General features: G+C 45.7%; 2 protein-coding genes, 1 long non-coding RNA gene and 1 pseudogene across 3 annotated transcripts; 3 read left to right on the top strand and 1 right to left on the bottom strand.

The window, feature by feature from the left end:
* Positions 1–37,523: 37,523 nt before the first annotated feature.
* Positions 37,524–40,337, top strand: LOC125549448. Its single transcript, XR_007301342.1, has 3 exons — positions 37,524–37,785; positions 39,522–39,582; positions 40,138–40,337. It is a non-coding gene; the product is annotated as an uncharacterized LOC125549448 (long non-coding RNA).
* Positions 40,338–41,630: 1,293 nt separating this feature from the next.
* Positions 41,631–43,649, top strand: LOC125549447 (annotated as a pseudogene).
* Positions 43,650–44,397: 748 nt separating this feature from the next.
* Positions 44,398–47,628, bottom strand: LOC125547331 (increased DNA methylation 1-like). The gene is made up of 7 exons (XM_048711246.1): positions 47,151–47,628; positions 46,988–47,061; positions 46,649–46,875; positions 46,379–46,465; positions 44,961–45,060; positions 44,707–44,877; positions 44,398–44,667 (listed from the first exon to the last, which is right to left on the bottom strand). Exons 1-7 carry the CDS (start codon positions 47,626–47,628, stop codon positions 44,398–44,400), a joined length of 1,407 nt encoding a protein of 468 aa, XP_048567203.1.
* A 21,514-nt stretch (positions 47,629–69,142) lies between these two features.
* Positions 69,143–70,805, top strand: LOC125549446 ((+)-menthofuran synthase-like). Its single transcript, XM_048712857.1, has one exon. The coding sequence runs from the start codon at positions 69,169–69,171 to the stop codon at positions 70,723–70,725; it is 1,557 nt and encodes a 518-aa protein (XP_048568814.1). The 5' UTR covers positions 69,143–69,168; the 3' UTR covers positions 70,726–70,805.
* The last annotated feature ends 1,284 nt before the right edge of the window (positions 70,806–72,089 follow it).

Raw genomic sequence — 72,089 nt, 5'->3', positions numbered from 1 at the left:
ACCCTGGGAGCACGAAGATGTATCAGGACCTCAAACAAGCTTATTGGTGGACTCGAATGAAGCGCGAAATTGCTCAATTCGTGAATGAATGTGATGTCTGCAGAAGAGTGAAGGCAGAACACCAAAGGCCAGCAGGTCTCCTCCAACCTCTTGCCATTCCAGAATGGAAGTTTGACCACATTGAAATGGACTTCGTGACTGGGTTTCCAAAGTCCAAGCGTGGCAATGATGCTATATTCGTTGTCATCGATAAACTCACCAAAGTGGCTCACTTTCTGCCTATCAAAGAGTCGATCACTGCAGCTCAATTGGCGGAACTCTATACCTCTCGTATTGTCTCTCTGCACGGTATTCCTCAAGTGATCTCTTCAGACCGTGGCAGCATCTTTACATCCAAGTTTTGGGATTCTTTTCAGAAGGCCATGGGCACCAACATCCGCTTCAGCACAACTTTCCATCCTCAAACTAGCGGTCAAGTCGAGGTGTCAACCAGATTCTTGAGGATATGCTCAGGGCTTGTGTGATCTCCTTCGGCATGAAGTGGGAGGATTGTCTTCCTTATGCTGAATTCTCCTACAACAACAGTTTTCAAGCAAGTTCGGGCAAGGCCCCTTTTGAAATCCTGTATGGCAGGAAGTGCCGTACCCCTCTCAACTGGTCTGAAACCGGTGAACGTCAGCTTTTGGGTAATGACTTAATCACAGAGGCAGAAGAAATGTGCAGTAATTAGAGATAACCTCAAAGCAGCCCAATCCCGCCAGAAGAGCTACTATGATAGTAAGCACCACGATTTGGCTTTCGAGATCGGAGATCATGTTTACATCCGCGTCTCTCCTATGAAAGGTACTCGTCGCTTCGGTATCAAAGGGAAGCTTGCCCCTAGATACGTGGGACCTTTCAAGATTGTCAGCAAGAGAGGCGACCTCGCCTATCAACTCGAGCTTCCTTCAAACTTTGCAAATGTTCATGATGTGTTCCATGTCTCTCAGCTTCGAAAGTGCTTGAAGACTCCGAACCGCACCTTCAACTTCGAGGACATTGAGCTCCAAGAAGATCTCTCTTATCGTGAGCACCCAGTTGCTATTCTTGAAGAGACTGAACGCAAGACTCGCAACAAGTCAATCAAATTTCTCAAAGTCAAGTGGTCACACCATTCCGACCGTGAAGCTACCTGGGAACGCGAGGATCACCTCTGTTCAAAATACCCGACATTCTTTCAGTCCTAGATCTCGGGACGGGATACTTTCGTAGTGGTGGAGTGTTGTAACACCCCGGATGTAACTTTCCCTATTTGTACTCCAACTCTTGCCGTTTCCAGCGTTAAGTTATATTTATTTCCTCGGGTTCGGGTCTTTGTCTCCGTGTGTTGTTATCATTGTCATGCATCTCATATCATGTCATCATGTGCATTGCATTTGCATATGTGTTCGTCTCATGCATTCGAGCATTTTCCCAGTTGTCCGTTTTGCATTCCGGCGCTTCGTTCTCCTCCGGTGGTCAATTCTAGCTTTCTTTCGTGTGTGGGGATTAAACATTTCCGGATTGGACCGAGACTTGCCAAGCGGCCTTGGTTTACTACCGGTAGACCGCCTGTCAAGTTTCGTATCATTTGGACTTCGTTCGATACTCCAACGGTTAACCGAGGGACCAAAAAGGCCTCGTGTGTGTTGCAGCCCAACACCCCTCCAATTTGGCCCAAAACCCACCTAACTCTGCTCCATCATCTAGAGCATTCGATTACGATTACGTGGCCGAAAACCGCACCTCATTTGGACTCTCCTAGCTCCCTCTATGCCTATAAATAGAACCCCCCCTCCCCGATTTTCGGATCTCCTCCTACCTCCGAAACCCTAAAAATCCCCTCGCGCGCACCGGACACGTCCATTTCCAACCGGACGCATCGCCGCTGCCGTCCGTAGCCAGTGGCGTGGCGCCACGCGCCTCCACTCCGGCCCGCTCGGCCCGGGGAGAACCCCCGCGGCCCGAGCCGTCGCGCCGCCTCCTCCCACGCCGCGCCGCCACCTCCCTCTCCTCCGGCCGCCGCCGCCTCCGCGCGCCACCGCCTCCGTGCGCCGCCGTCGCTGCCCCGTGCGTCGTCGCCGCCCCGCCGCGAGGTCGTCGCCGCCACCACCGCGGCCGGCCCGATCCGGCGCCGCCACCGCCATCGCCATCGCCGGCCCCGGCCATCTCCCCCTCTGGCCGCCGCCCTGCCCGTCTCCGGTGAACAGTGCCCGCGCCGCCGCTACAGTGTTTCGCCCGATCCAGATCTGGAAACCCTAGGTCGTTTTTTTTCTCCAAGTCCCGGAGATTTTCATCCCAAGTGCTCATGTTCGTAGCTCCGTAACTTTGCATCCGTAACTCCGATTCATGCATATAGCATATCAAAATATTCATCTCAGAGAGTACATCATTTCTTTCCATTGCATAATTTTCATTTGAGTTCATCTTGATGCCCGAAATGCTGTTAGAAGAGGGCTACTTGAGTTAATTGTCAGATCTGCTACCCCGTTTAGCACTTTTGTCATTTTTGCCATGATTTTTGTGTGCATGATATGCCCGTGAGTTCTACATGTGTTTTGTTAAGGGTTTTGTCATCTCTCTAGAGGTGCAACCCATGTATTTTTAGGATGTGTGTGGTGACTTGTGCAAGCTTGCAAAGTGGTGCACTTGCTAATTCTGTTTTCAGGGACTTAGTAATTTCACAAAGTCCTGGAGCTGTTTATCTCATGATGCCATATGTTCATGTTGTTTTCTAGTGATCCGTGCCTCTTTTGAGGATGATCAGTAAGGGAGTTCTGTTAATATTGTAGTGCTCTATCCATCAATGTCTTTGTTTGCAATTCTGGAGCACCCTAGATTGAGTCAATCGAGCTCTACTTTTGCTACTTTGTGAATCTGGGCAGATTGTCAACTTGTTTGCAATTTTGCCGATGATGTTGTAGTTGATCCGTGCATGCTATGCTATTGTTCTTGCCATGTCTAGCTTGAATTTTGTGCCTTCTTAATGGATATATGCTTGTCTTGCCATGACTTGCACCGTAGTGAGTGCATCGAGCTCGTAAACATGCCTATTTGAGTTATATTTCAGCATGTGCCAGTTTTCACTAAGTCTGAAAACTAATTATATTTTTGCTATGTTCACGTGCTTACAATTGTATTTTCTGATCCCTTTTGGCTCAAGGTCACTAAGGGACTTTTGTTAAGCTCTTTGAGTAGCTTCATGCCATGCTTTACTTTGCCATGTTCAGATCCTGTAGCATGTAGTTTTCTTGCTCCGAAGAGGGCTACCTGATCTGAAATTCCAGACAAGTGTTAATTTCACTAAGTCTGAGATCTGTTTTCCATATGCATTTTTGCCATGCTTGTTTGAACCTATTAATGGATGAATTGGCCGTAGCTCAGTGCTAGACTTTTGTTAAGCATCTTGTGTGCATCCCTGCCATGTATTTTTTTGTCATGTTTGGGTGTTGTAGCATGTTCATTTCATTGCATTTAGGTGGCTACTTGTTGTAAATCGCAGACCGGTGTCATTTTTGAATCGCTTGCCATTTCCAAACTGTAACTCCGATTCCGGCGTTCTTTATATCGTTTTCAAGCGATTTCGTCTCATCTTTCCAGTGGCACACTTGGTTTTCCAAGTTGAGGCCAGGTTCATGCATTTCCTGTCATATCTTGCATTTTGCATCCCGCATCGCATCCCGCATAGCATATCATCTTTGCATTGTGTTGTTTGAGCTTGCACGTGGTTGATTGTATCCTTGTTGCTTGTTTGTCTTGTTTGGGTAGAGCCGGGAGACGAGTTCGCTAACGAGGAGCCCGTTGAGTTTGCTTTCGAGGATCCAGTCAACTCTGACAACTGTGCAGGCAAGATGATCATACCCTCGAAATCACTACTATCTTTGCTATGCTAGTTTTGCTCGCTCTTTTGCTATGCCATTGCTACGATGCCTACCACTTGCTTTCAAGCCTCCCAAATTGCCATGTCAAACCTCTAACCCACCATTGTCCTAGCAAACCGTTGATTGGCTATGTTACCGCTTTGCTCAGCCCCTCTTATAGCGTTGCTAGTTGCAGGTGAAGATTGAAGGCCGTTCCTTGTTGGAACATTTATTAACTTGTTGGGATATCATTATATTGCTATGTTATCTTAATGCATCTATATACCTGGTAAAGGGTGGAAGGCTCGGCCTCTCGCCTAGTGTTTTGTTCCACTCTTGCCGCCCTAGTTTCCATCATATCGGTGTTATGTTCCCGGATTTTGCGTTCCTTACGCGGTTGGGTTATAATGGGAACCCCTTGATAGTTCGCCTTGATTAAAGCTTTTCCAGCAATGCCCAACCTTGGTTTTACCTTTCTCCACCTAGCCTCTTTTCCCTTGGGTTACCGAAGCCCAAGGGTCATCTTATTTTAACCCCCCCGGGCCAGTGCTCCTCTGAGTGTTGGTCCGAACTGAGCTGCCTGCAGGGACACCTCGGGGAAACTTGAGGGTTGGTTTTACTCGTAGTTAGTCTCATCTGAGTGTGCCCTGAGAACGAGATATGTGCAGCTCCTATTGGGATTTGTCAGCACATTCGGGCGGTGTTGCTGGTCTTGTTTTAACCTGTCGAAGTGTCTTGAGTAACCGAGATACCGAGTCTGATCGGAACGTCTTGGGAGGAGGTATATTCCTTCGTTGACCGTGAGAGCTTGTCATGGGCTAAGTTGGGACTCCCCTGCAGGGATTGAACTTTCGAAAGCCGTGCCCGCGGTTATGGGCAGATGGGAATTTGTTAATGTCCGGTTGTAGATAACTTGAACCTTAATTAATTAAAATGAATCAACTGAGTGTGTTACCGTGATGGCCTCTTCTCGGCGGAGTCCGGGAAGCGGACACGGTGTTGGAGTAATGTTTGCACAGGTTGCTCTCTAGTTTCTCTTTCGCGCTTTGCCTCCTCTTCTCGCTCTCTTTTGCGAATAAGTTAGCCACCATATTCTTGCTAGTCGCTTGCTGCAGCTCCCCTCATATTATACCTTGCCTTACATATAAGCTTAAATAGTCTTGATCGCGAGGGTGCGATATTGCTGAGTCCCTGTGGCTCACAGATTACTATTACACCAGATGCAGGGCCTGATGATTCCGCTCTAGGAGACGCGTACGAGCTCAAGTGGGAGTTCGACGAAGACTCTCAACGTTACTATGTTTCCTTTCCCGGTGATCAGTAGTGGTGCCCAGTTGGGGGTGAACGGGACCGTTGTCGCTTGTTGGGTTCTCTTTTATTTTGGTGCCGTAGTCGGGCCATGAGTGTTTGGATGATGTAATGTTATTTATGTACTTGATTGACGTAGCGAGTGTAAGCCAACTATGTTATCTCCCCTTTCATTATTATATTACATGGGATGTTGTGAAGATTGCCTAACTTGCGACATATGCCTTCAATGCGATTATGTCTCTAAGTCGTGCCTCGACACGTGGGAGCTATAGTCGCATCGAGGGTGTTACAATACTTTCACTAGTGTAAGTTCCCTCAACAATACTAACATAATTGGATCACATAACTATCCCTCAACATGCAACTAAGAGTCACTCCAAAGTCACTAATAGCGGAGAACAAACGAAGAGATTATGGTAGGGTACGAAACCACCTCAAAGTTATTCTTTCCAATCAATCCGGTGGGCTATTCCTATAAGTGTCACAAACAGCCCTAGAGTTCGTACTAGAATAACACCTTAAGATACAAATCAACCAAAACCCTAATGTCACCTAGATACTCCAATGTCACCTCAAGTATCCGTGGGTATGATTATACGATATGCATCACACAATCTCAGATTCATCTATTCAACCAACACAAAGGACCTCAAAGAGTGCCCCAACGATCTACCGGAGAATCACGATGAAAACGTGTGCCAACCCCTATGCATAGGTTCATGGGCGGAACCCGCAAGTTGGTCACCTTAACATACATCAAGTGGCACGTGGTATCCCATTGTCACCACAAATATCCACGGCAAGACATACATCAAGTGTTCTCAAGTCTTTAAAGACTCAATCCGATAAGATTACTTCAAAAGGGGAAACTCGATTCATTACAAGAGAGAAGAGGGGGGAAGAAACATCAAGATCGTATCATCTCAAGAACACGAGAGAGAGAGAGAGATCAAACACATAGCTACTGGTACATACCCTCAGCCCCGAGGGAGAACTACTCCCTCCTCGTCATGGAGAGCGCCGGGATGATGAAGATGGCCACCGGAGAAGGATTGCCCCCTCCGGCAGGGTGCCGTAACGGGTCTAGATTGGTTTTTGGTGGCTACGGAGGCTTCTGGCGGCGGAACTCCCAATCTATCTTGCGTTTTGGAAGTTTTAGGGTATATGGAGTTATATAGGCACAAGAAGCACGTCAGGGGAGCCACGGGGGCCCCACGAGGCAGGGGGGCGTGCCTAGGGGGGTGGGCGCACCCCCCACCCTCGTGGGCAGCTCCCGTATCTTCTGACGTGGGGTCCAAGTCCATCCGGTGTGTTTCCTTCCAAAAATAACTTCTCCAGTTGATTTCGTTCCGTTTCGACTCCGTCTGATATGCCTTTTCTTCAAAACACTGAAATAGGCATAAAACAACAAATCTGGGCTGGGCCTCCGGTTAATAGGTTAGTCCCAAAAGTAATATAAAAGTGGATAATAAAGCCCAATATTGCCCAAAACAGTAGATAATATAGCATGGAGCAATCAAAAATTATAGATACGTTGGAGACGTATCAAATATGTAGAGGCATTTAGTATGCAATGTTGAATAATAATTTTAGTGATTTGCTACAGTAGAGTATGATAAGGTTTTTGCAATGGTTTATACTAACTTATCTCACGAGTCCTTGTTGAGTTTTGTGTGGATGAAACTTTTGAGATTTAGGGAGACCGTGATATGAGAGGAATTAAGGAGACACAAAAGCTCAAGCTTGGGGATGCCCAAGGCATCCCAAGATAATATTTCAAGAAGTCTCAAGCATCTAAGCTTGGGGATGCCTCAGTTGGCATCCCACCTTTCTTCTTCAACAACTATCGGTTAGTATCGGTTGATCCTAAGTTTTTGCTTCTTCACATGATGTTTGCTATTCTTATAATGTCATTTTATTTTGCTTTGCTTGCTGTTTGAATAAAATACCAAGATCTGAAATTATTAAATGTTAGAGAGTCTTCACATAGTTGCATAATTATTCGACTACTCATTGATCTTCACTTATATCTTTCGGAGTAGTTTGTCATTTGCTCTAGTGCTTCACTTATATCTTTTAGAGCATGGTCATAGTTTTATTTTGAAGAAATAGATGAACTCTCATGCTTCACTTAGATTATTTTGAGAGTCTTAAATAGCATGGTAATTTTCTTAAAATCCTAATATGCTAGGTATATAAGATTAATAATAAAATTCTCTTATGAGTGTGTTGAATACTAAGAGAAGTCTGATACTTGATGATTGTTTTGAGATTTGGAGATGGTGATATTAGAGTCATGCTAGTTGAGTAGTTGTGAATTTGAGAAATACTTGTGTTAAAGTTGGTGATTCCCGTAGCATGCACGTATGGTGAACCGTTATGTGATGAAGTCGAAGCATGATTTATTTATTGATTGCCTTCCTTATGAGTGGCGGTCGGGGACGAGCGATGGTCTTTTCCTACCAATCTATCCCCCTAGGAGCATGCGCGTAGTACTTTGTTTCGATAACTAATAGATTTTTACAATAAGTATGTGAGTTCTTTATGACTAATGTTGAGTCCATGGATTATACGCACTCTCACCCTTCCACCATTGCTAGCCTCTCTAATACCGCGCACCTTTCGCCAGTATCATACACCCACCATATACCTTCCTCAAAACAGCCACCATACCTACCTATTATGGCATTTCCATAGCCATTCCGAGATACATTGCCATGCAACTTTCCACCGTTCCATTATTATGACATGCTTCATCATTGTCATATTGCTTAGCATGATCATGTAGTTGACATCGTATTTGTGGCAAAGCCACAATTCATAATTCTTTCATACATGTCACTCATGAGTAATTGCATATCCCGGTACACCACCGGAGGCATTCATATAGAGTCATATCTTGTTCTAAGTATCGAGTTGTAATTCTTGAGTTGTAAGTAAATAAAAGTGTGATGATCATCATTATTAGAGCATTGCCCCAATGAGGGAAGGATGATGGAGACTATGATTCCCCCACAAGTCGGGATGAGACTCCGGACGAAAATAAATAAATAAATAAATAAAAGAGGCCAAAGAAGCCCAAATAAAAAAATAGAAAAGAGGCCATAAAAAAAGAGAAGGCCCAAATAAAAAAATAAAAATAAAAAAACGAGAGAAAAAGAGAGAAGGGGCAATGCTACTATCCTTTTACCACACTTGTGCTTCAAAGTAGCACCATGATCTTCATGATAGAGAGTCTCCTATGTTGTCACTTTCATATACTAGTGGGAATCTTCCATTATAGAACTTGGCTTGTATATTCCAATGATGGGCTTCCTCAAAATGCCCTAGGTCTTCGTGAGCGAGCAAGTTGGATGCACACCCACTAGTTTCTTTTGTTGAGCTTTCATATACTTATAGCTCTAGTGCATCCGTTGCATGGCAATCCCTACTCACTCACATTGATATCTATTGATGGGCATCTCCATAGCCCGTTGATACGCCTAGTTGATGTGAGACTATCTTCTCCCTTTTTGTCTTCTCCACAACCACCATTCGATTCCACCTATGGTGCTATGTCCATGGCTCACACTCATGTATTGCGTGAAGATTGAAAAAGTTTGAGAACATTAAAAGTATGAAACAATTGCTTGGCTTGTCATCGGGGTTGTGCATGATTTAAATATGTTGTGTGGTGAAGATGGAGCATAGCCAGACTATATGATTTTGTAGGGATAACTTTCTTTGGCCATGATATTTTGAGAAGACATAATTGCTTTATTAGTATGCTTGAAGTATTATTATTTTTATGTCAATACTAAACTTTTGTCTTGAATCTTATGGATCTGAATATTCATATCACAAGTAAGAAGAATTACATTGAAATTATGCCAACTAGCATTCCACATCAAAAATTATCTTTTTTATCGTTTACCTACTCGAGGACGAGCAGGAATTAAGCTTGGGGATGCTTAATACGTCTCCAACATATCTATAATTTTTGATTGCTCCATGCTATATTCTCTACTGTTTTGGGCAATATTGGGCTTTAATATCCACTTTTATATTATTTTTGGGACTAACCTATTAACCGGAGGCCCAGCCCAGATTTGTTGTTTTATGCCTATTTCAGTGTTTCGAAGAAAAGGAATATCAGACGGAGTCGAAACGGAACGAAATCAACTGGAGAAGTTATTTTTGGAAGGAAACACACCTGCTGGACTTGGACCCCACGTCAAGGAAGGAACGAGGTGCTCACGAGGGTGGGGGGCGCCCCCCCTAGGGTGCGCCCCTTGTCTTGTGGGGCCCTCGTGGCTCCCCTGACGTACCTCCTGCACCCATATATACCTACGTGACCTAAAACTTCCAGGACGCAAGATAGATCGGGAGTTCCGCCGCCAGAAGCCTCCGTAGCCACCAAAAGTCAATCGGGACCCTGTTTCGGCACCCTGCCGGAGGGGGGATCCCTCACCGGTGGCCATCTTCATCATCCCGGCGCTCTCCATGACGAGGAGGGAGTAGTTCTCCCTCGGGGCTAAGGGTATGTACCAGTAGCTATGTGTTTGATCTCTCTCTCTCTCTCATGTTCTTGAGATGATACGATCTTGATGTATCGCGAGCTTTGCTATTATATTTGGATCCTATGATGTTTCTTCCCCCTACTCTCTTGTAATGAATCGAGTTTCCCCTTTGAAGTAATCTTATCGGATTGAGTCTTTAAAGACTTGAGAAGACTTGATGTATGTCTTGCCGTGGATATCTGTGGTGACAATGGGATACCGCGTGCCACTTGATGTATGTTAAGATGACCAACTTGCGGGGTTCATGAACCTATGCATAGGGGTTGGCACACGTTTTCGTCGTGATTCTCCGGTAGATCTTTGGGGCACTCTATGAGGTTCTACGTGTTGGTTGAATAGATGAATTGAGATTGTGTGATGCATATCGTATAATCATACCCACGGATACTTGAGGTGACATTGGAGTATCTAGGTGACATTAGGGTTTTGGTTGATTTGTGTCTTAAGGTGTTATTCTAGTACGAACTCTAGGGCTGTTTGTGACACCTATAGGAATAGCCCAACGGATTGATTGGAAAGAATTACTTTGAGGTGGTTTCGTACCCTACCATAATCTCTTCGTTCGTTCTCCGCTATTAGTGACTTTGGAGTGACTTTTTGTTGCATGTTGAGGGATAGTTATGTGATCCAATTATGTTAGTATTGTTGAGAGGACTTACACTAGTGAAAGTATGAACCCTAGGCCTTGTTTCCACGCATTGCAATACCGTTTACCCTCACTTTTATCACTTGCTACCTTGCTGTTTTTATAATTTCAGATTACAAAAACTATTATCTACTATCCATATTGCACTTGTATCACCATCTCTTCGCCGAACTAGTGCACCTATACAACTTACCATTGTATTGGGTGTGTTGGGGACACAAGAGACTCTTTGTTATTTGGTTGCAGGGTTGCTTTAGAGAGACCATCTTCATCCTACGCCTCCTACGGATTGATAAACCTTAGGTCATCCACTTGAGGGAAATTTGCTACTGTCCGGCAAACCTCTGCACCTGGAGGCCCAACAACGTCTACAAGAAGAAGGTTGTGTAGTAGACATCAGCCACCACACGGACCTTCCGTCGGTTGTCACCGGCCGAGCAGCAGGAGCGTCACCGTCAGGGCCTCTGCTTCAACTGTGATGAGCCCTACACGTCGACCCATGTCTGCCCCCGCCTATTTTACTTGGAGACGGTCGACTACACCGAGGCGGATGACTCGACCGACGCGCCACCACCACCCGAGGCGGTCGCGGACACGCCCGCGGATTCCACGGCGACGACGTGCGTCGTCTCCCTCCACGCCCTCGCCGGCATCCGTGGCGAGCGGACCTTGCTGCTGTCGATGACGATCCATGGCGAGTGGCTGGTGGCCCTGCTGGATACTGGCTCCACCCATAACTTCCTGCCCGAGGCGACCATGTGTCGGCTAGCCCTTCCGACGACGGGCAGGGAGCGCCTGCGGATCACGGTGGCGAACGGCGATCGCCTCCGGTGTCATGGGCTCGCCCGCGACGTTCCCATCTCCATCGGTGGCGAACACTTCTCCATTACCTGTGCAGGGATCGACCTCGGCTGCTTCGACTTCATCCTCGGGGTGGATTTTCTCCGGACCCTCGGTCCCATCCTGTGGGACTTCGACACGCTCACGATGACGTTCTGGCGGCTGGGCCGCCGCATCCGGTGGGACGGCCTTGGAGGCGCTGCGCCGGCCGTGCCACACCTCCAGTTGGTCGCCGCGTCCTCGAAGGCCGAGCAACCCCTGCTGGATTCCCTTTTGCAGCAACACAGCGACCTCTTCGACGAGCCACGGGGTCTTCCTCCCGCCCGGGAGTATGACCATCATATTCACCTCATGCCGGGCACCCCTCCCGTGGCGGTTCGGCCCTACCGCTACCCTCAACTGCAGAAGGATGAGTTGGAGCGACAGTGTTCCCTTATGCTCGCCGCGGGCATCATCCGGATCTCCACGTCACCCTTCACCGCACCGGTGCTTCTCGTCCACAAGTCGGACGACACATGGCGTTTCTGCATCGACTACCGCGCCCTGAACACGCTCACGCTCAAGGACAAGTTCCCTATCCCGGTGGTCGACGAGCTCTTGGATGAGCTCCATGGGGCGCGCTTCTTCACCAAGCTCGATCTCCGGTCGGGCTATCATCAGGTGCGTATGCATCCAGACGACATTGCCAAGACGGCGTTTCGCACCCACCATGGCCACTTTGAGTTCTTGGTGATGCCCTTCGGCCTCGCCAACGCCCCAGCGACTTTCCAGGCCCTGATGAACGACGTCCTCCGGCCCTACTTACGGCGGTTTGTACTTGTTTTCTTTGATGACATTCTTATCTATAGCGCCACCTGGGCCGAGCACCTCCAGCACGTCGCCATCGTCTTCAACGAGCTTCGGGCGCACCACCTCCACCTTAAGCGCTCGAAGTGCTTGTTCGGGACACCTACCGTCGCCTACCTCGGCCATGTCATCTCGGCCGACGCGGTGGCTATGGACGCCGACAAGGTGGCGGCCGTCTCCGCATGGCCGACGCCTCACTCGCCGCGGGCTCTCCGCGGGTTCCTCGACCTTGCTGGCTACTACCGGAAATTTATCCGAGAGTTCGGGCTCATCGCGGCGCCCCTCACGCGGTTGCTTTGCCGTGACGCTTTCGCCTGGGACGACGAGGCGACGACGGCGTTCGAGGCCCTCAAGGGAGCCCTCACGACGGGCCCCGTCCTCCAGATGCCTGACTTTGACCGCCCGTTCGTGGTGGACTGTGACGCCTCGGGCACCGGTTTCAGTGCCGTGCTTCATCAGGGTGATGGGCCCCTCGCCTTCTTCAGCCGACCTTTCGCTCCGCGCCATCTTAAGCTGGCGGCATACGAGCGGGAGCTCATTGGCCTTGTACAGGCCGTTCGTCATTGGCGGCCGTACTTGTGGGGATGGTCCTTCCGCATTCGCACGGACCACTACAGCCTGAAGTTCTTGCTGGACCAACGGCTGTCGACTGTGCCACAGCACTAGTGGATCAGCAAGCTCTTCGGCTTCGACTTCTCCGTCGAGTATCGGCCGGGCCGCCTTAACACCGTGGCCGACGCGCTGTCCCGTCGCGACTCCGACCTCGCTCCCTCCGCCGACGAGTCCGTCGGGGCGGTCCTGTGCATCCGCTCCGGGCTGACGTTCGGTCTCTTCGCCGACATTTGCCGCGCAACTGCGATGGCCGACGACGCCGTCCTTCTTCAGCAGCAGCTCACGGCCGGCGACCTGGAGGAGCCTTGGCGCTTCTCTGATGGACTACTTCTCCATGGGCGTCGGATCTTTGTTCCGGCGCATGATGATCTCCGTCACCAGGTGTTACAGCTCGCCCACTCGGCGGGTCATGAGGGTGTGCAGAAAACCCTCCATCGTCTTCACGTTGACTTCTACATCCCTGGCGATCGCGCCCTGGTCCGCGACTGGGTTCGGTCTTGTCAGACATGCCAGCGCAACAAGACAGAGACCCTGAGGCCGGCTAGGTTACTTCAGCCCTTGGAGGTGTCGTCTCAGGTCTGGGCGGATATATCCATGGACTTCATCGAGGGCCTTCCCAAGGTGGGCGGCAAGTCGGTCATCCTCACGGTGGTCGACCGCTTCTCCAAGTACGCCCACTTCATCGCGCTCGGCTATCCGTACACGGCGGCATCCGTGGCCCGGGCCTTCTTCGACGGCATTGTCCGCCTACACGGGTTCCCTGCTTCGATCGTCAGTGATCGGGACCCAGTGTTCACGGGCCATGTCTAGCGTGACCTCTTCAGAATGGCGGGTGTCCAGCTCCGCCTGAGTACGGCGTTCCATCCTCAGACGGACGGTCAGTCTGAGGTGGTTAACAAGGTCATTGCCATGTATTTGCGTTGTGTGACAGGTGATCGGCCTCGCGCTTGGGTGGACTGGCTCTCTTGGGCGGAGTACTGCTACAACACCTCCTATCACTCTGCCCTGCGCGCTACGCCGTTTGAGGTGGTCTATGGTCGACCACCCCCGCCTATACTACCGGTGGACCCGGAGACGGCTCGGACGGAGGTTGCGGGTGACCTTATCCGCACCCGTGACGAGATGCTTGCTGAGGTCCGTCAGCGTCTCCTTCAGGCCGAGCAGCTGGCCAGGCACTGCTACGATGATCATCATCGCGAGGCGGAGTTCGCGGTGGGTGACTGGGTGTGGCTGCGTCTTCTCCACCGCTCTACGCGGTCACTTGACCCGCGCGCGAAGCGCAAGCTCGGCCCTCGCTACGCCGGGCCCTTCCCTATCTTGGAGCGCATTGGGAAGGTGGCCTATCGTCTTCAGCTTCCAGCCCGCGCTCGCATCCACGACGTCTTCCATGTGGGGCTGCTTAAGCCTTTCCGTGGTGAGCCACCGGCGGCTCCTCCGGCGCTTCCTCCAACCGCCGATGGTCGCATTCTTCCAGAGCCGGCAAAGGTGTTGCAGGCACAGCTCCGTCGTGGCGTGTGGTTCGTCCTTGTTCAGTGGGCGAGCCTTCCGGAGGAGGAGGCTACTTGGTAGCAGCGTGGGGAATTCCGCCAATACTATCCAGACTTTCAGCTCGAGGACGAGCTGTTTGCGCAGGCGGGGAGAGATGTTATGACTGGTTTGGTCTATACCAGGAAGAGGCCCACCGGACATTAGTATTAGGGGCTTGGCCCACAAGTTATCTTAGGCTAAAGTTATAAATACTAGTTGTAAGACACCGTTTGAGATTAAGCAATAAAGATATCATAATCTTCTATTGCCCGGCTCCCCAAGGAGCCGGAACCCTAGCCGCCGCCGCACCCAACCCTAGCCGTGACGGCGCCCGCTCGCCGGCGCGCCCGCTCCAGCCCTCGCCGCCCTCCTCCTTGTCCATATAACCTACGCTGAAGGCCTGGTAGGAACCCTAGTCCTACCAATGTCACACTGAGAAAAGAACTGAATTCCTTGAGTGGTTTCAAAATATTGATATGCCCTCTGACTGGGACTGGTTGGTGGTTGGGGATTTTAACTACATTAGATATCCCAATAATAGAAGTAGACCAGGGGAGATATTCAAGATATGGTGAACTTCCATGATGCAATCAATAATCTGGGACTGATGGAAATCCCACTTAAAGGTAGGAGCTCTACTTGGAGCAATATGCAACAAGCCCCCCTCTTGGAAAAAAAATGGACTGGTGCTTTTCTTTAGAATCTTGGACTCTCAACTACCCAAATACCAGTGCCTATAGTTTGGCTAAACCAATTTCCGATCATGTCCCATGTGTTATCCAAATTGGAACAAGTATCCCCAAAGCAACTATTTCCAGATTTGAAAATTTCTAGTTAAAAGTCCCAGGTTTCCAAGAAACAGTCAAGAATATTTGGGAACAACCAGTTCAGGCTAGCACAAGTGCTAAGAAGATTACTGCTAAATTCAAGAGGCTGAGGAAGGGATTCAAGATTTGGTCAAAAAGCATTTCACAATTAGCCCTGCTGATTAAAAACTCCAACCAGCTAATTCTACTCTTTGACATTCTGGAAGAATTTAGGGGTTTATCCACTGAAGAAATGAATGGGAGAAATATTATTAAGCAGCACTTGAAAAACTTATTGTCTTACCAGAACACTTACTGGAAACAAAGAGCAACAATTAGATGGATCGAATTTGGAGATGAGAACACAGACTTTTTCCAAGCCAAGGCCACCATTAAGTACAGAAATAATAGCATCAAATCCCTCTTGGATGAAAACCAAGCAGAGCACACTGACATCAGGCCAAAGAAGCTATTTTATGGAGAGCTTTCAAAAACAGAATGGGAACTTCCAACCCTGTCAGTAGTTTCTTTAACTTAGAGGAGTTACTGCCAAACAATCTAAATCTGGAAGCTCTGGAAGCTCCATTCACAAAAAAAAGAAATTGATGAAGTGATCAATGAATTCCCTACTGGCAAAGTACCAGGACCTGATGGATTTAATAGGGCATTTATAAAAGCATGTTGGAGCACTATTGCTGAGGATTTCTATGAGCTAATCAATGATTTCTACTTAGGAGCTATAGATCTCCAGCCCATCAATGGATCCTATATCACTCTGGTTCCAAAAAAAGACAATCCTCGGACACCAGGAGACTTCAGGCTAATTTCCTTGCTTAATTTCTCAATTAAAATCATTACAAAATTGATGGCCAACAGTCTTCAAAAAAACATTCTGCAGCTAGTTCGTACAAACCAATATGGTTTCATCAAAAACAGGTCTATTCAAGACTGTCTTGCCTCGGCCTTTGAATTCATTCACCAATGCCAGCAATCTAAGAAGCCAATGATCCTTCTAAAACTTGATTTTGAGAAGGCTTTTGACATGATTGAACATGAGACAATGATGGACATCTTGAAAGCTAGAGGATTTGGACAAAAGTGGATAAAGTGGACCAAGATGATACTCAGCTCAGGTTACTCCTCAGTTATGCTAAATGCGGTGCCTGGGAAGCAATTTCACTGCGAGAGGGGTGTGAGACAGGGAAATCCATATTCCCCTCTTCTATTTGTTCTAGCTGCTGACTTCCTACAAACTATATTAAATAAAGAAATGGCAGAAGGTCTCATTCAACACCCACTGCCTTCATACTCCAATCAAGATTTTCCAGTAATTCAGTATGCAGATGATACAATTCTGATGCTACCAGCAAATCTCAAACAAATTCAGCAAGTGGGCAATCTTCTGAAACATTTCTCAGCTCACACAGGCCTAAAAATCAACTTCCATAAGTCAGTCATGATCCCTATCAATGTGGAGACATCTCTGGTTCAACTTATACTGAACAAAATAGGCTGCAAACAAGGAAGCTTTCCTTTCACATACCTAGGGCTACCTCTTAGTGCAAACAGGTTGAGGGCTGAGGATTTCACACCCATATGCCAACAAATAGAGAGGAGACTGATTGGATGCTCAACCATGATTTCTTATGATGGGAAGCTCTTGCTTATCAAGTCAATATTCTCTGCCTTGCCAATCTTCTTTATGAGTACACTGCCACTGCTTGCTTCTATTTCCTCTCATATCAACAAGTACCTGAGGGCATTTTTGTGGAGAAAGTTTGGACAAATAATTGCAGGACCTGCTTTGATAGCATGGGACAAAGTTTGTAGGCCAAAAAGTCAAGGTGGACTAGGTATTTTGGATGTGACAACACACAACAAAGCTCTGATTATGAAGAACATTCAAAAAATCCTAAATAAGCAGCCTTTACCTTGGGTAAACCTGATTTGGGAAACTTATTACTTAGACTCAGCCCCAAGAGACAAATTAGAGGGCTCATACTGGTGGAAGTGTCATCTCAAACTTCTACAGGAATACAAATAAAATGCTATTTGCAAAATCGGGAATGGAAGCTCGGTGCTTTTATGGACTGACAAATGGTTAGATCAACCTCTAAAAGAAAAATTCCCTGAGCTACACTCCTATGCTTTGAAGGAACATATTACAGTTGCCGATTGGACACATCAACGGGATCCTTCAGATTGGTTCTACACACCAATGTCCTCACATGCCTATGATCAATTCACAACTCTACAGGATATCATCCAAATTAATGCACACAACCAAGTCAATGATCGATGGTTGGGTAAAGGCCAGAAGGACAAATACTCTTCCATCTCAATGTACCACAGTCTGATACCAAAATCTGACAAGCAGGAGATATATAAATGGCTATGGAAGAATGCATGTAGACTCAGGCACAAAATCTTCTTTTGGCTGTTGCTTCATGACAGAGTTAACACAAGAAATTTGATCAATAGAAAGAGCTTTCATCTGGAATGCTATGAATGTGTTTTATGCAATGATAAAACCGAAGAGACCCTCAGACACCTATTTTGGGATTGTGAATTTTCTCAGAGCTGTTGGCATAGTGTGTTACCAAGGAAGCAATTAGGAATATCTACTTCAGATGATATCCAACTCCTTTATCAATTACTTCCAAAAAGTATTGCAATGGAGATCATTATTCAAGGATGTTGGGCCACATGGTGTCAAAGGAATGGGGAAATATTCAGGAAAGAAGCGCACAGTGTGCGGTGCTGGAAATTCAGGCTAAAAGAGGATTTGCTACTGGTGGCTGACAGAATAAAAGCAAAGCATTTGGGCACTTTGCAAAAGTGGGTTAGGGATCATCTAGAATGACACCCTGAACAGTTGTTTATTTTTGTCTTAATGTTAGAAAAATTTGGAGTAGGTTGAGCTCCTTAGGAGCATCTCTTGTATCCTTTGTAAATATTTTTAATTAATGAAAATTACCGTAGAACAATTGTTCTACAATTAGTGCTTCAAAAAAAGATGAAAGATATTAAGGAGGAGATTAGAGCAGAACACCTACAAACTGAATTATAGGCTGCACCTAGTCTGCACAAGCTCGCACATAAAGGCACCAGGGGACCCATCCATGTTAGCTCGATTGCATTGCTCAGGCTGAATCGCTCGACTCAAAACGTTCCTTCTTAGCCAGCCCTGAAGGTGTTTTAAACGCTTGGGCCAAGATTTTGATGCATGGCAGGCAAACAAACGGATCAAAACTGCATCGCACGGGTCAAAATGGACCTCCTATTTGGCGTGCTAGGCACTGGCGAATGAGTTAGCGCGCACTCCGTCCCCCCTGCACGCCCATTTGGGCCGGCGCATGTGCAGGGTGGGACGTCCACTAAAATTTTCATTTCATTTCCCCCTTTTTTTCATTTCTGTTTTCCTTCTTAAAAAATTCTAAATTTAAAAAATTGCAGATTCATATAAAAATGTTCAAGAAATCATAAAATGTCCACAAATACAGAAAAATGAGCAAAAATTTAAAAAATTAACAAAGCAAAAATGGTCAGGAAGTTCAAAAAACTGTTCATGATTTTGCAGAAATGTCGCAGATTAAAAAACTTTTATTTTTTTAAATGTTCATTCATAAAAAGTTTCATGAATTTTTAAAAATATTTTAACACAATAAAAAATGATCTTGAATTTCCAACATTGTTCCCAAATTTCAAATAAAATTCATGATGTTAAAAAATCTTCACCGATTTGAAAAATGTTAATGAATTTAAAAAATTTACGTGCATTCAATAATAATTCTTTAAGAGTAAAAAATGTGAGTAAAAACAAAATTTTCCGAAATTTAGAAAAATGTTCACAATATTAAGACAACTCTTTGTTTTTTTTTTGAGACAACTCTTTGTGACTAGGGAGGCGTCACCCGAGGCCTATTCCGGTGGATCACTATAGAATCATCTAGAAGCAGGTTCTCTGGGCACTATGGTAGGATGTGGATCGATCATGACGAGAATGGAATTCTCCGTCATGTAATACGTATTGCTTGACGTAAAACCAATAGTGGATATTTAGAAATGTTCATTAATTTGGAAAATGTTCGAGAATATTAAAAAAGTTCTCAATTTTCAATTTTTTTGCTTATTTGTGAAATGTTCATCATTGCAAACAATATTCATGATTTGAAAGATGTCCAAAAAATCAAAAAAAAGGAAAAAAAGAAAAATATAAAATAAAATAATAATAAAATGAGAAGAAAATGTAAAAGGAAAATGTAAAATAAATGAAACTGAAAAGAAAAACAAAAAGAAAAAGCCAAAAGAAAGAAAAAACCAAAAGAGAAAACATAGAAAAAACCAAAAAAACCATTTTAGGAAAGGTTGTAGAACTTTCCCAAAACCTATGGGAAAAAAACAGTATGGCCCGACGTATACAAAGGACATGCGCACGGGAAGGGTACATGTTGAGTTGATATTTGTGGGCCATGACTGGTCACCAAATGCGTTACACATGCCGAAATCATTAATTCAGGAATACTCCTTCAAAGATCACTCCCACCTCGCTAGGTTGTGTCAAGTGGCGCTCTGCATGCGCATCACTTGTCGCAACATGTGAGTTTTCCCCCTTTTCCTAGATTCGTTTATTCAAAACGTTTTTATCTCTTAAGCCGTCCGTACAAATCTCAAACCTTTTTCACTGTTGGATCTCTCGCGCCGAGATATTTAAAACTAGATCACATGTTAATAGGTTTCCACAGGTAAAAATATGTCTATCATAGCTTACCACATAACTTGTTTAGACTCGCTAAGCTTTAACTGGTTTAAAAGTTATAAAAAATGTGAAATAAATAGTGGAGCATCACTCTAATGTAATAGGATGACCCAACGAAGAGATTGTGAAAATATGCATTTATGTGTCCTCGGTAAAAAGACAATATTTTCAGCTCACTATAACATAAAATATATACTGAACCATTTGTTTTAATCCTAGGACACATATAGTACTATTTTTTTAGTCGCTCTATTAGATGGTGTTATATTATAGATGTGTTGTTTCAGTATTTTTGAGAACTTTTACATCGTCGAAAACCTTAATTAGTTCTATGGCAAGCTATGATATAAATCCTACTCCGGTTTCCATGAACTTATTTTTTAAGAAAAAAATTGGACAAAAAAAACCTAAACTGGGCACACGGTTTTTTCCTTTCTGAAGATGCATGTGCTTTTCCCTTTTTGAGAGGCACAGTGCCTCTCGCCAAAACAAATTCGTGCCTCCACGACAAGTAAATCCTTGACTCTCATGGAATGAAAAAAAATCATGTTTTTTCTCTTTTCAAGAGGCACGACCATGCCTCTCGCGGAAGCAAATTCGTACTTCCACAAGAAGTAAATCCGTACCTCTCATGAAACAAAAAAATAAAACACATTTTTTTTTCATTTCGATAGGCATGACCGTGCCTCTCGCGGAGAAAATCCGCGCCTCAACGAGAATTAAACTTGTGCCTCTTGCCGAAGAAAAAAAAACAAAAATGCATTTTTTTCCTTTTCGAGAGGCATGACCATGCCTCTCACTGAAGCAAATATGTGCCTCCACAAGAAATGAATCCGTGCCTCTCGTGGAACAAAAAAAGTGCCTTTTCCCTTTGACCGTGCCTCTCGCGGATACAAATTCGTGCCTCCACAAGATGTAAATTGGTGCTTGTCACGAAACGAAAAAAAGAAAACTCGTTTTTCTCCTTTCCGAGAGTCTTCCACGAGAAGTAAATTTGTGCCATTCGGGTGAGACAAAAAAAATCGTGTTTTTCCCTTTCAAAGAGGCACGACAGTGTCTCTCGCTCTCGCGGAAACAAGTCCGTACCTCCTTGAGAAGTATATATGGGTCTCTCACGGAAGGAAACAACGCGTCTTCTCGGGAAAAAAATCGTTTTTCCAAAATTTGTTTCCTCCAAATCCTAAGAAAAATCGGGGAAAAACAGAAAAACCGAAAAGACCCAAGACAAATCATCTAAATGCCCAAAAACGCATACTGAAAAATAAAAAATAAATCTAAAGGAAGGGCTTAGAGCGCGACACGCGGTGGCTGAGAATGCGCCAAGTGACGCGTTTCTAACCCACCGCAAGTGACGCTTACGGGGGCTCCCGAAGGAGTACTTCTCAATTAGTTGCTCTCATCACAGGTCATAAACATGACCATTGATATGGGCCCAAAAGAAGCACCAACATGATCCATACAGTCCAGGATCAGCATCTTAAATGCTGCTATACACCGCTTATTGCGAGTGCTAAAAGGAGGGTCGCCTACAGCGTGCTGCCATGGCTCGCAAATGTACGACAGCGGTCGCTAGTCGCTACCTCCTGTAGCCTATTACTATTCATGTTTTTTTCCTTTTCTTTCTTGTTTTCTAATTTATTTTCTTTTTATCCTTCAGGTTTTTTTCTTCTGATTTTCCTATTAAATAGTTCTTTTAAACCTTTTCTTTTTAATGAACAATTTTCAAGGAAACTTTTTATATACGATGAATATTATTTTGAATAAACACTGGAAATTTTCTTAAAAGATGGTGAACATATTTTCAACTACACAGTTCTTATATATGATAAACTTTTTAATATACAATGAACCTTTTTCTATGTACAGTGAACATTTTTCAAATATACAAAGTGAACAACTTTTCAAATAACAATGAACAGTTTTTAATATACGATGAATGTTTTTTCAAATACACACACCGAACAATTTTTTAAGTATGATGAACAGTTTTCTTGTACATTGAATTTTTTTCAATGTATGGTGAACTTTTTAAAATATAATACAAACTAACCATTTTTAAAATGCAAGCTGAACATTTTATAAAAAATAAATAAAGAAAAAGAACAGAAAAAGGAAAAGATCAGTCAGAGTACCGGAAAACCAGAATTAAAAAGTAAAAAGATAAAAGTACAATTGGCGAAGGAAAAAAAGAAGAAGAACAAAGTAATGCAAATACTAGAAAATCACCTGGGAAGGAAACCATTTTTCATCCCTGGAAGATTCCAGTAAAAAGATCAGCCGTTTTCCCTCAATTAGATTGTGCGTCCTAGTTGACCATGAACTAATCGCGGCAGAGTGGTTAATGACGCTACCAACCACGAAGGTAATCCGGGATCGATCCCCGGATGCTGCTCTCATGTGCGATTTGTTGGGAAACCAGGCCCACATCGGGTGTGGCGACCTCCTACCCCTATACAGTCCATCTACTTTCTGTATCTTGGATCGACTAATACGTATACGATACCGATGGCTGCGCTACCTTGGACCTGACTCATCGACGGGAGTTGCATAATGCCAATCAATCTTGCATCACAAGAAATTTGTTGACTACACCCTAGGGACACGGTGATTCACGTGCTCCGGATGAGTACGACACAACCACGATGTACTGCACCGCCAAGATTTCATACGTTTACTCAATTAATACTAATCTTTTCTGCGCACTTTGTCCTCACTCATGCGCACCTGGGAGCAACTTTCCGGTCGGTCACCCATCCCGACACTACTCCAAGCTGAACACGCTTAACTTTGGAGTTCTGTCCGAATGGGCTACCGGAAAAGAAGGAATTCCTTATTGATATGAGTAGTCTATCATCCCTAATAAGTCAGACCATCACAACCCAATCGGGCCCCATCGGGCACAAGTTTCCAACGGTCACAATGAGCCAAATTATATGTACAAGATCCCCGCTGGTTTCAAAGGCAGGCAACCGGTACCAGGGACGATCAACATAAGCCCTGTGGAAGAGCACAAATGGTTGTTCGACTATTTCGAGTTCCATAAAAAGTACACGATAAAGTAGTGAAAAATTAATGTCATGTTTAGTAGTATGCTTAATTATGTTTAGCAATGTGCTGATGAACTTGGAATTTAGTCATCGAGTTTATGTTTAATTAAGTTCAAATGGTGTTCAAAATGAAGTTCAAATGGTGTTCGAATTGAAGTTCAAATGCTTTTTTATGCAAGCTACACACCAAACGAAGAAAAATTAGAAGCATTTGCGGTGAGTGAGATGAATAATGCTCATTCAATACCAAGTGCAAAGTATGCAGAAATGTTAGTTGAGTGTTGGTCCAAATATGTATTTCGCATGCAAGACACAATAAACAAGTAATGCACCAATTTCAGGACAAGCCACTCATAAATATTATTCATATTCTAGAATTTTCTATTTAGTTTGTAGATAATTGCCCCTTTTATTTATTTGCACATAAGGAAGTCAAGACTGCATTCCAAAAAACTCATTTAATATTGCAGCTCTATGCCATGATATTTAAGGAAACTAAAATAGACACAAACACCAACATGTATTTGTAACTCATCGAAGTGACATGAACTAATGCATGAAGACTTTGACTTTTGTTCTTCTCCATTTGGCTCTAATTTATAAAATATTTATTAAACCAGAAAATAGGAAATATCTCAGAAATAAAACAACAAATTCATACTCCTTGTACTAGATATTTCAAATTTCGTAAAATTACAGTTTCCATTGTCAAAGTTAAAATTGTATAATAAAATCGAATTTTAATATATTAGTCGTATCATTGTTTAGTTGTTAATTATAGTATAAAACTATAAAGGTTACGGTTATATATCAAAATGATACATTTTAATTATAAACAAGTAGAAAATTTTAGTCTAAATAAAAATCTCACGAGTCTCTGCTTCTTAAAAGAGGAAAGATGAAAGTCTTATACCTATTTGTAAGACATTGTAAATATGGAAAACTCCTTTTGGAGCTCGAACACTAGTGTGCTATTTATCGGGTCACACCTTAGCATTTAGATGTCCTACTTAGAAAAATATTCTTTGGTGTATTATGATTCGTAGTTTTGATTACCTTTTAGTGAGTTGCCATAGCTTGTCAGTGCATTTATTATCCATAGGCTTCCTGGGTAGGCCCCTGCACACACCTGGTGATTAAATGTTGACATGCATAAATTCTTCCCATTTTTAGAGTTTGGGTCTAAGTCGGCGATTTAGAAATTCCAAGATTGATTTTGCACACCACAACACCAGTTGGTGCTAAGATACGAAATGTTTGTATAGACAAACTAGTATTGCAATTAACAAACATAACTCTCTTACTTAGAATGCTTGAATATTTACAATTAGTGTGAGTGTCTTCCTAAATTAGTTAACCAACGGGCTGTGATTTTTCTAGAATGGGCTGATACAGGTCTACTACAACTATCTTCATAGTTTTGCCCATTATTTTCAACATCAAGAAGCAAAAAATAAAACATTAATAATTTAGAAATTTTTCCAGATGGATCATTTCAACACTTATTGTCAGATTTTCAATATGATCATATGAAGAAAAATCACAATTTGGATAGTTTTTTCCTTGCAAACGTAATATAAATATTGGCCCCACAATCCTCACACAGATTCTACCACTTCAAATTTAACTAAATTTTGGCTCATGAATGATCTTGTTGCATGAACAGATAAACATATGTGCATGCGCTGTGAATTCGATTTTTCTCTTGATTTTCCTTATCCAATGAGGAAAATAAACGGCTATAATTTGCGGTCTCACAAATTATAGTTTTTTCTCAGGTGAACAAGAACATCCCCTATTACAGAACATGAACATGCGGTCTCACAAAGAACATGGATCAACACATAAACGGCTAGCTGCTCGCAGTGTTGTGCACACGTGCAAGACGTCGGCTGCCGTTGAAGCACAAAATAGCCGAGCATTGGGGGAGAGGGAGGGAGGACAGAGCGGGTAGAACAAAAGAGGCTCACATGCGGTTTAGTCATTAAATGGTATGGCCACACCGCCCTATAATTGTTTGTATATGGTATATTTATACATTTATGTTTCCCTCAAAGTAGTTATGGTCCATATCACAATGCCCCAATGTGTGAACGTGATCAAGAGATCACTGATGTCCGAGCTCTAAAACTCTCACTCCTGTAAAGAATTTGGAACATAGCAAATACTGTTCTAAAAAGATTTAAAATTGTAAGCATTATATATGGTCCCAATCCAGCAATCCATTTATTCATAAAATTTGAAGAGATTTTTAGTTTAGTTTCAGATAGAATTTGTGCCCAAGTGTCCCTCCTTCTGATTGCAAGATCATCCAGTGAGTGATATGTTGAGTACATTAGAAAAAATCAGTTCGGGAGGAAAAACCAGAAGGAGGGGAGGATGTATGAAGCGGAGGTGATGGAAAAAATAGGTGAAGAGAGTAGGTTGGACAAGGGATCTAAGGCAACTCGGAAGAGTACGGAATGATGTACCAACTCCCCTGGAATAGTATATTCCCCTCCTAACCACACCGTGGACCTGATGGGCGTGTGCATGAAAATGAGTGAGTTGGCGAAAATGCTTCATCGTGCAGGAGGGGCACATACATCAGAAAAATCGGTCCAAGAGAAAACAACTGAAGTAGGTAAGGATTTACGAAGCGAAGGTGATGGAAAAAAATGATGACAGTTGGAGCTGGGACGAGGGATCGAAGGTAATCGAGGAGGATACAAAACTATGTACCAACTCCCCTTTAATAGTAGAGATAAATACTTCACCATAAGTTAAAGTCTGGATTGTTTAATTAATGCAGTACCTTGGACCGCTAGTCCCTGGGATATTGACACCCAGGGCCCAGACCCCTCATGACGGCAGCCATCGGGTCAGCACCAAACAGCCTTGGGAACGTGATCCCAACCACGAGGTCGATGAAACTGGTGAACGACCGACTCATTTACAAGAATGCCAGCTCGTCCTCGGTCATCGGCGGCGCCTAACTCTCCTCTTCTCCGCGTGCACTCTACTGCTCGACAATGTGTTTCTAGTAGGATGGTGCCGGTGACGACTACCATGTTGATCCTCTTGGGCTCCTCCCTAAGTTGCGACTCCATGGGGGTAAAGCCAAAGGGCCTCTTGCACGTGTCGACCACCTCGGCCACCGCCGAGATCACCAGCTTCTCCACCTGCATCAACACTAACACCTGGCAACGCAAGTGATGCTCATGTTTAGAAGCGATCTATAGACCCGCATTGGAAAGAAATTATTGTTCTCTCAATCTCTAAACTACCTGCTCGACGTCCTTGACGAGGCGGCACATCATCTGCTGCCTTTGGTATTGCGGCATTATGCCCCTGAATGGCATCTACGCCCTTTTGTTGTCGTGGAACCTTTAACATAAATCAAAGACATGTGTTTGAGCCTATTAATTTGTATACATTGTTTTGTTCTGTATGCCCGATATTAGTTTGCAGGCCTAAAAACTCTAGGATATTAAATGTTGAAACGGAATGTCTCATGCACGCCCCCTCCAAAATTGCAATAAGTATTACCAAAATACAATTACAAAAAAGTACTGCTAAAATGCTTGAGCCAATTAATAGTACCACTGTCTTGTTATCCACTAAATGAGACCCTATTGGCTAACCAAATGTTTTCCACATTTTACCTCAAAATTTAAAAAAAATGTAAATTGAAGATTTGGCCAGGGAATAGGTTATTAATAAATAAAAATGTTGGGAAAGAAGGCCGCTTGGGAACAGATACACTCAAGTGGTTATCATCATATAAATGCCAGGCCCACCCGGTCTTGTATAGGAAGGAAACCCAACTAAACCACAAATGAGGCCCATATTGACTTGAAATCACTGTACTTGAACCGTACTTCCCTCTTTTTCTAAGAAATGTATAGTGCACTTTTTAATGGGGAAATGTACACTACACTAGTGCGGCGAAGGAAGTGCACTTTTCTATTATTAGCGAATTTCATAAAAAGGTAAATAATACGTTAAAAACAAATAAGCATATACAATTGAATGGTACCAACACCAACACTTTTGAGTAACAAAAAATCCTGCAAAAAGGGGTAACAAAGTTAAAACACCATAATTAAAACGAGCAGGCCCGGTCTAGCATGATAAAAATCATGAATAAAAGATTATCACCAACTAAATGCCAATAGTGTTGGTAAAACTCTGTGGGAAGGCCATCTATTAATCTATCCTAGGAGCTTTATTATGCTTCATCTGGTAACTACATTACTAATATCCTCTAATGTAAATTGCGTACGCCAATGATTTAAAAGCCCATCATGTTAAAAAAAAGTACATGCAAGGTTCCTACCATGCCAAGAGTCACTAAGCACAAACAATCGATTTCTTCTCATTCAAAAAGGCCTATAGACCCCCTGATAACATAAATTGGAAACCATGGCCGTATTGATGTAAACAAGTTTCAAGTGTCAATTTTTTTAAGAGTGATTAGCCCAAAATGTGAATTTTTTAGAGTAATTGATCCATTATCTGCATTTTTATATGAACAACATGGAGCTATTTTGATACTCAAATAAAGAAATGCACAAAACAATCCCAAGAAATCACGTCGTCGTTGGTGCAACACCAACATGATCATTTGTTAAGGCCGAGCCGGAGGTTGCCATCATGTGCGGCTATAGCGTAGCTAGTGATCTGGAACACGCTCAAGCCCGCATCTCGCCGCCGCAGTACCTCATACCGCTAGTCCCTGGGATATTGACACCCGGACCCCCTCACGGCGGCAACCATTGGGTCAAACCAAACAGCCTTGGGAACATGATCCCTACCATGAGGTCGGTGAAACAGGTGAACGACCAACTCATTTACAAGAATGCCAGCTCGTCCTCGGTCGTCGGCGACGCCTGACTCTCCTCTTCTCCGCGTGCGCTCTGTTGCTCGGTGATGTGTTTCTGTAGTAGGATGGTGCCAGTGACGACAACCATGTTGATCCTCTTGGGCTCCTCCCTCAATTGTGACTCCATGGGCGTGATGCCAAAGGACCTCTTCCATGTGTCGACCACCTCGGCCACCGCCGGGATCACCAGCTTCTCCACCTGCATCAACGTTAACACCTGGCAACACAAGTGATGCGCATGTTTACAAGCGATCTCTATACCCGCATTGGAAAGAATTGTTGTTCTCTCAATCTCTGAACTCCCTGCTCAATGTCCTTGATGAGGCGGCCCATCATCCGATGCCTCTGGTAGAGCGGCATTGTGCCCGCGAATGGCATCTCCGCTAGTTTGTTGGCATGGAACCTTTTAACATAAATCAAAGACATATGTGTTTTAGCCTATTCATTTGTATATATTGTTTCTTTTGTATGCCCGATATTAGTTTGCAAGCCTAAATACTTGAGGATATTAAATGTCAAAACAGAATCTCTCATGCACGCCCCCTCCAAAATTGCAATAAGTACTGCTAAAATACAACAAAAAAAGTACTGAAAATGCATTTTACCCCAAAATGTTTTCCACATGTCTCTGAGACCCTATTGGCTATCCAAATGTTTTCCACATTTTACCTCAAAATTTAAAAAATGGAAGTTTAAGATTTGGTTGGGGAATAGATTATTAATCTTTACCTATAATAATAAAGCAAATTGGGTTTCTTTCGTCCGTCATGGCATTTTCCAGAAAAGTCCCTTTATTTCAGAGAATTCAACCCGCGGTCCTGTTTTAAGTTAAAAAGAATCGTTATTTTCATATTTTACATAAAAGTCCCTATCTTTTCTTGAAATCAACCTGCCGTCCGGATTTAAGTCGCACCCGAACCGTTATTTTACATTTTTCGAAACCCCCTGATGTTTTAGGTAATTCATCCGTGGATCATATTTAAGTCAAACAAATGCTTTTTAAAATCATCCGTATCTTTTAAACCGTAACTCTAATTTGAACATGTTATATATGAAATTTGAATAGAAAAATATATAGAATATGAATATGAGATTATTTTTACCTGTTAAGTATTTTTAAATATTATTTTGGAATATATTTGAGTCAAACGAAATGATTTTCTAAATTATCTGTATCTTTTAAATCGTAACTTCGATTTCGACATATTATATATGAAATTTTATTAGAAAAATGTGTGGAATCTAAATATGATGTTAATTTTACTTGTTAAATATTTTTAAAATATTGTTATAGAAGCAAACTTATAATTTATAGCGCAAGATTCGTTTTTTTCATACCGGCGGCGATCCAGATTGCAAATAAACACCCCACTATAATCATATAGGGAAAAGAAAACACGGATAACTACACATGATTTCGCAGGGGAAAACAACAGATTTCTCATCGCGGGAGTGAGAGAAAGCGAGAGAGAGAGAGAGAGAGAGAGAGAGAGAGACACACACACAGAGAGAGGGGGGAAGGAGAGAGGGAGAGAGAGACGCTTTAGGATTAACCATATTCAACACATGTTTTTTTGTTGTTTTGTATGAACACCAAGGCCATCGCTGGCGAGGGTGAGAAGGAGGATAAGCGGCAACACAAATATGATGCCTCGCAAAAATAAAGGAGATGGACCTATTGTGGTCTTGAGTGATGGTTGTTGAGTTAAGAGCGTGTGTTATGTTTTCTCTCCCATTGCAACGCACGGGCTCTTTTGCTAGTAAATAAAAAGGGAGGAAAGAAGGTTGTTTGGGAATAAGTAATTAAATACACTCAGGTGGACATTATCATATAAATGCGAGGCCCACCCATACCCATTTTTGTATAGAAAGGAAACCCAACTAAACCACAAACGAGGCCCATATTGACTTGAAATCACTACGAACTGTGCTTCCCTCTTTTTGTAAGAAATCTATAGTGCACTTTTTATGGGGAAATGTACAATACACTAGTGCAGCGAAGGATACCTTAATTAGCAGGGCCACCGAGACAGGGCCGGTCCTGAGATTTCCGTGGCCCGGGGCAAGACTAGAAACTGGGGCCCCTTGATATAAACATCAAAACAATGTTCAACATATGTATATGTGAAATGCTATCACTAAACACTTAAAATCTATTCAAAATCAAATAATTAATATTTTACCTTAAAAAAATTCTTACATTCCTAGATGAATTGGTTGATGAAGGTATCAGTATCAGTGTCATTAATATATTTTTTTCCAAATGCATAACATCACCAAACCATTTAACTTCTCTTGGGACATTTAGAAATCACACATGGTTTTCCTAAATATATAGCTATTTGAAAGATGCACATGCTACTTCCAGTAGGACAATATTTATCGCATAATGCATCATACCTCGGTCATCATCATCAGTTCATCACATCCAAATCTCCGTATATATGTCATCCTTCATAAGATTTTTGTTCGTTGATGAAGCATTAGAACCATCTTCTAAGCCCTAGAGATAATACAAATAATGAGTTAAGTTTCATAAACTATGTGAGAAGACAGTTTAACAGAAGATCTAGTATATTACTTGATATCATCTGCAGATCCAAAAGCAATATATTCTGTGAACTTTGATTCTCGAGATAAAAGTCCAAATCTTCTACAGGTTAGGAACCACCGGAATGCCTTTGAGATAAAGCTTTTGCGGCATCACTACAAAACTATAACATTGTTCACCGATTTAATAAAACAGGTAGATGAGTTGATAAAGATTTGGACGCACCTTCAGTGGTTAATCCCGCTTCAGTAGACATCATTCCATGGTCCTAATTTTCCACATAATTCCTAAGTTTGAATGCCAAAAGAAAATCCTACTCATGGTGACTATTTTTCCATCTGGAGCAACGAAAGGGAGCAATCTTATAATCCATACAAACCACACAAGATTCGATAAAAGCATGGAAAACGATCCTTACCAAAGCAGGATGACGAGTAAACCGGCGTGGTCCTCCTACATCACCGTGCGTCGTGGCATCGGCGGCGATGGCTCTCCCACGATTGCGGACTGAAGTTTGGTGTCGGCGGTGGGCATCCACGACGATTGAAAAAGGGGACTAGGGCGCTTTTTTAGATCGACTAGGGCATTGTGCGCTACCTTCACCACGCGCCGGGCCAGGCCCAATAACTCAGCGTGGGTTCTGTTCGCTACTTGGCCCCTGTGATCGCAAGAAAGTAAATAGAACGACGTAATAATCGCGTAGTCTTCGTTGGCTACCTGGGAGGCTGCGTCGTCAGTTCGTTGCTACATGCACAGATCTGAACTGCGTCCTGATCGGAGGGGCCCCCTGGATTTGGGGGGCCCAGGGCGGTCGCCCCCCCCCCCCCCCCCCCCCCCCCCCCCCCCCCCCCCCCCCCCCCCCCCCCCCCCCCCCCCCCCCCCCAGGGCCGGGCCTGCACCGAGACGATCTTCGGGTCCTTCTCCATCAGCATGTTGTAGAACCCTTCGTACCTCAGCCGCTTGAACTTCGTTCTTCTCAAGAACAACAGACAAAACACATTGGAAATTTGTCGAAAAAAATAGAAATTGATTCTGATCTTTAGATTACAGAGTCACTCTGAGCCCCAGCTAAAACACAAACGAGGCCCATCTCGACTTGAAATCACTATACTTGTACTGTGCTTTCCTCTTTTTCTAAGAAATGCATAATACACTTTTTTTATGAGGAAATGTACAATACCTTAGCAGGGCCACCGAGACCATCTTCAGGGTCCTTCTCCAGCACCATGGTGTAGAACCCTTCATAGCTCAGCCGCTTGAACTCCTATCTTCTCAACAACATCATACTAAATACGTAATAAATTGGTCAAAAAAATAGAAATTGATTTTGATCTTCAGATAGCAGTGTCTCTCTGAGCCCCAGCTAGACCACAAACGGGGCCCATCTTGACTTGAAATCACTGTACTTATACTGCGCTTCCCACTTTTACTAAGAAATGTGTAGTACACTTTTTATGCGGAAATGTACAATACACTAGCCCGCGCGGGTGACTCGGGAGGGCTCCGCCGCCGCCGCCTAGTCCCTCTAACGCCCTTCTTCCCTTCTGCCGCTGCCGATGGTCGGTGCCGGGCAAAGCCAGTGCGTGCGACGGCAGCGGCAGGGTCTCTCCTCCCATTCCCGGATCCGTGGCGGCGCGGGCGTCCTGGTCCGCGGGGTGCGGCCCTCCCGACAGTGTGGCGGATCCCGGAGGCGGACGACTAGCGGCGGAGCATGGGTGCCCAAATCCATGAGTGTGGGACTCCCGCAGCGTGCGGGCTCCCGACAGCGGCGGGATAAGTCAACGGCGGGCTTGGGCGATGGCGTCGGCCGCGTGGTGCCGGATCTCGTCGCTCGCGGCAGATCTCACCACTCCGGCCTTCGTGGAGGAACCTGGATCGGGGGCGGCGACCCCGTTAGGCATGGCGACGGCGCCCTCGGCTGGCGACGTTCGCGGGGTGGTGGATGGATGGCGTCTTGACTGCATGGGCGGTGAGTCGCCGGTGGATCTCCTCCGCGCTGCAGGCTCTCTCCCGCTGCACTTGGTGGCTTACGATCGCGGTCGTCGGCCTCGGTGCATTCGCGGGGACTGGTAGAGGTGACATCGGACCGGAGGAAACTCTGGATGACTCGTTCATCCCGACGGTGGAGACGACCAGGGTCGCCGTTCTCCTACTTGCAGGCGCAGTCGAGGTCCCTGCCCTCCGCCCCGACCCCATGCCCGGGCGAAAACCCTAAATCTCCTTAGATTGGGCGGCGGCGGCACTGCGTGTGTCATACCCTTCTTGGAGGCGGCGCCTGGGGTGTTTGGGGTGCTCCGTTTGAGGAACTGCAGGTGGAGGGGGTGGGACCAGTGGCAGAAGATGGTGTTCCGCGTCGGAGGAGCGGCGTGGCATCTGGCACGTCGACAACGGCCGGGTCTCAGCGGCATGGAGCAGCGGGGTCTCGCCGGTGGGCGTGTGATGATGGACGAGCGCAGGATGGTGGCGATGTCTGGCGTCGTGGTGGCGTCAACGGCAGCTAGACCGGACAAGGTAGATGCAACAGTACAACACTGAAGATGGATTGGTGGCAGGTGGCTGCGGCGGCCTCATACACGGCAGACGTCTTGGTTGAGGAGTGCACCGGACTGGTGGATGCCCCATACCCGGCAGGCGGCAGGCGGCCTGATTGGGACCTCAGGTCTTAGATATTAGGTTTGGCTGTAAGGTCTGTTTGGTATTAGGCAGACTATCAGCATCCCTACATTAACTGGATAGGAGTAGCGACAGATGTTGCATAAACAGTGGCTTTAGTCTTACTGTTGTATGACTTTGTAAAGTCTTGTGTAAATAATTAATAAAGTGGTTACATGCATTATCCAAATGTAAAGGCCAGGGGCCCTCCTCCATTTCTAAAAAAACTAGTGCAGTGAAGGATACCTTAGCAGGGACACAGAGACGATCTCCGGGTCCTCCAACACCTTGGTGTAGAATCCTTCGTAGCTCAGCCGCTTGAACTCTTATCTTCTCAACATCATTTTCTTCCCAAAAGGGGATATCCCTGGCCTCTGCATCAGAGCGATGCATACAGCCATCTTTATTATCAAGCAAAAAGTTTGACAGAGGTCTCAAAGTCTCAAAAAAGAAAAAAGAAAATGTGTTCACACAGAGCTAAAAAACAAAAGATGAAGCCACAACCGGCTAGCAGAACAAAGATAGGAAAACTAATTGCCTATTCTATTACATGACCGCCATCCAAACCGGTTGAAAATAACCTGTGCTACCAGATCCAGTAACTAAACGCTCTCTGGCCTCCATCAGAGTGAGTAGTGACCACATGCGGTTAAACGCAGTGGCTCGGAAGATAACCTGTAAAAAATGAGTATTTGTTGTTCTGTTAAAAACCAAATCATTTCTGCAATTCCAGATAGCCCATAATAAAGCACAAACTCCTACACGAATGTGTCTCGCTGTTTGGGGCTCAACCCCATCAAGCCACGTTCCAAATAACATGTTAATATTATTCGGAGGAGTATATGAACTGACTGCCAAAGTATTTTTGCCAAGGGACAATGATGAAAGAGGTGTTTGATGGATTCATCCCGATCACAAAAACTACATCGAGTGGAACCCTGTCAATTGCGCTTTATCAAGTTATCCTTAGTTAAAATGACTTGTTTGTGTACAAACCACATAAACACTTTAACTCTCAAGGGTACTTTGACGTGCCAAACATGTTTCGAATTAGGAATAGAGCTAGAATTAATAACATTCAAATACATGGATTTGACCGTAAATTCTTTATTCCTAGTTAGCGTCCAACACAACTGATCACAAAATAAATTTGTCGAAAACAATAGAAATTGATTCTGATGTAGAGATAGCAGTGTCACTCTGAGCCCCAACTAAACCACAAATGAGGCCCATCTCGACTTGAAATCCTTGTAATTGTAATGTGCTTCCCTCTTTTTCTACGAAATGTATAGCACACTTTATGGGGAAATATACAATACAGTAGTGCAGCAAAGGATACCTTAGCAGGGACACCGAGATGATCTCCGGGTCCTCCAACACCGTGGTGTAGAACCCTTCGTAGCTCAGCCGCTTGAACTCCGATCTTATCAACAACATCATGCTAAACACATAGAAAGTTGAAAACAATATAGATTGATCCTGATCTTTAGATTGCAGTGTTACTCTGAGGCTTGTTCCTTTGCCTGACAGAGAGTGCTTTGGCTTAACATACCCGAGGCCCGTAAACGACCCGGTGGAGCATGTCGATGCCTATGCTCAGGTCCTTGACAGGGTTGAAACACTCATCCAGCACGCCCAGTGCCACCGCCAGCTTCGTATTGCACTCTAACACCTCTACAGGGTTCCTGGTGTCCTCAACCTTAAGCATAGGACATGAATAGTTGTATTTGGCGACACTGTTCATCTCTCCCGCCATCTCTGACGGCTTCGCTATAATCTAAAATAAGCAAGTCCAAACTGTCAGCGCCAATGTCAATGGTAGTAGTATGATCATGAGTTTGAATGTTAAAATGCTTGCAAAAAAGGGTTACAAAGTTAAAACACCATAATTACAGTGAGAAATCCCAGTTTTAGGACAAAGGGTGAGTTTTATTGTCTAAAAAAGAGCATCGAGAGGATACAACCCAAAGAGCACACACAATCTCTGAATAGTTAGAATGCACACAGCCAACACCAATGCATGAACATAAAAGGCATGCCGGCAAATGAAAAGGTCATATAAGACGAAAGCTATGAGTAGGTGAGAAAAGAAGAAAAATCCAAAGCGATTAGATCCGCGATCGGGAAACTACAACAATGATCATATCCCCACAAACCATCTCATGAAACCGCACATACGAGGAGGTTCTTTTAATAGCAATTGCTTCAATAAGGAAGTGACACTCAAGCGCCATCATCACCGGATCCAACCATTAAGCCAGAATCTTGGTTTTCACACTGAAGAATCAATTCGAGTGTATCCGAGCAATGCCTTCAACAAAATAACGATGTAAAAAAACATTGCCATTACGAAGTATAACCAGCTCGGGTTAGGCCTAGACTTCCACACCGGAGCTCGTGATCGGGTGCTCGAGTAGCATTACCATCGAACTCACTCAAGTGTTGCTGCCACCACTTCTATGATCCCAACATCTACATGCAATGCAACCGTCGTCGTTGCACAACCATTCCTCCGCGTCAAGTCGCCGACCATAATTTGCATCTCACCGCTGAAGTCAACCACTAGATCTTGAGAGATGAACACTCCTGAAGATCTTGTGGTGACCACCACCATCGTGGGGCCATAGGAGGTCGCTGGAGCATAGCGTGCATTACTCCCGACTTGGCTGGCCGGATCTGGATCACCACCAGCAAGCCGTGCACCGTAGCGCTGCTGGCCGGCCACCGCGCTCGCGGAAGTCCAACACCTCACCGCCGTGGTTCACCTCCGAGCAGAGAGCCTAGTGCGCCTCATGTCCCGGGATGCAAACAGGGGCCGCCGCCCCAATTCCGAGCGCTACAGCCAAGCAGCCAAGCGCCTGCCGCCACATCAGATGGATGTCGTCTCATGAGAGCAAGTATAATAAGGTGACGTAGGCGGGCTGTAAGACTTAAAATACTATATCTTTGTTGAGTTGGGTGAGAGAGAAGAGGAGAGAGAAGATAAGCGGGTTATAGATTTACAGTCGGCTGTAGCACGGGTTCCAAGAAGCTATGTGAGAGTGTATGGTGGATCATATGATAAAAAAGTAATACTTTCTTGTAGCTCACTACTATACATGTTGACTATTACCTTGACTATATATAGATGACATGTCAACATGTTATAGCCACCGGCCGGCTATATTATTAACCGTGCTCTGAGCATGACGAGCTGCCGACATGACCACCAGAACCGGGCACCGAGCTCAAATTTCTCGCATGTCGGGCCGCCCCTTGAACTATCACGCTGAACCTCCTCGCCTGCCGCCGAGGAATGTCGCCACTAGATCCGTCACCCCGGCTTTAGCTATCGTTTGTGAGTATGCTATGTCGGCGAGGGCGACAGGCCACACGAGAAGGGGGTTGCTCTACCACCGCCGTTCGCCGAGGCAGGCTTCGCCCGATGTCTTCATCTGGCAGCGGCCATGTCCGGTGAGAGGAGGGAATGGACTGTGGGCAACAGTGGTTGGGGTCGTTTGTGCCGCCCTCCGTAGAGAGTGACGTGAGTGCCTTTTCAGGATCGGACGGTTATTGTAGTCGATTATTTCCTCTCGTGATAAAATTCATTAAACATGAATAAGATATCATCACCAACAAAATGCCAATAGAGTTTCTAAAATTCTACGAAAAAGCCATCTAGCCTAGCAGCCCCATTACGGTTCGTCTGGAAACTACTCCCACCGTACCAAATTACTTGTTGCGAAAATGAATAGAAATGTATGTATGTATGTAGAACTATAATTTGAGTGACAAGTAATTTGAGACAGAGAGTACTATACTAATCTCTGCTAATGGAAGTCACGTAGCCAAAGATGCACAACCCAAATCCTGTACACAGGAAGGAAACTCAGCTAAACCACGAGGCCCATCTCAACTTGAAGTTACTGTATGTGGACAGTATTTTTTTTCCTCAAAAATAATGTGTACAGCACTTTTTTTTTGAAACGAAAGGGGTTGCCCCCCTGCCCCAACTTTTTATTGACAAAGCAAAGGCAACCAAAGCATACAATTTACAGCTCTCGGCTCCAGTCAGAAGTAGCCGCAGCAGAATTATTACAAATGATGCAACTAAAAGTCTCGAACACCCACAAGATAACTAAGTTTTCAGGCCCCTACAGGAAAGGCAAAGCACATTCTTTAGAAAAAAAATATACAATGCACTTTTTATTGGAAAATGTACAACAAAATAGTGCAACGAAGGATGCCTTAGAGCAAGTAAAATAAGGCTGACTCAGCTGGCTATAAGCCCTTCCACGTCAGCCAAATCACATCTGGAGGGGAGAGAAAGAGGGAGAGAGAAGCGAACGGGCGCTTCGTCAAGCGCCGGGCTGCGGCACAAGATACGAGAGCTTTGCGCCCGCTTGCAGCCCGTGGCGAGCGCTAGAGTCGGCGCTCTCGATCCCCTGCGCCTCTCCCGCCTCCCGCGCTTCTCCTTCCTCCTTCGCGCGCAAAAATCAGCCCGTGCCGTCGCCCCAAATAGCTTCCTCGCGCCAAATCAAGCCTTCCAAATTTCCCCAAATCGCCACCTCTCCCGAACCCTAGAACTGTCGCCGGCGCACATCAAGGAGATGGGTCAGCAGTCCAAACAGACGCGTGTGCCGGCACCTCGTGAAGCCCCTCCACCAGCGCCTCTGCTCACCCCGCCGCCAGCGCATCTCCTGGTCCCGCCGCCGGCGCATCTGCTGGTCTCGCCGGCGCCTAAGTCCGCCCCGCTGCCGGGGATCCCATCGGCCTTCCCTTCAAAGCAGAGAACAAGCACTTGGATCCCCCCAAGACCACAAGAGTCTCTGGCGGCTAGTCTGCAGCAACCAAGTGAATCGGGTCCTACGGCTCAAGGTCCTTGTTGGGCACCGCCTGCCTGCATCGGTGATGTTGGGTTTCGTAGTAATTTCAAAAAATTTCCTACGCACACGCAAGATCATGTGATGCATAGCAACGAGGGGGAGAGTGTTGTCTACGTACCCAACGCAGACCGACTGCGGAAGCGATGGCACGGCGTAGAGGAAGTAGTCGTACGTCTTCACGATCCAACCGATCAAGCACCGAAACTACGGCACCTCCGAGTTCGAGCACACGTTCAGCTCGATGACGATCCCCGGACTCCGATCCAGCAAAGTGTCGGGGAAGAGTTCCGTCAGCACGACGGCGTGGTGACGATCTTGATGTACTACAGCAGCAGGGCTTCGCCTAAACTCCGCTACAGTATTATCGAGGTATATGGTGGCAGGGGGCACCGCACACGGCTAAGGAATAGATCACGTGGATCAACTTGTGTGTTCTAGGGTGCCTCTACCTCAGTATATAAAGGAGCCAAGGGGGGAGGGGGGCGCCGGCCAGGGAGAGGGCGCAGGAGGAGTCCTACTCCTTCCGGGAGTAGGACTCCCCCCCCCCAATCCTATTCCAACTAGGATTCCCAAGGGGGAAAGGGGGAGAAGGGTGGCCGGCCACCTCTCCTAGTCCTAATAGGACTAGGGGAGGGGGGAGGTGCGCAGCCCCCTTGGGCTGCCCCTTTCTCCTTTCCACTAAGGCCCATGAAGGCCCATATGGCTCCCGGGGGGTTCCGGTAACCTCCCGGTAACCCGGTAAAATCCCGATTTCACCCGGAACACTTCCGATGTCCAAACATAGGCTTCCAATATATCAATCTTTACGTCTCGACCATTTCGAGACTCCTCGTCATGTCCGTGATCACATCCGGGACTCCGAACAACCTTAGGTACATCAAAATGCATAAACTCATAATGTAACTGTCATCGTAACCTTAAGCGTGCGGACCCTACGGGTTCGAGAACAATGTAGACATGACCGAGACATGTCTCCGGTCAATAACCAATAGCGGGACCTGGATGCCCATATTGGCTCCTACATTTTCTACGAAGATCTTTATCGGTCAGACCGCATAACAACATACGTTGTTCCCTTTGTCATCGGTATGTTACTTGCCCGAGATTCGATCGTCGGTATCCAATACCTAGTTCATTCTCGTTACCGGCAAGTCTCTTTATTCGTTCCATAATACATCATCTCACAACTAACATATTAGTTGTAATGCTTGCAAGGCTTATGTGATGTGTATTACCGAGAGGGCCCAGAGATACCTCTCCGACAATCGGAGTGACAAATCCTAATCTCGAAATACGCCAACCCAACATCTACCTTTGGAGACACCTGTAATGCTCCTTTATAATCACCCAGTTACGTTGTGACGTTTGGTAGCACCCAAAGTGTTCCTCCGGCAAACGGGAGTTGCATAATCTCATAGTCATAGGAACATGTATAAGTCATGAAGAAAGCAATAGCAACATACTAAACGATCGGGTGCTAAGCTAATGGAATGGGTCATGTCAATCAGATCATTCAACTAATGATGTGACCTCGTTAATCAAACAACAACTCATTGTTCATGGTCAGGAAACATAACCATCTTTGATTAACGAGCTAGTCAAGTAGAGGCATACTAGTGACACTTTGTTTGTCTATGTATTCACACATGTATTATGCTTCCGGTTAATACAATTCTAGCATGAATAATAAACATTTATCATGATTATAAGGAAATAAATAATAACTTTATTATTGCCTCTAGGGCATATTTCCTTCAGGTGACTCTACATCACCTTGGTACATGGCTGGCAATATGGACTACTCTGATCCACAAGTATGGTATGAATTTTCTCCATTGCTTATCTCAACTCTGAATCGTGGTGTCATTTCTTAGAGCTGCTGACACACTTGTATGATATGCTAGTTAGATGATACAACATCAGAAATCTATCTACTACTCTACTGTCTAATTTCAGAGTTCATTTTTAGTAGCTTAGTAATGATAGAAAAAGAAAAATTTCTTCTGCTAGATGATCTTTCTTTGATGTACAGGAGCACATGACTTCTCGTTTGCTGAATCTTGGATTGCAGTGTAGTGTAACTTTTCAGTTTCCACATGATAGTGTGTATGATATATGACTGCATAAACTATTTTCCCTTTAAATAGTTGCTGTGATCAATTCAGATTTTTCCTTTAAATACTTGCTGTGATCAATTCAGATTTTTCTTTTAAATAGTTGTTGTGATCAATTCAGATTATTTTTCCTTTAAATAGTTGCTGTGATCAACTAGTATGCATCTCAAATGTATTGTATTCAGATTTTACAAATTTGAGTATATACTTGCATGTAGTTCGGTGCTGATCGCTCTTCGTTTCTTTATGTCGTTGAGCAGGGGAGTGGATTCTCACCCACCTGGTGGTTACCTTAGTTACTTTCAGAACACGGCAGGCCCCACACAACCTATGCACAATGGGAGTTCACCGCAACCAGTCAATGCTGGCGATGACACAAATGGTGGTGATTGTGGAAGGACCGAAAAACGCTTGCTATGGACAAAACAAGAAGATCTTCGATTGGTATGTCTCTTTTTGCATTCATGCTGGCTCCATGAGTTTCATTACTAGCAAATTCAATTAACTCCTTCTGATAATATTGTAGATCAGTGCTTGGTTGAATAATTCCAATGACCCAATCCAATCAAACTACAGGAAGAATGAACAATATTGGAAAGATGTTACTGCTGTCTACAATAGTACCACCCCAAAAAACAGGGAACGACTAGTCAAGCAAGTGAAAGATCGCTTTGGGAGAATTAAGAAAAGGGTTGCATGGTTTTGTGCGAGTTATAAGGAGGCTAGTGCTTTGTATGCTAGTGGTGAATCTGATGCAGATTTAAAGAAGAGGGCAATGCAAACTTATGAGGAAGATCACAAAAAATATGGTCCGTTTATGTTTGAGCATTGCTGGGAGATTCTTAAAAAGGAACCAAAATGGGACGCATATTTGGAACGCCTAGAAGATCTGGAGCCGGACAAGAGGAAGTTTAGTGTTGATGATAAAGTAGGGAAGCATTCCACTATAGATGATGATGATGATGAAGATGAACGTCCACCGAGTGGCAAGCAAGCTAAGGAGAAGCAGAAACGAAAAAGAAAGGATGAAGTTTGTATAATAGATCTTGAAGATGGGCTTCAAAAGTTTGTAGATGCCCAGAATGCAGCAAATGAAGGCCGCAAAGAGATGTTAGAGACCCAAAGGCGTGTTTCTGCTGAGAATCTTGAAGCACGGAAGCTTGCTCACCTTGCGGCAAAAGATCACAAAGAGTCGGTCATGCTAGAAACATATCGCTCATTGGTGATGCAAGACACAACCGGGATGCCTGAAGATGTGAGATCTGAGCATGTGTTGGCATTGAAGTGTTTAAGGGAGAAGCTATTTGGCAAAATGGTCTAAGGTATTTTCTACTGTCCGTTGTCTTAATTAAAAGTGGTCATGTACTTAAATTGTAGTCAATGGTCCAGTACTCTAGTTACATTGTAGTCAATGCAGTCCAGATAACCATGCAATAGTGGAAAAACTCATCTAGTCAATAGTCAAATTATACTTAACTTCTATGCATTCCAGATAACCATGGAGTGGAAAAACTCATGTAGTCAATAGTCAAATTACACTTAACTTCTATGCAGTCCATAGTAATTATACGCCCAGGTAAACAAGACACATCCATATAATGCTCCATCTCCTCTTCAAACTCTTCCACCCAAACCCATCTTCCTTCCTCTACTTCTCATCTTCCTACCAAGCCTACCGACCCATCTTCCTCACCCACCATGTCCGATTCATCATCATACACAGATGATTCTGATGAGCTAGCCCCATCCAAAATCATGGAAGCCTATGTTGCTGAGCAAAACGTCCTAGACTCCTTTGCTGAGAGGCTCATGATAAAAATCAAGGCTAGGCTCGGATATGGATCATTGCAGCGACGATACGGTCCAAGGAAGGTCATTCGGAGGGATCATGAAGGTGCTCACGAGCGTCTGGTGGAGGATTACTTTGCTGCAGATCCACTCTACCCCGAGAGTATGTTTCGTACAAGATTCCGTATGAATAGAGGTCTCTTCCTCTGCATTGTGAATGCCCTAGGTGAGTGGTCCCCCTATTTCACTTATAGGGCAGATTGTTCTGGTAGAATAGGGCTCTCGCCATTGCAAAAGTGTACAGCAGCCATGCGCATGCTAGCCTATGGCACCCCTGTAGACGCACTTGATGAGTACTTGAAGATTGGGAAGTGCACTGCATTAGAGTGTTTGGACAAGTTTGCAAAGGGGGTGATTCAGGTTTTTGGTGGGGAGTACTTGCGACGCCCCACACGGGAGGATGTTGAGCGTCTTCTTCAGGTTAACGAGTCTCAAGGTTTCCCTGGAATGCTAGGAAGTATTGATTGCATGCATTGGCGATGGGAGAAGTGTCCTCTTGCATGGAGAGGGCAATTCACCCGCGGCGATTATGGAGTACCAACGATGATCCTAGAAGCCGTTGCTTCCCAGGACCTTCGTATTTGGCATGCTTTTTTTGGAGTTGCTGGGTCAAATAATGATCTGAATGTGCTCAATCAATCCCCATTGTTTTTTGATGCACTGAAAGGAGAAGCCCCTCAAGTCCAATTTTCTCTCAATGGGAATGAGTATACCACAGGTTACTACCTTGCTGATGGTATATACCCAGAATGGGCTACCTTCATGAAGACTATACCACTTCCCCAAATAGAGAACACAAGTTGTTTGCCCAGAAGCAAGAAGGGGCAAGGAAAGATGTCGAGCGCGCTTTTGGGGTATTACAGTCCCGTTTTACCATTGTCCGTCGGCCTGCACGTCTATGGAAGAGAAAGAGTGTTGGAAGGATCATGAGGGCTTGTGTGATTCTCCACAATATGATAATCGAAGATGAGAGAGAGCAGGCAAAAATTCATATTGACTTGAATGAGATTCCGGGGGCTTCATTTGCTCTACCTCCCGAAGTGAATGTTGGTGGTAATCTATGTTTCGCAGATGTGTTGCGTAGAAAAGCTACTATTCGTGCTCGTCCACAGCATGCCCAACTTAAAAGTGATTTAGTCGAGCATATCTGGCATAAGTTTCAAAACAGCCATCATAATTAATCATGGTGGGATATTGATATCTGCATGTTCATATTCCTTTTTTTTACTGTAACTTTGATATGTTACATGCATTTTTATTTCAGGAGTGAGCTGTGATGTGGTGATTGCGGCAGCTGTTACTTATAGGTATACTTTCTCTGATCTTAAATTGTTCTTTTCGTTAACCAAATAGTTCTGTACTCTATAGTTTAGTCAGTGTGAATGTATTATTGCTCAAGAAATTTATTTGATCTGCCAACATGCTTGTATAGAGAGTGAGGTCTTCTTTATAGCTTGTTCCTCTTCCTATTGTTACAGTATTTGTTTTTACTGAACCTGTGTAGCTATACAGGATTTATAGAAGTGATTTTCTCCAGCATTACTACTCAGTGTTACTTCTTGATGTCACATGCTGTAAGTTTGCATTGGCTAAATTTTTAAGCTTGACCCGGTTCCTTTTCCATACAGTGATTGAAGGTTATTGATGCAAATGAGTGGTTGCTCCTTTCCAGCGAAGTACCCTCCATGCTTTATGACTTTTGTCATCGTCCAGATCAAAACTATGATTGTTGCTTGTGGTCGTGAACGGCTTGTTTGCCGGAGATGTTATCTATTATGTTTGCTGAATGCTTTCTTAAAGACTTATGTAATCTTAAGTAATTACTCATGATGCTATGGAGTAGTATGATGCTGTGTGACATGTTTGGAGTACTATGATGCTGTATGACATATGTTTGTTGCCTAAATGCCAGTCAGTCTTCCTATTTCCTGGTTGCATGGATGGCATGTATATGTATGCTCTTTGAAATGGCCACAAAGATGTTGTTTACTGTAGATCACAGCAGATCATATGCACCTGCAAGCAATAAATACTTCATATTAAATGGAGCCATGCTAATAGCCAGCCAAAACGCCAGACTACTATATGAGAGAAGGCTTTATGATGACGTGGCATTGCTATATAGCCAGCAGCCGGCTGTGCTATTATCTTTGCTCTTAGCAGAACCTACCTTTAGTAAATGCAGTTTGAACTGATGAAACGACTTTATCAGTTATTACATACTCCGTTACTGAACCCCCAGCGTCCAGAGGTAATAAATGCCAATACTGTTGGCAAAGTCAGAAGGGAAATCCATCTAGCCTAGGAGCCTTATTATGCATCATCTGGAAACTACTATACTGTAAATGACGTACGACAAAGATTCAGAAGTTCCCCAGAAAAAATTCCACAAGCCGTGCTGTTAAAAAGAAAAGCAATATATATCCCCTTATAACATAAACTGGAATTCCCAAACCATGTCCAAGATAAGCATATATTGATGTAAATAAGTTCCAAATGTCAAAACTTCAAGGGTGGTCAGTCCAAATGCCCAAATTTCAGAGTAATCGGTAAAATTTTCGCCTTTTCGAAACAAACAACATGTAGCTATAAATTTCAATACTCAAATCAAATAAAGAAAGGCGCAAAGAATCTTCAGAAGTCTCCTCGTCATTGCACGAACACCGGCATGATTATTTGTTCATGCCGAGGCGTAGACTGGCGCCGTGCGCAGCAGGCGCATAGCTAGGCATCTGGAACACGCTCGAGCCCACTGCCTCGCCGCCGCAGGACCGCCGGCCGCCCGTCCCCGGGGCACGCATACCTAGCCCCCTCACGGCGGTGGCCAGCGGGTCGACACCAGACGGCGGCGGGAACGCAATCCCGGCCACGAGGTCGGTGAAACTGGAGAGCGGCCAGCTCATCTCCAGGAACGCCAGCTCGTCCTCGGTCATCGGCGGCGCCTGGTTCTCCTCGTCGCCGTGTGCAGTCTGCTGCCTGGCAATGTGCTTCTGCAGCATGACGGTTCCGGTGACGACGACCATGCTGAGCCTCTTGGTCTCCTCCCTCAGCCGCGGCTCCATGGGCGCGAAACCGAAGGACCTCTTCCATGTCTCGACCACCTCGGTCACCGCCGGAATCACCAGCTTCTCCACCTGCACCGTCGCCAGCACCTGGCAACACAAGTGATGCGCATGCGTCAGATCAAAATTTACAAGATCCCCGCTGGAGAAACAATTGTTGATCTGTGAACCACCTGCTCGACGGCCTTGACGAGGCGGCCCATCATCCCCTGCCTCCGGTAGTGCGGCAGCGTGCCCGCGAACGGCATCTCTACGAGTTTGTTGCCATGGAATCTGCAAAGTAAATTAAGAGACAAACTTATTGGTTTTGGATGCATAGATTTTTTGGTTTTGGATGCTATGTAGTACTAGATTGGAAGCTTAAAAAGGCTAGGATATCACAGAAACCTAATGTCTCATTCCTGCTTCATAAATATATATACACTATTCACATCAAATTCCATCAGCCTCCAAAGTTGCAGTACATGCAGCTAACACGCTCAAGCAAATTAAGAGTAGTATCATTGTCTTGTCATCTACTTGACACTCATTTGGCTAGCCAAATGTTTTCTACATTTTGTTTTATGGGAAATTGTAGATTTGGTTGGGGAATACGTTATAAAAAAAATGAAAAATGGAAGGAAAAAGGTTGGTTGGTGATGTGGACATTGCTACCTTGGATATGACCAAAATATTGCTTACACATATATTTGTGTGTGGTCATTTCTATTTATGTCATGCAGGCTAAAAAATACTCCAGCTATTATTTTTTATTTTATGTTGAATTGCAGGATTATTGGACACTTGTTAAAAAAACAAGACCAACCCGGTCTAGACTAGCCTGTTGGCATTTTCTCATAGAGGAAAACTCCGTGAGCACCAAGCACATGAGCCGACACTCGAACACTAGTGGGCTGGGTGCGAACTCCCGCGCCTTGCCAACTGAGCTATGCACCGTTCTCTTATTGGACACTTGTACAAACCACACATTTGCCTCCATCATCAGTTGGGAACAAACACCCACCCTTGCTTACACGCAAAAGCCCAACACTATGTGGACATCACCATACATGTGCGTGCGCAGCTGTGTTGAGACACAAGCGAGCCTCGCCTCAAGGATGCCCTAAATGTACTGCTTTTGATCTTTTTAATATATTTTCCTAAAAAAGTGAATACATATAACATTTATAAATAACTTAATATACATAATTTCCAGAAAATGGTTCACTGAGAATTTAAAAATATGTGTTCATTTTTTGTACTGTGATTTTTAAAAAAATATAGCATTAAAAAAATTGGTTCATGCGTTTAACAAAAAGTATGTGACATTTTTGAAAAATATTATACCAGGTAAAAAAAGTTTGTGTAATTTAAAAATCGTACCATTCATAAAATATAAAATATGTTTGTAACATTTTAAGAAATTGTATCTGTTTACTTTTTTGACTCCAAAAAAAAAATCTTTAATATATTTTCATCTTTTGTTCTTTCGGAAAAATGTATAGTACACATCTTGAAATCATAAATTATATCTATAAACTACTTACAATCACTGTATCTTTTTTTTTGCCTCAAAAAAATCTCTAATGTACATAGGTGCAGCGAAGGATACCTTAAGAGGGCCACCGAGATTATTTCTGTGTCCTTCTCCAGCACCATGGTGTAGAAACCTTCATAGCTCAGGCGCTTGAACTCGGACCTACATGCCCAACAAACACCATCATCATCAGAAACAGATCAGAGTTGAGTCTGATCTTCAGATAACAGGCCACTCTGAAGCAACCAATCTAAGTTTTCTTCAGACAGCAGTGCCACCCCCGGATGAATATTCATTTGCCTGCCTGGAGTGACACTGTGAGAGAGAGAGAGAGCTTGAGCTTACCCGAGGCTGTAGACGGCCTGGTGCAGCATGTCGATGCCGGTGCGCCGGTCCTTGACAGGGTTGAAGCACTCATCCAACACGCCGAGAGCCACAGCCAGCTTCGCGTTGCACTCGAGAACGTCGGCGGAGTCCCCGGTGTCCTTCTGGATCTTCAACAGGGACCAGGAGTAACCGTCTTCATCGACGGTGTTCGTCACCCCCGCCATCTCGGTCAGCTTCGCGGCAATCTGAAATCATAAAGCCCACACTCTCTGTCAATGTCACTCACTGTGGCAGTAGTAGTGGTACTATAAGAATATTGCTGAAAGCAAAAGTGTATGTTTCAGCGGCTGTTTCCACCTTGTTGCAGGATTCGCTGCAGAAGGGCCCGATCTCGTGCCCGGCGAACAGCGACGTGCGGCAGTGGTTGTGATCTGCATGCGTGCATGCAGCGGCGTTGTCAGTCAGCAATTTTCGTCAGTATGAGAGATGATCATGGCGGTGACCATGGCGGCCTGCTTACACTTGCGGGCGCACTGGTGGCAGGTGGACGGGGCGCCGTCGCTGGCGGAGCAGAGGAAGCAGCGGCAGTAGTGGCAGGCCCAGGAGCCGTCGGGGACCTGCACGCCGACGCACTCCGGGTGGAAGGTGGACGGGCAGCTGTCGCAGCACAGCAGCTGCCCGCCGTCCGCGCACACGCCGCACGCGTCGTCGCTCCGGTCGCCGCCGCCGTCGACGGCGAGGGCGCGGGCTCCTCCCTTCCTCCCCTGCTTGGCGAGCAGCAGCAGCGACCGCTTCTTCGCCTGCGCGCTCCGCTCCCGGTCCTGCTCCAGCGCCGCCCGCGCCTCCTCCTCGGCGCGGAAGATCTTCACGCGCTCCAGATCCCACGCCTCCCGCAAGCACAGCAGCAGCGGCTTGCCGGACATCAGCAGCAGCCTCTCCCACGGCGCCGCGGGCCCGTCCGCGGAGCCGGCGTGCGACGCGAAGGCCGGCAGCGCCATCGCCGCCGCGCCGTCGCAGCAGCTGCACTTGATACCCGTTCTGGTCACCGCGCCGGACACGACCTTCGCGTTGATGCTCGCCTTGTCCTCCGGCCCCGGCACGTAGAAGATCTGCTCTTTCTCCTGAAGCACGCCGGCGTCGATCAGCCATGTCAGGACTGTGTGCTTCTTTTCTGGCGCCGCCGCCGTCGTGCCGGGCGTGCTGTTGCTGTCGTTCATCCTGGCGACGAGGCTGCACCGTGTGGCGCTGCTCGGCGTCGGCGATGGCGAGGCCGCGGCCGGGGCGGCGTTCCTCCTCTTCCTGCCGCTGCTTGGAGGCGAGACGGTCTTGGGCTGGTCGTTGCCTTGGGCGCCGGGGTTCGTGGGCGCCGGTTTGTCGGCGGCGGGTTTCCTGCCGGGGACCTTCTTGGGTCCCGCCAGAGTGCTGCTCCCCTTGGGCGCGCGCGGCTTCCGTAGGCGTCCGTTCGGCGATTTAGCGGCGGCCTTCCCTTTGCGGACGACGCCGGTGGACGGAATAGCAAGCACAGGGCCCAGAAGCGCCACGGCGGTATCGCCGTTGCCGCCGGCGACCGGCGTCACGTTCTTGCCAGCCCCATCGCCGTTGCCGCCGATCGGTGGCACGTTCTTGCTGGGCCCGGCACCATCGTCAGCAGGGACGATCTGGAGCGACCTCTCGCTCGCGGGTTTGCCGCGGCCAGCGCCAGTATCCTTGGGAAGATGATCGCCGCCGGCGTCTCTCTGCACGGTTACGGCGGTGCCGCTGGCGCTAGCCCCCGGTATCCGTGGTATCCGTGAAGACGCAAAAGGTTGTTGCATCCCACGGCCTCTCCCTGAGGTGGAGAACGGCGGCGGCGTGCCCTGCACGTAGCTCTGCAGCCACGGCGGTCTGGAAGAAGCGCCCCACCCCGCCAAGACCATGAGCTGCTGCAGCAGGTGCGGCGACGGCATCGACAGCGTGGACGGAGCCCGCATGGCTATGGGCACCGGCGGGGCGGCACCGGTGGCCGGAGGGCCGTAGGTGGTCATGGCGCGCACCGGCGTCGAACGCCACAATGCCGAGGCGTCGGCCCGCGGAGACGGCACCTGCCGATACGCCGTCGCGCTGTTCGTCGGGGCGGTCGCTCGCGGAGACGGCAGCTGCCGATACGCCGCCATGCCGTTCCCTTGCGCGACGCCGTTCGCTGGAGCGGTGGCTCGCGGGGACGGAAGCTGCCGATACGCCGTCGCGCCGTTTGCTTGTGCGGCGCCGTTCGCTGGAGCGGCGGCTCGCGGAGACGGAAGCTGCCGGCCGCTGGCTTGCGCGACGCCTTTCGCCGGAGCGGCGGCTCGCAGAGACGGAACCTGCCGATGCACCGCCGCGCCGTTCGCTTGTGCGACGCCTTTCGCCGGAGCGGCGGCTCGCGGAGACGGAAGCTGCCGAAACGCCGTCGCGCCGTTCACTGGAGCGGCGGCTCGCGGAGACGGGAGCTGCCGATACGCCGTCACGCCGTTACCTTGCGCGACGGCGTTGGCAGGAGAGGCGGCTCGTGGAGACGGCAGCTGCCGGTACGCCGCGCCGTTGGCGGGTGCAGCGGCCCGTGGAGAAGGCAGCTGCTGCCGATACGCCGCGCCGTTGGGCTGCCCAGCGTCAGAGCCGCCGCCGCTGCTGGAGTTGAGCACGTGGAACTGGCCGCCACCGCCGGCGTGCTCCGACCTCCCAGGCGCCGGCGGCGAAGTCATGCTACCGACCGGCCAGCGATTCACAAGAGATGGTTCGGATTCTCTGTCACTCTTTCTCCTGCAGCAGCACAACGAATGGATCACGTGGAGGTAATCGAGACGAAAGTGCACTCGTATTTCTTGGTTCCACGGGCGATCGACGGGCTAAAAGAGGATGCACATTAACACGAGATAACAATGGCTCCGGTTGTCATCCAGCACCATTTGGCAGGAACATTATTGGTTACTAATAGCATGAACGGATGATGATCAACGAGGGCTAAAACAGGGGCCAAATTAAAGCACGCCAGCATGCATGCATAAAAGCTGCGTTGGCAAGAAAAGCTAGCATGGATACAGTGGGACGGTCATTAAGAATATTGGCAAGGGCATTACTAGTTGCTAAACAACACGTCCGCGGTTATACCATATTCCCAGATTCACTCTTACTACGTACCCACCCTGCCAAGCCGTCCGATTTGGTCATCGGGTGGTCTAGGTGACGTGTGGGCGTGCCCTGGTCAGATGCGCAGGAAGCATGCAGAGTGTTTTCACCTTGCTATATGTGGGTGGAATGAGCTTGTGCATGAATATTGACATCCTTCTATTTTCTGAAATTAGTATAAATAAATCTTATAATTTGCCTAACTTGCCGGTTTGTGTTTCGGGCTTCTAGTCAGTCGGGTCTACCAATGCTCCCGCGACCTCCCATCCCCGCATCATCGCCGCTCCCGCCGCCGCTTCCTCCACCGATATGCTTCCTCGCCGGCATGGATCCGTGGGTCCAACATCCCCCCCTCGCGCGACAGGAGTTGGAGGCGCCTCGAGACGCCGCTCCCCTTCGTCTACGAGGCGTTCCCAGAGATGCTGCGGCCGATTTGCTCGATGCCGCGGGAGGTGTTGGAGGCGACGAGAGAGCGACGGTGGTTGGAGAGGGATGTGCGACTTCGCGATGACGCCTTCTCGTGGACCTGTGCGTGCGAGAGTGGAAGGCCGCGCTGCAGGCGACAGAGGAAGACCGGATCTCGAGATCTGGATGGGATAGGTATGCACAGCTCTGTTGCGCACAAGCATATCGAGAGCAAGAGAATCTGGCGAGGCGGATCTACTTCGAGGGCACGGAATGAGAGAGTGCAAGGATGTTGCCGTCCCCTCCTTCACCGCTTGTAGGTTTCATCCTTTGGGCGGAGCAAGGAGGGCGAAATCAGAGGATCCGCATCGCAAAGCTAGGGTGCTGGATTCCTCCATTGCAAGTCTTGGTGGGCGTGGAGGTGGAGATGCACCGGAATCCCTTGATGTTGTTTGACCAGGTGGCTGATTTTGGGTGCCGCAGCAATTGGATGAAGATGATGTTTGTTCTAATGGTGAGGAGGATCAGGAGTGTTAAACCCCTTTTTTGGTTACCTTTGGGGATGCATTGGATCGTGCTCAAAAGCAAGCTGGGAAAAACAAGGTGAAGAGACAGAGATCAAAGCTGGATGTTGTTGTGAGCTATCTGAGATGCAAACGTGCTCAAATTCCTGCGAAGTTGATGCCACTGGATTTTAGGTATGTGAGCGTTGCTCCAGGTCACGGATCTGCCCCTATTTCGTTGCCCTACTCTAATTCAGTCAGTAACACTAGTGCATGGTTTCAAATTCTTCGAGGAAAACTAGTGGAAGTAGGGGTTGGCCCTAATCCAATTTGGTTGCCATGGGACAAGATGGACGAGTTCGACGTCCGACAGTGGCCGGACTGGACGGGCCACCGCTCGCCACTCATTCGCTGACATGAAAAGATGGAGATTCAAGAGATGTTGTTTTTTAATCTTTTCATTTTAATTCGCACTTTTGAGTCCGACGATTCCAATTTATGTGCTGATTTTGATAGTTGTTTTATGCCTACATGCTCGGCTTTGTGGAATTTTACCATGTTCGTGCATTACTTTTTGTCCGTATTCCGCAGGTGATGTCTTTTGGAGCAAAGAAAGTTTTATGTAAGGAATCCCAGAAAATGGTGGTGGAATCATGTTATTTAATGTGATAACACTAAAAGGATTCCAGTCTATTGCAACAAAATTTATTGCTACAACTACGATTTGTTGCAATAAAGCGCAATATTACCACAAGTTCTCCGGTTGTGGTAATAGGCGGCACATATTGCCGTAACTTAGTTTCGTCGCGATAAATACTAACTTTGTTGCAATACTGGCCTCATATTGCAACAAACTGTATCGGTGTTGCAATATGGTAGCGGTATTGCGACAAACAAATTTCGTTGCGTGAGCGCAGTCATTTTGTTGTAATAGAGACTAGGTATTTCAACAGAATAACTATTTGTGGCAATATTCGAAAAGATATTGCAACATCGGTGTAAAGTTGCATTAGTTACAAATATTGTTGCAAAAAGTGGCTAACTATTGCAACAAACTACATCGGCGTTGCAATATGGTAGAGATATTGCGACAAACAAATTCCGTTGCGCGAGACAGCCAATTTGTTGTAATGGAGACCAGGTATTTCAACAGAATAACTATTTGTGGTAATATTCGGAAATATATTGCAACATTAGTGTGCCATTGCATTAGTTACAAGTAAAACAGTGAAAGAATATATTATTCAAATTTATAGATAATAAGTTATGATTTTTGCAACCTTTAAGGAGTAATTATTTTAATTGCACCAATTTCAATTAATCAAAACAATGGAAAAAGTTTATAAATGGATAGGAGACTCTTTCTTGATAGGAATATATATTTAATTTGTTAAATTTGGATTTGAAATGGCCAAGTTGTTGCCATTTTAAAACTAGGTGTTTTCTACCAAAACAGGGACTTGTCATATGGAAATCAAAAATGAGTTAATTGCATGGAAGTATAACAACTGGGGCAGTACGTGCAGATTGGTGCCACTTTTTGTAATTTTTACGTGTCAGTATTATGTTTGGGGCACTCTGTTACGAAATGATCTAAACTGCGTATAACAGCGTATTGATGATGTATCTGACCATTGGGGCCCGCCTGTTAGGTGCTAACATGGCATGTTCTTTTACGGAAAAAAACCCTTAGTTTTTACTATTTAATAACATGTATATCCCCTATTTGCCAAAAAAGAGTCTTCCCGAAGAAAAAAATTTACAAAAACCAAACGCAAGTGCTCCTGCCGGGATTTGAACCTGGAGAGGCCGCTTATGGCTCAAGCACTCTGACCGCTGCGCCACTACATGAGTTAGTTCTTAGTGAGTTAATTGCATGGAAATATCACAACTGGGGCAGTACGTGCAGATTGGTACTACTTTTTGTAATTTTTACGTGTCAGTATCATGTCTGGGGCAGTCTGTTACGAAATGATCTAAACTGTGTATAACAGCGTATTGATGATGTATCTGACCATAGGGGCCCGCCTGTTAGGTGCTAACATGGCATGTTCTTTTACAAAAAAAACCCCTTAGTTTTTACTATTTGATAACATGTATATTCCCTATTTGCCAAAAAAGAGTCTTCCCAAAGAAGAAAATTTGGTGTAATGGAGACGAGGTATTTCAACAGAATAACTATTTGTGATAATATTCGGAAATATATTGCAACATCAGTGTGCCGTTGCATTAGTTACAAGTAAAACAGTGAAAAATATATTATTCAAATTTATAGATATTAAGCTATGATTTTTGCAAGCTTTAAGGAGTAATTATTTTAATTGCACCAATTTCAATTAATCAAAACAATGGAAAAAGTTTATGAATGGATAGGACACACTTTCTTGATAGGAATATATATTTAATTTGTTAAATTTGGATTTGAAATGGTCAAGTTGTTGCCATTTTAAAACTAGGGTGTTTTCTGCCGAAACAGGGACTTGTCATATGGAAATCGAAAATGAGTTAATTGCATGGAAGTATCACAACTGGGGCAGTACGTGCAGATTGGTACCACTTTTTGTAATTTTTACGTGTCAGTATCATGTTTGGGGCAGTCTGTTACGAAATGATCTAAATTGCGTATAACAGCATATTGGTGATGTATCTGACCATTGGGGCCTGCCTGTTAGGTGCTAACATGGCATGTTCTTTTACGGAAAAAAAAACCCCTTAGTTTTTACTATTTAATAACATGTATATCCCCTACTTGCCAAAAAAGAGTCTTCCCAAAGAAGAAAATTTACAAAAACCAAACGCAAGTACTCCTGCCGGGATTTGAACCTGGAGAAGCCGCTTACGGCTCAAGCACTCTGACCGCTGCGCCACTACATGAGTTAATTCTTAGTGAGTTAATTGAATGGAAGTATCACAACTGGGGCAGTACATGCAGATTGGTACCACTTTTTGTAATTTTTATGTGTCAGTATCATGTCTGGGGCAGTCTGTTACGAAATGATCTAAACTGCGTATAACAGCGTATTGATGATGTATCTGACCATTGGGGCCCGCCTGTTAGGTGCTAACATGGCATGTTCTTTTACGAAAAAAAACCCTTAGTTTTTACTATTTAATAACATGTATATCCCCTATTTGCCAAAAAGGAGTCTTCCCAAAAAAGAAAATTTACAAAAAACAAAGGCAAGTGCTCCTGCTGGGATTTGAACCTGGAGAGGCCGCTTACTGCTCAAGCACTCTGACCGCTACGTCACTACATGAGTTAGTTCTTAGTACTTACGGGAGGCATATATATTCTTTTATACCATAAGTTAATTGCAAAACTTCGGTAAAACAAAAGGGATTGAAAAACGCGCAAGAACCGGCATTCCCTAAACGTCGCCGATTACAGTCATAGGCGCACACCCGTCGCTCCTTCATGGGCCAGCCCATTTTTACATGTTTATGTCATTTTCAGTTAATTTCCAAAAAAGTACGACATGAAGATTCGAACTCGAGACTTCTCTTTCTTCCGCCACTACCTGCGCAACCAATTGGAGTACTTCACTGCTTGTGCGCCGTATTCCCCGTTTTGGACGTCTTGTTCTTTATTCAGTTCGCTGAAGCCGGGTTTTTTCTTAATTCTTTCTGGTTTAGTTTAGTTTGGTTTTTATTTCCTTTTTCTTTTATTTCATATTGTTGTTTATTTTTCCAAAAAAGAACGAACATTTCTTAAACATAATGAACTTTTTTCATTTTCTGTGAACTTTTTTACAAATTGATGAACTTTATTTAAAATTCAATGAACTTTTTTTGGAAATAATTGAATTTTTTTAAAAAAAATTAGATGACATTTTGTTCAAATTTGATAAATTTTTTCTATTTCGATGAACATTTTTCAAAATTGGTGAACTTTTTTTCAGTTTCGTGAACATTTTTTTAAAAAACCGTGAACTTTTTAAAATCACTATTTTTTATCTTTTTGCGGTTTTTTCTCTTTTTTTTCTTTTTTTTTGGAAAAGTCAACCGTCGAGGGGGGACCGACCGAGCAGTTAACTGCGCTCGAGGAAGGGCTCACCTTACATGGGTCGGCCCAGCGCAGCAGCGCAGTGTGCGCCCGTTCCTCAAGTTGCCTTTGCTCCATTGCGTCGTTTGTTTGAAATAGCAGACGTATATGTTTGTATACTTTGGTCCGCTGCGTTTTTTTGTATCTGTTTTTTTTGTATTATAATTTTGTATAAGTTTGTATTTCTTTTCATCAAAATCACAAAAAAGTGCAGCTGACAGGATCAATCCGGTCATAGTTGTATAATTTTGTATTTCTTTTTGTCAAACTCACAAAAAAGTGCAGCTGACAAGATCGATCCGATGATATCTCCGTACAAAAGAAAAGAACACAAACCACTAGGCTATCCCATCGGTTGTAATATACATGCTTTTTTTTACTTCTTTTATTTGTTCTGTTATTTCGTGTTTTTTCTCCTGCCGTTTTTATTCTGTATTTCTGTTTTTTTCTTCCTTTATCATTTTTCCTAAATGTGCGGATTCCTTTCAAATTTATGAACTTTTTTTAAAACTGATGAATCTTTTTTTTGAAATCCATCAACTTTTACTCAAATTCGTGAAGATTTTTTCAGAATTGATGATTTTTTTTTCTAATTTGTGAACTTTAAAAAAATAAATGAACCTTTTTAAAAATTTGATGAACTTTTTTAAAAAACAAATGAATTTTTTTCGAAATAAATGAACTTTTTTAAATTGATTAACTTTTTTTAAAATTTGAAGAACTCTTTTAAAATTTGATGATTTTTTTAAATTAAACTACAACAGTAGCATCAATTATACGAGTAGAAGTGGATATAGCAACTAAACCATGATATTCCAACAAGGACGTCGGCGGCAGGGCTCCTTCACCCCCTTGTGGATGGATCCGATGCCGGACGGATCTGATGGATAAGGGCGTCGCGATGCGGTGGGTCGTGACAGCGTGATCCGGCTTCCTAGCGGCTACGTTGGGAGGTGGATGACATGGATGTGGCCTCCGGTGGTGGGGTGTGCTGGGTCTTGGTAGCGGCGGCTATCTCACCGGATCCGTGGTCCCAAGCACCAGGTGGCGCGAGCTGCGGACGACGACGGGAGGGATCCCTAGAGACCTCCCAATGCCCTGCCGTCTGCTCCTCCCCTCCCCTGTCGCTGCCAGAGGGCGTGACCGGGTGAAGCCGGGCCAGCGGCAGCGTCGCCAAGGCCCCTTCACCCCCTCGTGCGTGTATCCGATGCAGGACGGATCTGACGGCCAAGGGCACAAATATTTGACATATATCCCAAGTTTCAATTTTGTCATGGCAACTAGGGAGTAAACAAAGATACACAATTGTAGATCCATGATGAAACAACACGTTGCTAACACAACAGATCTCAAAACGAAATTGGATTGGTTGTTAATATACATAGTTGAATTTTTATGTTTTTCGTTGAAACAAAAATGACATGATTATGTTGGACCTACTCTGGCGCGGAGGAACCCTCCATGGACTATTTGGTAAGATGAAAGATGTTGAGATCACCCCATCTCAAGATCAAAATGTGAGATCGAGACTGATATAGATCGACCGTCTCACCAACCCATCCCATTTGTACTTGTGTTCCAAGGCAAGAGTATTACCTAGTAGTTTTAAAGCGAGGGCCACATGAGGTTTCTGTGAGTTGTAGTTCAAAACTAGCCAAGTTTTTGCTGATGATTCTTGAAATTGTAGTGCAAACCTGGTTGTACCTACAACCGGGTCGTCCGGCGACAACGCGCTAGCACCGGTCGCGACCCTACTTTTGCGCGATGGCCACCCCTATCAGGCTGCAGCTCGTGCCGTCCTGACCCGGGCGGCAAGCCCCGGCTGGTGAGCCGCCCCTTTGACCTTGCACGCCGCTCCTGGTCGGCCATGGCTCCCGTCGCCCGCTTCCTCCATCCTCGGTGCTGACCAAGCAGTTCCGTTGTCCCTCTACCCGACCTTCGCCCGCGAGCTCGAGCCTCTCCACCGGCCATGGATGCGGGCTTCCCGCATGCCGCCTACCGCCGGACTTAGGGAAGATGACGGACGTGGGACGATTTCATCAGGAATCTCGCGATCTAGTTCGGAGGGAAGATGACGATCGTGAGACGATTTAGCAACATATATATCTCATATTGCTTTGAAATATTATTTTTTCCAACTTATTTCATTATTCTAAACATTCCCTCCAAAAAATTTATTTTCCCACCACATAATTTTGGTTTACTGTAGTTTGCGCCAATATTTTGTGTTCCCACCAAAAAATTAGAGTATTTATCTTGCCGCTAAAAACCCTTCCTAACGACCCACGATTACTATTCTAAACCAAATCACACGCGTCTTCACCGGCGATTAGATCTGGAGCTCTCGTCCCTGGTTCAGGTTGTTCTTTCTCCCGATCTCCTCCCATCCTAGAACGTCCAGAAATCCTAGCGTCGTCCAGCGGATGCGGCGTTTGCCCAGCGTGCCGCGCGGTGCCGCCGACGAGGAGTCGTCGTCCTTGATCTCGCCCTCCTCCCTCTCCTCCGGACCCTCCGATGCGGGCCGCGTCTCCGTGTCCTCGGCCATGCCCGCTCGCCGCCGCACGCCCCGTCGGCTGCCCGACACCCGCGCGACCCCGCCCGCTGTCAGAGGCCGTCGCTCTCGCCCGCTGCCGGAGACCCCGGCCCACGGCCGCCGCCCCTCGTCCGTTGCGGGATACTCGCGAGCGCGCCGCCCGCTCGCCTCGTCCACTGCGTCACAGGGCGACATCCCTCGGCAGCGCCCCGCTCCCCGTGCTGCCCACCGCGAACCCCGGCCAGTGCGCCCTCCCTTGGCGGCGTCTACGTTTGGGCGAAGTCGAGCCAGCGGGCGTCGCCTGGTTCCCCTCCTCCGGGCGGCCATGGAGGAGCCATGCACTGCTAATGTAGTATCTCTTGTTTTTGATAATTTCGCATAATGTAGTTCATGACTACAATGTTTCTTACTCTGATTTTATTGTGAAGATGTCGGATGATGAAGACGATGGGTGATCGTGATGGTGACACCCAGAGCTAGAAGGCCACGAGGAGTTCAATATGAGATGTTAGTATTCACGTCTGCTCTACATAATTCTGCAACTGTATGCGTATGAGTACTAATCAAACCAAAAAGTACCAATATTTATTTTATTTGTGAAGCAACAATGGTATGAAGAATATCTGCTATTGCCGGCGTGTTGTCTTTGTAGCAGCTCATTGAGAAGTTAGGCTTTAATAATGTGACTGATAAGCCAGCTGCACTTAAAATGATGAGAGATGTATGTGAATCTGTTCTTGAATCCTACGAAAGGAAGCAAAGCTAGCACATAGTGGTGGTGATATCTTGATGAGTTACAGAGCGGCCTTGCGGAGGCAGCTTGGGAAGGTTAACAAGGGATTGCATTGGAATTATTTCTGATTAAGTATTAGCTCTGGATTACCACTGTTTTTGGTGTTAGTCCAGCTGTACTGGTGCCATAACTACACTATCTGGGTTGGCACTTCAGTTGAATTCTGGATTTATTCTTTTGGTCTGGTTCTCTCCTTATGATTGTCTTCTATGGTATGACCTGGTATATCATACTTCAAAACATGTTGTGCCTGTTTTTTTGCGATACTGAGTGAGGAACATGTGCAGGTGTGGGACTTGATAAAGCTTGGAGATTATGTTAGTGCAAGGGACGATGTCGATACCTCTAGGATAGGGATTGCTGGTTAATCACTCGGAGGGATTATAGATCATGATTGCATCATGATACTGGATTAATACATAGACTTCACTTTTAGAAAATTTATCTTTTTTATTTGGAGCTGAATACAGGAATGCATGCATGCTTTGCTGCTTTGGTGGATACACGGTACAATGTTGTTCTTCCAATAATTGGTGTTCAGGTACACACAGCAGTAATTTATGGGTGCACATAGTTTTGTGATTTGTCCCATGTAAGTAAAGCACTGCTCTTTGTGGTGGCTACAGGGATATCAATGGGCAGTAGATAATGACATGTGGCAAGCTAGAGTTGATAGCATTAAGCATTTATTTGAAGGTTAGATACCATGCATCCTCTTTAAGATTGGGCACACACCATTGAAAAATATAGATCACAGCTGAATATATTGTATCAGTTCAGAACATTTACATATAAGTATCTATGTTGTTTTGTCTTTCCTATAGAAGCAAGAATTGATTCAGGGAAGAGTGAAATAGATGCAGAGGTTGTGAAAAAGGTGACTATCTGATTTATTTGACATTTATTTCTGATTGTTCCATTGTAAATGTTTGACGATCGTGTATTGACATATTTTTACCAGGTTTGGGACAAGATAGCACCTTCTATGGCTTAACAGTTTGATGCTCCCTACTCAGTTCCTCTGATTGCACCATGTCCACTCCTCCTAAATGGTAAAACCAATCATATTTCTTATTGAGTGCTTCTGCTTCGTCCAATAGTTATTGCACGACCCAACATATTAAAAAGTATCTCACTTCTCTTTTATGAGTTCAATGAGCTCTTGTCAGGGCTGGGCTTCCAGTCTTCAGTATATATTTTTGTTTTATGATTTTATGGTTGAGCCAGAACTGTTGTTAACCCTTCGTTTAAAAATTAATGTTAATTCAGCATTTTTCTTGCGGCTGGAGCTTCATTTATCGATTACGATGCAGGTGCTGACGACCCTCGTTGCCCAGTCCTTGGTCTACAAGAACCTGCCTCCAAAGCTGCTGAGGCTTATGCAGAAGCTGGTTCTGCGGATAAGTTCAAGGTAACATTATATCTGCTCCTCCAATCCAAATTAATTGACGCTCCTCTAGTACAACTTTGTCTTTTGACATGCAATATGTTTACTTTTCACCATGAGGCGTGGTTCTATGTTTGCCCAGACTTTTTTTGCATGAATCCAAAGCAATTGACAGTGGTTACCGCACCTATAATTGTTCTTTTCGTTTTTAGGACAAAGCACGTTTAAGATGTTGAAAACAAAGAACCTGAAACTCATGGTCCACTTTCAAGTGAGCATGTGATTGGCCTTCATAATTAGCTAGACGCGTCTTCTCTTTCACCATGCATTGTTGCTGCATCGAGTCACAACTTAAAAAAATGAGTGTGCTAGCTAGGGACATGAACTTAACTGAAACTATAGATTGAGCCACAACTTAAATCAATAGTGAAAGATTTTAGTACATGTACTTGTGCTTATGCTTTAGACATTTACACTTGTAAAACTGTTCTGATCCCCTAGTCTGGCAACAGTTCCTTTTAACAATGGGGCTGGAATAATTGTATGGCGTATGTTATGTTGGACTCATTAACTAGAACTATTTTTTTAATTTCTTGATTGCAGGATCCAAAGAACTAGCTCGAGTGGACTCTAGAGCACGAACAATTTAGTCTTGGCAGTTGATTAGGATGGCTAAATTACATTTGAGTTTCATTTGATGGATATTTGCTATCAGAATTATGAATTTTATGAATCTACATGTTATATGTATGATTTTGAATATTGTAATTGAATGCTTGTATTTTTTTTAGGTTGCAATAGGCTGTTGCCACAACCCACTTTTGGTTGCCACTTGTTAGCTCCACGAAAATTTAAATTGTCGCAATAGTTTCTCGCTACAAACATTTCACCTGTTGTGATACCTATTTATCACCGCCAAAACTAGTTTGTTGCAATTTCCTGTTACGACGACTGGAATATTTGTTGCCATAATTTAATGCCACAAGTGTAGCGGTTCGTGGCAAAATGCCTAATGCCATGAAAACAAGGATTGTTGCCATAGTTTATTGCCACAATTGACTGTTGCCACGGAACAGTATGCACCACGAAACGAGGGTCGTTGGCATAGGTTGTTGCCACAAATGACTATCGCCACGAGCTATTAGTCGCCATGATTCATTACATGTTGCATTAAAGCTATCTCCACAAAATAAATTGTGGCATCAGATGAGTGTTGCCACGGGAAAACGTGTGGCGACTCCCCACATGGTTGTTGCAATAGCATACTTTATTGCCACAGTTGCTTTTTTGTGGCAATAACCTATTACCATGCGTCCAGTCGCAACGAATGCTGTTTCGTGGCAATAAGTACTTATCGCCACAAATCAGTATGTATTGCAACGAACAATTTTGTTGCAATAGACCCGAATCCTTGTAGTGTAATCAACTATCAAAAAAGAATGAAGCAAAGGGACCAAGGTAGGAGCTCCTCCAGAGCCAAAGACAGCCTATCACACGAGTATGCCCGGTCGTATGAGCGGTCATATGAGGTCCCAGCGCGGATCGATGGTAGAACATTTCCCGCCTCGCCCGGCAGGAGTTGGAGCGCTGCCTCGCGATGGCATCCCCGGAGATGTTGCGGCGGATTTCCTCAATGTCGCAGGAGGTGTTGGAGGCGACAAGAGAGCAGTTGTGGTTGGAGAGGGTTGCGAGACTTCGCGATGACGCCTTCTCGTGGACCAGTTCGTGCGGGAGTGGAAGGATGTGTTGCAGGCGACGAGGGAAGACCCAATCTTGAGATCCAGATGAGAGAGGTAGGTTTGTCGAGCTCGAGCGAATTAAGAGCGAGAGAATCTGGCGAAGCGGATCTACTTCGAGGGAACAGATTCAGAGAGCGGTACCCTCCTTCGCTGTCAGTGGGTTTAATTCTCTGGGCGGAGCCAAAGGCAAAATTGGAGGATCTGCATCACAAAGAGAGATGAGAATGCATCTGTATCCAACAAGTGTTCCGCCTCTTCTAGAACATGTGGATCCCCTAACTTATCGGTTGCTAGAACAAGCAAGGGATTGAGGCGATTTCACATCTCAACTCTCATCGGAGTTGGCCCGACATTTACTCGCAGGAAGAAGCCAGGTGTTTCCTTTAATGTTCCCCAGAAAAAGGGCACTAGGGTGCTGCATTTTGCAAGTTTTTGTGGGTGTGGAGGTGGAGATGCACCGGAATCCCTTGATGTTGTTCGACCAGGTGGCTAATTTTGGGCGCTGCGGCAATTGGATGAAGACGATGTTTGCTTTGGTGTTGACCAGGATTAGGAGTGTTGAAACTCTTATTTTGGTTACCTTTGGGGGCGCGTTGGATCGTGCTCAAAAGCAAGCTGGGGAAAACAAGGTGAAGAAGCAGATATCGAAGTTGGATGCTATTTGCGAGCTATCTGAAACGCAAGTGTGCTCAAATTCCCGCGAAGTTGATGCCGCCGGATTTTAGGTATGTGAACACTGCTCCAAGTTGCAAATCTGCTCCTGCTTCATTTTCCTGTTCTAATTCAGTTAGTAACACTAGTCCAAGGTTTTAAATTGTTCGGGAAAACGAGTGGAAGTTGGTGTTGGCCTTGATCCACTTTGGTTGCCCATGGGACAGGATGGACGAGTTTGACGTCTGATAGTTGCTGTTCTGGACGGGGCGCTACTCGCCACTCGATAGCCAACACAAAATTTTGGAGATTTAGGAGATGATGTTTTTTTGGGGGGATACTTCTTTTTGTTTCAATTCGCACTTTGAGTCGCACTGGGATAAGGGGAGTTTGGGACTTGTTTTGGAAAGAGACAAAGAGGCCTCTGGGTGGTTTGGGTTTAGGAGGCCTAGTATTTAACCAACCCCTACCCTAGTTCGCAACTAGGTTCTATCGTCTCTCATCTCTAGTGTTGTTCCACTGCCGATACTAGGGGCCCGGTAGTTCGGGTGTATCCATGGGAGATCATTTCGGTTCTGGGCTTGGGGTGGAGGTTGAGGTGATTGGGGGAGTGAAGGGAAAGGGAATTTGAATTTTGATTGCATTTTCCAGCAGGGGTAGTTCGATCAGAATCATCAATTTTCTTTCAGGCATCCGCACAGGAATTATCAAGGGAATAACTACCAGATTAACTAGTACCCGCACAGGGATGCTAATATCGGTGAATGGAGTTTTGATGGTGGGAATCAGGGGTGATCCAATACCTGCACATACCCCCTATGCAGAGCAATAATTTCCCTCCCTTAGTTGTAGCATATCAACGGAAGACACGGGTGGTGAATTCAGTGCTATCTACGGCTAGTGGAGCAACACACAGGGAAGGGGAGGCACTAGTGATGTGGATGCTCAATATTCAAAGGAAAATTCTGTTGGCGCAACCTCGGTAGGAGGTCCTGCGGTTCCTTAGGTGTCTATAGGAAAGGTACCTGTGAGTGATAAAATTATCTTCCATATAAATGGGGTTAAGGACCATGGACCAAAAGGTTGTGATGTGAAAGTGAAGTGTGTGAATGACATAAAAGAGACACATATTTATGATTTCTGTGCCTGACTACACACAAAAAAGTGTGGCCACGCTAGTTAGTTTTGGAGGGGAAGGTCTTGGGTTGTTTTGTTGCATAACATGCAATAGACTTGAGTCCTTCAATGAAGAGTCAGGAAGATACTCTGGCTGACAGAGGAGTGTGATCCTGACATGCTTGTTAGAAGCCTAGCCCTAGAGATGGAATTGGAAGGCCAAGGAGCTCTTAGATGTTACCCTTTTGGTCAACTTTCCATCGGCTGCTAGGCTTAGTGAGAATGTTGTGTATGATTGGGTTCCTTTGAAAGGGGGAATGTCATGGTGAATGTTAAGTTGCGAAATCATGATTCATTGGCTATGGGGAAGCTAGTTGTGGTATAGGTAAAAGCTAAAGGAGTGCACAAGACAATGAAAACAATTCATGGACTTAATGATATTTGTTCTATGATTGGTTACACACAGGAAGTGGATGTGGTGACTATGTAGGAATCTGGCTTGGTCAGGTTAAAGGTGGCTGTGGTGGATCATCAGAAAATACCAAGATGGACTAAGCTTACTACTCTAAATCTTCTGGTTTATAATTTTCTTTGAACTTGAAATGGTTGCTGATGAGGGATGTTTTAAGAGTGAGGATTAATTATCTCAAGGTTATGAAGATTGTATGGATTTTCAGCATGAGGAAGAGGCTGACAGAGATCCAAAAAGACCTAAAACCAATTGTGATAAGGTGGTAGCTAGCCACATTTGTGCTAGTACAAGTAATAAGTTGGCTTTGGGCAAACAGTTGATGCCTGAAAGAACAAGATGAGGCATATCAGCTTTTGTATAAATCAAAGAACTTGGCAGCTCAAAAAAGTGTAAAGGATGATGTATCTGACTCTTTTTCTATTAATGGAGGGGGGGGGGGCTTCTGGGAATATTAACAATGAAGGAGTATATATTTCTGTAGTTGATCCAGAGGATGAAGGAGAAGGATCTCAGACTCTTAGTTTGGGGGCTAACTTATGATGATCAGAATGACATGACTAGTATTCAAGCAGATAACAGTAAAGGAGAGATTTGGGTGGCCAACGATATAGCGGAAGGATTGCGTCCAAGAATATGGATGCCATACCTATGTTGGACAGGGCCATGTCTATGGTTAGAGCCAAAAAACTTGGGATGCTCAAAAGGTATGTTTTCAGAGGTTTTTGATTTACATCCTGACAATGTTAAGTTTTTAGATATGGCAAGTTTAATAGGGGTGGGTTTAGAAGTTTCTCTTGATATGGTGGATTATAATCTGAATCTTGTTCTCTCGCGAAAATGCTAGGATGGAGATGTTTTTAGCAAGTAAAAGCGAATCATCTAGTACTTCAATGAAAATTGAAACCTGACATCCTGAGCATGTGGAAGTAGTTCTATTGGAACTATTACACATGAATAGAGAAAGTGATCATGACTCCATGGAAAAGTTTTCTTCTGATATGGGTGGGAACACAAAGGATTGATAAATTCAAACAACACTCATTTTGAGGTTGTTTGAAAAAAGTTCATGAATTCTGAAGAAAATGTTCACGGATTCTAAAATGTTTGCGAATTTGAAACATATGTCAAGAATTTTGAAATATTCACAAATTTGGAAATATTGTTTTTAAAAATAAAAGGAGAAAGAAAAATAAAAATAAAAGGGGGAAATCACACGGAAACAGGTAGAAAAATTCCAGGAGAAAATTGTACCAATAACATGAACCGGAAGCTTCTACTGGATTCGTAAAACCAGAACTATCAGAGGGGATATAGTCCGGCCCAACAAGGTATACACCCAACCAAGAAACTGGCACGTTAAGCCTAAATAGGATTCCACCCTATTCGACGACCAACATAGGGCCTGTTTGGTTCTCGCCAGAGCTTGCCCTGCCAACACAGCATGCCAAAAAGTTGGTGAGGCCTTTGCATGTCAGTTTTCTCCGCAGGTTCTTTAATTTCGGTTTTTTATTAAAACTTATTTCTAAATTAAAAAAATCATGGATTCAAAAAATTCATGAATACATTATTTTTTTGGAAAGAAAAAAAATATGATTTATAAAATTCTCACGAATTCGAAAAATGTTTGTGATTTCAAATAAATGCTTGTGAATTCAAGAATTGTTCATGAATACAAAAAATGTTCACAGATTTGTTTTTTAAAAATTAATTAAACACTTGTTCACGAGTAACAAAACTTATTCACGATTTTCAAAAATTACTCTCAAATTCCAAAAACTGTTCATGAATAATGAAAATTGTCAATATAAAAACTATGACAAATTCAGAAAAAAAATCACATTTAAAAAATCATGAATTCAAAAAATGTCACAAGAAATTTTCGTACACATGACTAATATTTTTCGTATACATGACTACATTTTGGGTATGCATGATTAACATTACTACTTTTTTCTTCACGTTGTACATTTTTATAAACATAAGAAATAATTTTCTATACACATTTAACATTTTTAAATGCATGATTAACATTTTTTAAAATTTCTTGTAAAGTGTTATTTCTAAATATAATAAATAGTAAAACAAATATGAAGAAACACGGAAGGAGGAAAAAAACATGAGTGACATCAGTATGACGTGGCCACATGGTTATTAGGCCGGCCATATAATGGCTCCTGTAGGCGACCCCTATGCTAGGAATCACAACAGGCGGCCAAAAACGACAGGTATCAACATCAGCAACAACACGGCAAGGAAGGGTTAGTAAACTTCCATTTTTTTTTAGTTTATGTGAAAAAGTCTATATCCGTCTTTTTTTATTTCTAATGATCTCATTGGTTATCCCAATATTTGATTGATTTGTGCCTTAAACTGTAGTAATAAAATTGTAAAAGCAATAAACATAAAAATTTAATCAGGGAACCCCCGCAAAAAAAAAGAACTTGTGTCGACATCAAAAGGAAGTGAAGCTAAACAGGTTGGGTTTAGGGTTGACACATGGTAAAACTTGAATGTCTTGAAACTGTTAAAATGTTTTATGTTTATTGGTCATCATTAAAATATTTTTAAGGATGACTCCGCTCCCTACTTTCTAAAATAGGGAGTACAACTTTAGTACAAATATGTACTAAATCAACGACATTTATTTTGAGTCAGAGGGAGTACATTTTAGTGAAAAATGTATATTATTGGGTATTGGTCTCACCTGTTTTCTGTACTGGCCCTATCTATTTTGATACTAATTATCAGTAATTTTTAGTTGGTACCTCCTATTTTACAACCATGCTTTGGATGGACTACTCTATTTTTTCCAACCATCGTAAAACTTGTATGTCTTGAAACTGTCAAAATGTTTTAGGTTTATTGGTCATCATTAAAATATTTTTAAGGATGACTCCGCTACAGCTGCTGACACATGGTAACCGAGCCTGTGAAAAAGATCGATTTTTTTAAAAGGAAAGCGGTACCGAAGGGGCATGCGGCGAATTTTTTAGAGGTAAATACGCCATTAGTTCATAAACTTGTGCGTCATGTTCAAATTAGTCACAAAGTTGCAAAATACAGACTTTAGGTCCAGACACTTGCGCGTACGGTTCATCGCTGGTCAAACCACCGTATTGTTCTAATATGATGAGCTATTAGTGCTATTGCTCTACAAAATTGTTCTATTATTGCATCATGCGCCGCTGCGGCCAGAGCAGCGATGGGCGTGGCCGATAATAACAAGTGTTCAGTGCAAGACATAGTGATTTCTCTGGGTAATAATAAGAGCAAGTAAGTAGAGGATCATCTCATGCGCCGCAGCGGCCGGACCAGCGATAGGCATGGCCAGACCAGCGTACAAATGTTCAGTGCAGGACATAGTGATTTCTCTGGGCAATGATACTAAAAATAAACAGAAAAGAGATAAGTAAGTAGATGATCATCTAGTTCATTACAGACTTGTCTCTACATCACTTGGTCATGTAGTTCAGGTCATGTATAGAGACCAAATGAAAACAGGTTCACTACATGAGTTGTCTTAACTCTTAACAACACTTGGCCTTTGTGCTTAACAAAAGCATGAGTTCATTCATGAACTAAGGTGCATGTTGAGCTAGTTCATTCACGGAAATAGGAAATCATCAGGAAAATCATTGAATTGAGGTGCATTCTGGGTAATACGCACTTCCTCTGCTGGAATGAACTGTGTTGCTTGTCTCGTTCTAGCCCCATTCAGAATTTTTAGGTCACAACAACTAGTGCTTTAAGTTCAATTGTCCAACAAATTATGTACTTTCGGTTAAAACACTGTGTAAAAAACTAAGATCATTAAGTATACACTTCAGTTATGAGAGTGTCAAAAACTCAGAACATTCAGTTGTGGTAGTGTCCAAAAATTCAGAACTTTTTTATTTTTTATTTTTCACCTGAATCTGTATTACGAAATATCAGGTGACAGGGACATATACATAGAACTAGAGAGAGAGAGACATATACAGCAGCAGGGACAGGTGGCAACCAAATGTCGACATGCCCGCGCTGGTCGGGGCCGAAGCGACTACGCCAGAGGACCGCGTCGTCCTGGCACGCTTTTCTCACAGCAGACAGGGGCTGAACCACGTCCCAGAACACCACTGCGTTCCTGCGTTTCCACAAATTCAGAACATTCAGTTCTGACTTGTGACAGTGTAAAAAATTCAGAAGGTTGAGTGTACATACAATTCAGATAATTCTTTTAACAAAACTGCAACACAAATTCAGTTATGACAGTGTAAAAGATGCAGGACATTCAGTTAAAGAAGGTCACAACAGCAGCAAATTCAGTTTACACATTCAAATATGACACTCAGTTAACAAGTTCCCAGAAATCAGGGAGCTATCTAATTCATTTTACTGGAAAGAATGAGTTCAGCACTTCATATGATGAACGATCAAATTTGATAACTTTCAAACAAAAACCATAGCAACATCGCAAACTACCTCTAAAACCCTAGTAGTAGTTCGCATGGGCGCTATTAGTGTGAGAGCATCTCCAACAGGCGCCCAAAAACTGTGCCGCGTGCTAAAATTCTGGATTTTTGGGCGCCGGACAGCTCCAGCAAAAGCTGTAAAACAGTGCGCATGTAAAAAAAGGTTGGGCGCGCTGAAAAACACTATAGCGTGCTGCAAATTTGAGGCGTCGAATTGCGCGCGCTTCACATTTTACACTGCGTGTTCTTTTAGACGCGCATTTTTGGGTCCGGCGCACTAAGAGCATCTCCAACAGCCGCCCAACGCGTGGCGCGCTAAAAATGCGTTTGCAGCGCGTCGATTGTCTGTTTTGGAGCAACGGGGTGCGCTAGCTCCAGCGACCGCTGTAAACTTTAGCGTGCGCGTAGCTCCAGTAGACGCGCTAAAATGCAGCGCACGTGAGCAGCCGGCGCGACACCACCCGCCGCCGAGGTCATTCGTGGCAGCATGAAAAGGCCGCGCGCGATGCCGGTGCTTGTAGAAGATTCGGCAGAGGCGAAGCCAAAGCGGCCCGCGTAAGGGTTTGTGGCGGTGGCGGAGGGGTCGCGGGTGTAGGAAGGGGTTAGGCGGGTGCCGACGCGGGCGTTCATCGGGTCAATTCGCTGGCGGCAGCACGGGCGGGATGAAGGTGCCGTGGCGGAGAGAGTGCGGCGCGAGCGCTCGAGTGTGCGGCGCGCGGAAGCGGGCGTATCAAATACACAGCGCGCGATGGTGATTCGGACCGCGCGCCCAACTTTATATGCCGCGCGCGCTTATTGCGCATCCGCTGGAGCCCCTACATCGATTGCAAGCGTGCTAAAAAGGACAAATTTGCGACGCGGCGCTTATTTAGCGCGGTTGTTGGAGATGCTCTAAAAATGCTATAGTGACGCGTTAAAATTATTTTAAAACGTGAAATTTTTATGCACCGGTTGGAGATAGCTCCGAGGATTCACTAAAAATGAACGTTAATCACATGACGGATGCTAATAAAAAATGAACCACGGTACGATTCGACCCAAATCAAGTTTTCACCTCAAAACCAAAAGCATGGACTTGATACATGCCTCATTAATGTTTTCCTTTTTAGTGAGAGAGCGAGTTACTGCATGCCTTTCTTAGCTGCATGCATGCACGTACCGTACCGTAGGGCCTAAGCTTGCGACAGAGACTTGGAGACTACTTCTCCATTCTCGATCTTCTATATAAGCAATCTCGATGCCGCCGTGGTTCAAGTCAAATCCATCAATCTCCCCTCCGTCGAGTTTGCCGGCCGGCCGTCGAGAATGGCTGCACAGATGGTTTCTGCTCTGTTCAACTCCGCCTATGCCCTCACCGCCCTCGCCTTCCTCCTCGCCGTCACCGTCCTCGTCTCCTCCTCGAAGCACAGCCGCAGTGCCGGCAGGCATGGCGAGCTGCGGCTGCCTCCATCGCCGACGGGCCTGCCGGTCATCGGCCACCTCCACCTGCTCGGGAGCCTGCCGCACCGGAGCCTCCGGGCTCTGGCCGCGACCTACGGCCCGGTCATGCACCTGCGGCTCGGGTGCGTGCCCACCGTGGTGGCGTGCTCCGCGGCCGCGGCGGCGGAGGCCATGAGGACCCGCGACCTCGACTTCGCCAGCCGCCCCAGGCTCCTCATGGTCGACCGCTTCTACTACGGCACCGGCGGCATCGGCTTCGCGCCCTACGGCGAGCACTGTCGCCAGGCGCGCCGCGTCTGCGTCACCCACATGCTCAACGCGCGGCGCGTCGCGTCCCTGGGCCGCGTCCGCGCGCAGGAGGCCGCCGCGCTCGTCGACCGGGTCCGCCGACACGCCGGCGCCGTCGTGAACCTCAGCGACAACCTCATCGTTTACTCTAACACGGTCATCTCGCGATGCACGTTCGGGGACACGGACTACGGGGTTGAAGGAGGCGGCGGCGGCGGCGCGAGGTTGAGGAAGGTGTTCGCCGAGATCGAGGAGCTCCTGGGCACGGTGCCCATGGGAGAGACGGTGCCGTGGCTGCGATGGGTGGACGTCGTGACGGGGCTGGAGAAGAAGACGAGGCGCGTCTTCGAGGAGATGGACGGGCTGCTGGAGCGGGTCATCGCGGACCACCGCGAGCGCCGCCGCGCGGGAGCGGCCACCGAGGAGGAGGGAGACTTCGTGGACCTGATGCTGGACGCGGAAGAGCTGGACACGGGCAGCATCAAGGGCATCATCCTGGACATGCTGGCCGCCGCCACGGACTCGACCTTCACGCTGCTGGAATGGGCCATGGCGGAGCTCATCAACCACCCGCACGAGATGCGCAAGCTACAGGACGAGGTCCGCGCGGCAGTCGGCCCGGGCGCCGGCGCCGTCGTGACGGAGGAGCATCTCCCCCGCCTGCCCTACCTGAAGGCGGTGGTGAAGGAGGCCCTGCGGCTCCACCCGCCGACGCCGCTGCTCCTGCCGCGGGAGACGCTGGAAGACACGCGGCTGCTGGGGTACGACGTGCCGGCGGGCACCCGGGTCCTGATCCACGCCTGGGCCATCGGCCGCGACCCGGCGACGTGGGGGAGCCGCGCCGAGGAGTTCGCGCCGGAGAGGTTCCTCGGGTACGACCTCAAGATGGGGCAGGACTTCGCCTTCTTGCCCTTCGGCGCCGGAAGGAGGGGCTGCCCTGGCGTCGGGTTCGCCATGATGTCCAACGAGCTGGCACTGGCGAGCCTCGTGTGTAACTTTGACTGGGAGCTGACCGGCGGGAGGATGCCGCCGGTGGACATGAGCGAGCTGCACGGCCTCTCCGTGCGCCTCAAGGCGCCGCTGCTTCTGGTTGCCAAACCGTGGTCGTCTGTGTCTGTGGATGGAGTTGAATGAACGGAACAATTAAAGCAAGAATTAAAACTTTTCTTTGCGAATAGAAAGAATTAAAAGCTATACATGTACACTTTTGCGAATTGGAAGAATTAAAAGCTATGCATGTACACTTTAGCAATATGAAAGTTACCAAAAAATTGAACTTGGGTCGGTCGTTTTCTGACAGTTGATTGCTGCTTCAAAATTCATGCGTTTTTTTTCCTATTGTGTTGTCTGTCTTGTTGTTGTTTTCTTTTGAGAGAGAGAAATCTCGTCCCACTTTATTAAGCTACAGAGATGTTCATGGGTACAAGGTTTTGGTAGTGGGGAATCCTCAGGCACAAATGACAGCCTACTCCTAAATTACAAGAGTATATTTAGCTAGATTATGAGCGTCAAAATAAAATTGTCTACGTTCGTGAATAAAAGTGCATGAAAGAAAATGTCTTTTCTGTCCTGTTTTGGTCTAGGAAATTTAGATAAGTCAATTCCTTTAAGGCCTTGCCAATCAACATGTGTGATCTAGCAAAACTCTGGAGACCTCCTCCCTACTACTCTCATTATGCCTCGTACAATGTTGGGTGCCTGGACAAGGTGCTAGCTGTGTTGCGTCCCAGAATTTTTATTACTTCCCAACGCAGAGTGCTTCGTACCGGGTGCCTAAGGGCATCTTCAATCGCGCCCCCAACAGCTCCCCAAGATCACTTTTTTGGCGCCGGCGCCGAAAAAGCGGCCTAGTCGCGTCCCCAGGACGCTGAAAATCACCGGTTCGGACCTTGTTTTCGCCCGGCGGTCACAGGCCGAACCCGGCGCGCTGGGGGGCAGTTGGGGACTCCGGCGCTAGGGAAAAGCACGCCTGGCCCACGCCGACAGCGGAAAGTTAAGGTTTTCTTCGCCCGACTCGCCTCGCACCCCCCGCGCCCTCGGCCACCACTAGCTATATTCCGGCGGCGGCCGCCGCCCTACTCCGCTACATAGCCATTCCCCGCCGGAAAATAGCAGCGCTTCGCCGCGACAGCCCCTCCCACAGCAGCTGGGCGTTTCCGGCCGCCGTTTCCGGCCGCGGAGGCGCGGTTTAACGGCGGGTACACGCCCACCGAGCGCAAGGTGTTCGGCGTTTTGCCTGCCTCGGCGATGGACTCGGATGAGGAGGAAGAGCTCGCCGCGCTGCTGGAGGAGGAAGCCGCGGCCGACGTCCAGGAAGAAGAGCATCTCATGGTGCTCGCCGCCCTCGGCCAGCTGCTGGCGAGCAATGAAAAGCCGCGGCGAGGTGGCTCGGCGCCGGGGCGGATGAAAGCAAAGAACCGGCATCGTCTCCAAGGCTACTGCATGCTCTACTCCGACTACTTCGCCGATGCTCCACTTCATGGCGAGAGAACATTTCG

Source organism: Triticum urartu, chromosome 3, assembly GCF_003073215.2.
Source record: "Triticum urartu cultivar G1812 chromosome 3, Tu2.1, whole genome shotgun sequence".
NCBI classification, from domain to species: domain Eukaryota; kingdom Viridiplantae; phylum Streptophyta; class Magnoliopsida; order Poales; family Poaceae; genus Triticum; species Triticum urartu.
The sequence above is the reverse complement of the archived record's forward strand: the minus strand, read 5'-3'. Positions and strand labels throughout refer to the sequence as shown.

Coding starts and splice junctions, on each gene's coding strand:
- LOC125547331 (XM_048711246.1), bottom strand. CDS start 47,628: ATGGCGCTGCCGGCCTTCGCGTCGCACGCCGGCTCCGCGGACGGGCCC. Junction 46,876..46,987: donor GCAGCGAATCCTGCAACAAG/GTGGAAACAGCC, acceptor TTATGATTTCAG/ATTGCCGCGAAGCTGACCGA. Junction 45,061..46,378: donor ATCTCGGTGGCCCTCTTAAG/GTATCCTTCGCT, acceptor TTTACTTTGCAG/ATTCCATGGCAACAAACTCG.
- LOC125549446 (XM_048712857.1), top strand. CDS start 69,169: ATGGCTGCACAGATGGTTTCTGCTCTGTTCAACTCCGCCTATGCCCTC.